Source organism: Ammodytes marinus (genome assembly GCF_949987685.1).
Source record: "Ammodytes marinus genome assembly, chromosome: 9".
NCBI lineage: Eukaryota > Metazoa > Chordata > Actinopteri > Uranoscopiformes > Ammodytidae > Ammodytes > Ammodytes marinus.
This window is the reverse complement of record NC_137213.1, coordinates 18161509-18233597: the sequence shown is the minus strand read 5'-3', so window position 1 is coordinate 18233597 and position 72089 is coordinate 18161509. Positions and strand designations below refer to the sequence as shown.

Genomic DNA, 72089 nt, shown 5'->3' with positions numbered 1-72089 from the left:
CCTCGGCCCCTTTCCCCTGCTTCTTTCTTTACTCTTTAATCCCGTGCGGGCCGAGTCCGCAAGATACAGGTGCAGCTCCGCTATCATCTCACCTCTTTTGCACCGGGTCAAAGGGCAATATAGAAGTGCGATTAATCTGCGTTAATTTTTTTAATCGCGTTCATTTTTCTGTGATTAATTAATCGAAATTAACGCGTTCATTTGACAGCCCTAAAATAAACATGTAATAAAAAAAAAATTAAATACATGTGTGGGTGTGGCAGAAACCTGTACAGGTTTATATAGAGCCACACCCAAAATACATTTACATAATAATATTAGCAGATTAGCAGATTAGCAGCACACAAGCGCGCGCACACACACAAACACACACACACACACACACACACACACACACACACACACACACACACACACACACACACACAACAAACACATGCACAAAAAAGAATCAGAACAAAACCCAAGACAGCAATAAAGAACACAATCATGTCAAACATACAAATCCAATTCCCGCCCCAAACCAATTGCCTTTGACAGCAAAGAACCCTGCAGTCTCCCCCTGTAAACTGTCAATGCCATAGAAGAACCAAGCAAATGTACATTCTCATCCCACAGCATGGCGCCACGGTATCTAATGCAAGATTGACTGCGGGAAGATTTATATAGAGGCAGATGGAGATCGCCAGCCTGTCTAGTACAATGACTATGAAATTCTGAGTTTGAAAAAAAATAACAACCAAAAGTACTAGGCAAATCTGTCAATTTATATCTCACCTTAAAAACAAAAGTGCAAATTTGGAGGATATTTATATCATAAATAGATAATAACTTTAATTTATAGAAAAGTGGTGCACTTGGTACCAGAGGTTTTGAGAAGGTTGCTAATCTAGCAAACCTTTTCTGCAGTATCACAATTTTATTTAGGTACGATGAAAATGTACTCGCCCAAACAATATTACAGTATGTTAAATATGAATAGATCAGACTGTAGTATAATGTTAATAAACATGACTTGTGAACAAAAACTCTTATTTTTCTAGGATCCCAAGTGATTTAGTTACCTTATTGCAGACAAGACCAACTTGTTCTCTCCAGGAGAGTTTATCATCAATAATAACACCTAAAAAACATGTTGATGAGACCTTAATTACTTCTTCATCATTTATATAAAGTTTAATTTGGTCATTGTCATGAATCTTTTTACCAGCAAATAACATGAAATTAGACTTTTTGACATTTAAAGATAACTTGTTTGTTTTGAACCAGCTTGAGAACTGGATAAGATTATGATTTAGCTCTTCTATTAGACTTTTTAGGTCTCTATGAGAGAGAACAAGGCTGGTGTCTGCAAAAAGCAATGGGAATATGGATTCCGAAACCTGCGCAATATCATTTATATAAATGAGAAATAATAAAGGTCCTAATATGGATCCTTGAGGTACCCCATGTTGTATACAGTTTCTTGTGGAATCATGACCGTTAATATGAACATACTGTTTTCTGTTTTTAACATAGTTATAAAGCCACTTATGGACAGTGCCAGAAAGACCATATTTAAATAATTTTGAAAGCAAAATATCGTGATTAACCGTATCAAAAGCCTTCGAAAGATCTAGAAATATACCTATTGCAAACTCATTCCTATCTAAAGCTGTATGTATCCTATTAATTAACTCTAAATGGGCCATATAAGTTGCATGATTCTTTCGGAATCCGTATTGATGGTTATAGAGAACATCGTATTTATTAAAGTGCTCAAGGATTTTTACTAGTGGTGGGCCGTTATCGGCGTTAACGTGCTGCGTTAACGCAAAACTCTTATCGGCGATAAAAAAAATATCGCCGTTAATCTCTTATTCCACCTCCTGTTCGGCTCAGGGGAGATGGTTCCCTCCAGGGCCGATGGCTATTCGCCGTCAGGGTGAACCCCCTTCCGTGTGTTCTCTGGTCGGGTAATAATAGCCGGGGGCCGTTGTTGACACTTGAGGAGCCTTTATTGCAGGAGCGAAGCTTCTCTCACACACCCGCCGCTCTCTCTCTCCATCACTTGCCCACGACACACACCACCTGGATGCAGGATCGCTAATGTAACACTCAGCGCCAAACCCCCTTCACAAATCTGTCTATTCAATGTTTACTTATGAATGTATCCATGTACGTAACTCTGACATGTACATAACTTAATTTATTGTTAATAATATGGTCTGTTTATAAATTCGGCATATGATTAAAGCATCTAAACGCCCGTAATCATGTTAAACGTTTACTGTTTTTAAGTTATTAATGCCACTCGCTCCCGCAGATACACAGCAGAGGGAGGTCTTATATTCAGCCATTGCTAAAGGGAGTGCTGTATTATGGAACGGCCGCTGTGGTACGAAATTCCAGTCTCAACAATGTTTCCTACACGAAATTATAACTCTAGCGTCTACAGCCCGTTGTTTTCATGTAGTGTAACTTGTGTAATGTGTTACATTATTCAGCTGTTGCCGTAATGTCGGCTAACGCTGATGCTAATGATAACTAGCTCTCCGTCGCACAATAGACTGTAGGTTGGTGTTGCAGCCAGCTGTTAGGTGAAGCGCTGTCCCACAGGTAAAAGCCATGGACCTATAAAGCCTGTCCAATATTCACTCTAGTCCAGCTTCTTGAAAAGTTTATAAGGACTTTATTATTTATGTAAAAATTATATTTAATGTTTCACTTGAAGCACAAAAGTAATGGCTTTATTTTCTGTTATAGCCTATAGCCTACCCAACAAATTAGTTTTTTCGTTTTTTTAAGCACAAAAAACAGTGCAATGTTGTGATTTTTAGCCTTATATCTGATTAAATTGTTAGAATATTATTTGTTCGCAATAATTAGACACTCGTTCTGATGACGAAATGAAAGCCACCTGGTTTGAGAAACACGTTCTCAAAGACTTACTTTGAGTCATTATTTAGGGAGCACACACATATTATGAATGAATTCAAATGAGCCATTTTAATCTAGATTAATCTAGATTAATTCCAAAATTAATCTAGATTAATCTAGATTAAAAAAATTAATCTATGCCCACCTCTAATTTTTACATACCAGTTTCTCCAAAATTTTCGAAAAATATGGCAAGACTGAAATTGGACGGTAATTTGTAAGGGATCCTGGATCCCCTGCTTTGAATAAATGTATAACATTAGCGATTTTCAAGTCAGAAGGTATAATGCCAGTTTTCATTGTGCAAAAACGAATGTTAATGGATTAACAATAGATGAACTGACTTCCTTTATTAAGGATGAACGAATACAATCATGACCAGGAGCTGAATCTTTGAGTTTGGATATAATATAGGGGTGGAACTCTGTACATAGGGGTGGAACTCTGTACATAGGGGTGGAACTCTGTACATAGGGGTGGAACTCTGTACAAGCCCATTGGGCTTCGTTCCCTCCTTGCACCATTAATTGTTAATGTGTGCTAAATAAATAAACTAAACTAAACTAATATCAGTTACCTCCTTAACATCAGGAAGATTAAAATGATTAAACTCTGGAAAAGAGCCCTTAATATAATCTAATGGATCAGCCTTTTTATCAACTATTGTTTTGGAAAGAGATGTACCAATGCTTGAGAAGAAATCATTGAACTTGCAAGCTATGTCAAATGGATCAGTTAAAGAAGAATTTCCATCTTTAAAAGATGAAGGATAATTTAAGGAGGCCTTTTTCTTTTGAAGGAGTTGTTTAATAATCTTCCATGTATCTTTAATATTACTTTCCGATTTAGCAAACTGATCACTATAGTACCTTTTCTTGACAGCTCTAAGGAGATGATTGTATTTGTTTTTGTATGATTTATAAGTTGCCAAATTTAAAGGAGTTGGTGATGAAATATATTTTCTATAGAGATTGTTCTTGATAATAGAGTATTGCTAAATATGACCCTCTAGCTTCATTGAAGGAATGACCTTTTAAAAAAGAAATAAACTTCAATTAAATGTAAGAACGGTACACCAATCAGTCATTTTTTTTAATACAATGCATCACCTAAAGCTGTACTCTACAATATTTCTATATTAATAATGGATCAAATGAGAATGTGTACTAGGAAAAGAGCTGTACTTCCCTGCAGTGCTACATAGCTCCTAAAGTGAATTTTCCAGGTGAACAGAGATATGACTGTGATAAATGGTAATTGTTGAAAAAAAAAATATGCTAGATGCATAGTGAACTGTTCGCTGATGGTTTAACTATGTCACTTTTAAAGAGTGATAATGTCATCTTAATTCAATAAAAATGAAGATGCCGCTTTAATCCAAGAAAGTCCATAGAACAAATCCCTCAGATTTCCTTTTTAATCAGCTCTGGTGTGCCTTGTGTCTCTTTGTAGGTGCTGCTGTGGGTGCTCCTGTCTCTGCTGCCTCTAGTGGAGGGAGCGCATATGAAAGCTGCTGGTCTGGGATCAGCTGTAGGCCTGCTGGGAGGACCGGAGCAGAGAGAGCTTCCTGTGATGCTGCCAGAGGTGGTGGAGGACGAGGAGCAGGAGGACCAAAGTGACCCTTACTCTACTTGGCATGCTCCATATGGTAGGGGAGAACGGGGTAAGTAGGCACACTTTTTACTCTAGTGAGAATTGCTCATCACCAAAACATCTGTCAATAGCCATTCCTACATTAAATTGAAGCTTAAGGTGTTGGCTAGAAATGTGTGTCTCTCTTTTTTTCCAACTTATTGTAATGAAGAAGTAATTTACCATCAAAGACACTCTGACACATTGTGACAACCAACCCCATCAAGGGGTCGGTTGTCACACACTATGGGGTTGTTTGTCACAATGTTATCTTAATGGGAAAAATCTTAAAAAGAAGGCAAGGAGGCAGGACCAAATTTGAATGTTTAATTGCATTGTCAAGTTGACAAATAGGCCTACATAACGTTCTGTAGCCTTGGCAGCTGGTCTAGTTTGGGATGCACTGGGTTGTTTTGATTTTGTTGCCCTTTTTTCTTTTGCTTGCTAGCTGCCTTTTCCTGCTCTATTATTTCCTTCTCTGGGGTGTCAGTGAGGATACAGCTTGACAATTTCTTTCGTTATTGGGTTCCTTTTCTGGCTGCAGCCTTGAGATAACATGTGACAACCAACCCCCCAAAAAATTTGACGACCAACCCCAACTTGAATTTCTTGCTAGCATCAAGGCCAACAACCATCTGACAACTAATTAGCTTGCTAACCACAATCTAAACTATAGTTTACCCTTCACACTTTCTGAGGGTAACAAGTGTTTTGTTATAAACCCATTGTGTAAAAGCCTAGAAGAAAAATACTGAGAAGCAAAATATTTGGAATTTGACATGAAAAACACAAAACATCCTCTCACCTGAAATGCAGCAGTCGAACTCCAAGGAAGTCTATGTATGTGACCTCTGATCCCAATTCTGGACCTTTTTTATATCAACATTTCAGAGCTAGCGCGCTCTGGTGGCGAGATATAACGAATGTGACATCCAACCCATGTGACAAATTACCCCGTTCTCCCCTACAGAAGCCCTCATAAAAGTCTATCATTTACAGCACATCTGCTTCACCAGACAGTATTAGAGTAGAAAGACAGAGAAAAGCCTGGAGATCTGCTTTGTGTCTCCCACATGAAAGTATATTATTTACACAGTTTGCATGTTATTGCTCATAATTTCCTGTTATGATATAATAATATTTTTTACTATTTATTTATATACAGTATAACTCAGTAGATAACACAGCTGAACTTGGTATTGAAAACCAGGGTTCAATTCCCCTGTCAGGGAGGGGCCTTTTAAGTGAGGGTCCTTGGGTAAGACCCTTAAAGTTGGAGTCAGTGATTCTGGAGAATGCTTTTTGACAAAATAACTTTTTGTCAAAATCAGGGAACAACTCCTCATTTTATTTCATTCATTTCATTCACTGATTCTGCCCCCCAAAAATTGACATCAAGCATTCTCCAAAATTCCTGACTCTACCTTTAATGCTATTATCTTACCTCCAATTTTAAGACTCTTTTGTCGAAGCGTCTTCTAAATGACATGTATTGTACCGATATATTAATATAATACATTTTAGCGTAACTCTCTCTGTCTACCGCTCCTAACTTTCCTCTTAATTTCAGACCCCTTTGTAATAGATGAGATGGACGACCATCCCAGTAGACGCTGGGCGGGGCGCTCTCCTCGCTCCTCTGACCCCTCAGAACCTCAACCCAAGGGACCGGCAAAGAAAAAAAAAGAAAAGAAGAGGAAGAGGAAAGAAAAGGAGGAAGAGGAAGAGACGGGAGGAAACGGAGACAGGAAGGCTAAAGGTAAAAGCCGGCAGCCCAAGCAGAGCAGCAGGGACTGCCGCGTGGAGAAGAGAGAGATGAGGGTCCGGGACCTGGGCCTGGGCTTTGACTCTGACGAGATTGTCCTCTTCAAGTTCTGTGTGGGCTCCTGCCAGTCCTCCAGAACCAACTACGACCTGGCACTGAGGACACTGCTGCAGAACGGCTCTCTGCCCCGACGCACAGCACGCAAGGTCAGCAACCACCCCTGCTGCAGGCCCGACCGGTACGAACCCGTTTCCTTCATGGACGCCCAGACCCAGTGGAAGACCATCGAGTTGCTATCAGCCGCCAGCTGCATGTGTATGGGCTGAAGAAGGTGACGAGAAAAGGGGAGTCACCCATTCTGAGCAAAAGAGGAGTCAAGAGGCTCCGTGTGAGGAAGGCCTGGGTACAGGGCAGAGCCAGAAGGGGGCCCTGTAACCCTAACCCACACACACAAACACACACAGCTGAGCTGAGGAAGTGATGGAGGCCCCTTGTTGGCTTCCAGTGTACTATATCCTGTTGAGGGGGAATAGGTCTGGGTGCAGCTTGGAGGCCCGAGGCCAAAGGCCAGTATCAGAGACTGAGGGGAAAGTCATCAGAGATTCACAGTCTTGTTTTATTGTTGCGTCTTCAAAGAGTGAATTGTTTTCCACTCAATGACTGGCAACTCATACAGGATGCTCCAGTGAGTACACATCAAAAGAGACTCTACATGTGAACTTGACTGTTTTGATTTTATATGGACGAGACCTGACGGCTGAAGCTGTAGCGATAGGAAGAAAAAGAGACGCAGTTAAAAGACTGACAATGTGTGTTTGTATTCTGATTCACACTAAAGGAAAGACTAATGTTAACCATTACTCACAGTGAAGCCAGCTTCCCCTGACAGCAATATCTTTTTTTTCATATAAAAACAGGCATTACATTGTAACGTTTCTATGTTCAGGTGAACTCAGCCAAATGGATGCCATGCATCTTCATGTATTACTGTATACAAGTAAAATATATTTATTTCTGATAAATTATTTATTTATTATAGCTTGATATGAGAGCTGTTTTAGTAACTCTATATTGTAGATAAATATCTATTTATTGCCAAAAATCTGATTTCATGTTGTAGTTTTATTTTGAAGGTGTTGATTTTCACACGTTTCCACCTGGCTGGGCTTGACAGCTGACTCTGGAATGGAATTAAAATTGGGAGCGATGAACATTTCTGAAATTAGTAGAATGATTTTTTTAAACCAAAAATACCATCCAAAAGAGTCTCTCTGACATTCTTAGCCCAGACCGACTTTCTAAATAAAAAATCTTTACAATACATATCAGAAGCAAATTGACCTACATTGAAATGATGTGGTAAACTCTATAACTATTGTTTTTTCCAAAGTGCACCTCTTTTACTTGAGTCTGACTGATCAACTTTAATATTAGGGTTAATTGTGAGTTAGGATATTTCCTCAGCATAAGTCAGTCTCAATGTCCAGAGCGTGTGTACAGCAAACAAGCAATACATGTATACTACAGGACCTCAACATGTCTCAACTTACAGTGGTTATGTATTTGCATTCTCTTACACACTGCCAGTTTGTCACATTATTATTATTATAATTATTATTATTATTATTGTTATTATTATAAAATGTCCTTTATTTTTGTATGGCATTATCCTCGAAGGGAATACAGTTGTTTTTAATATATATCTTGTGATCACTGTTCACTGATTACACAGCATTTTCTCCATGGGACATCAATTATGGTTTTCACTTTGAACAGGATCATCATCGCTACCTTTTCTCAGTTAAATTCAACCTGGACTGTTTATGCTGTAGAGCCACCTGCTGGTCTGAAATGAACACCACTATGATGTGAACCTGTTGTCCGCAGTTTGTGTCGCTCTCCTGCCACCTGTCTGTTCGGCTGAGGATTTTTGCTCTAAAAATCAATCATTGTTTGTTTGTTTTTACGTGAGAATGGGTAAAAATCCGCAGTGTGCTTTGGTGTCATTTTATTTCTCTGCACAGACCCACCGAAACATCCAGAAAACACAACAGGTCATACAACGTATGGCAAAAGTATATTTTTTTCTAAAGGTGATATGTTTAAATTGGCTTTTTACAACTGAAGTTATCAAAAACTTTAAATGTACAATATAAAACAGATTTACAAGGTTCAAATGGTCTACATTCAGTTTTGTCTGAAGCATGCAACACTGTTAAATGGCACAGAGTAAATTAGCAGCAAGTTTAAAAAAAATACATATAAAGTAAAGTGTAACAACATCACATAATGTATAAACACATATAAAAAATGGCACATATGGATTCTTACAGTGTATCCAACTCTTTGAATGTCACACATTGTATCTGTACCCATGGGGTATGATTATATCCTGTTTAAATTTCCATGTTTGGAAATTGTCCCCATCAGAATTCATTTAATGCTTTGCATATCTCAGCAGAAGTCTCATCATAGAGCAAATCGGATTACTCTGCAATAGCTATTTCTTCATATTACATTTTCTGAAGGAAGCTGGAATGGAAAATATTCAGTCATACCCTCCCTGGCTCTTCAATATCCCCGAGGTTCACTGCATATAATAATATAATAATAATATCTGTATTTATATAGCACCTTTAAAAACAGTGGTTTACAAAGTGCTTTACATACAATACATAGGAGCAAGTGCAAATCAAATAAATACATACCAATCAACACATATGCAATTAGATAGATACACATACTCATATATACACACAATAAACAAACAAGATCAATAGGTGCTAGGGTAAAAAGTCATTGGGGAAGAGAACAAAAATAATAAAAATAATAAAGATATACAGGTCTACACACAGCTTCAATCTCCAGTAGGTTGCTGTCATGTGTTTTTCTGGACCTTGCCGGAATGGAGACATGTTCTGATTGATATAAAGACTTTGGAAATGTAAAACTGAACGTTTCATACTGCACTGTTGTACTTGTGTCGTTCCTCAAAATAAACAGTCAACCTATAAATTAAACCAATAGACCTTTCTGCACAGGTTTAATCACATAGTAGATACTGTATGTGTGAGCCGGTGCTAGTGTTGGGAGGACTTCAGTAACAGTTGTATGCTAAGTGCTTTTTCATCAAAGCTGATATGGCTCTCTGGTGCTTCATAGCCATCAGAATTGATAAGGTATCTACCATAGCTGCCAGACTTAGAAACATTTCTAAACGTTCTAAAAGTTGGCAGATAACAAATGTCCATCAAATGCATTTGGCTGACTGGCATGAACTCGGTGTGCTGAACGTACAGGTGACAATGTCCACTCCTCTAATGTGCGCAGAGATGAGAGGCGTTGCGCTGCGTCCTGGAGACGGCTTGGCCCCCGCCGCCACCTGTTTGGGCTCAGCGGTCCCTTCCTCTTCTTCACACCCGAGGATCGCGGTCGACTCGACGCTGAACGGATGAAAGTTGACCCTTGCCGTGTCATACTCCCAAGCGTGGCCCATCGCAAAGTCTGTAAAGGAGTGATTCTTGATGGTCACCCGGTGGTCCACGTCGTGCCTGAAGCTGGCCGTGCGTAATGATGCGTAACTGGTGTCGTTGCTGTTTAAAGACGGAGGAGAGTGTTGACCCCCAACCCAGCCAATGTTGTCACGACCACTGTCCTTGACCCCGACCACTGCCCTCTTCAGCTTCTCGCAGCCCTTCAGCAGCAGGTTCTTCCGGCACAGAATGTACACCCAGGGGTCTAATATTGGGTTGAATGAGGCGAAGCGAATGGCCATCATGTCGCTCCGGTAATCAGGCCTCCCCCCAGCAGAAACATATGCAGGGTCGTATATCTGGTTCACGAAGATTCGAACCTGTCACAAAAAAATATTATAATAATAATACTTTAATAGCAACACATAACATCGACACAAAAACCTTTTGGGGTTTGTCACCCATCGTGCGCAATTCAAATGAAAGAATAAAGAGTAAGAAATAGCAAGTTGTCATTACCACCAAAGGGATGGAACAGACCAGGAAGACGATGGTCATGAAGACCAGGAGCCAGAACATCTGTATCTCCGCCGCCGAGGTGACCGACGGCAGCCGGGGGAAGCGGCGACGTGACCCTCCCTGTTCACACATCTCAGTCCTGACTATTCCCGTCCTCTGGTTCATCCCCACCAGCGATTTACACACCGCCAAGTTACACAGCACCGTGACGGCGATCAGCAGCAGCATTACGCCTCCGTACAGTAAGGAGTAGCAGGCTCCGAGTGGATCCATCGCCCTCCAGTCCAGGAAGCACCAAGTCCCGGGGAAGTGCCTGACGTGCTGCCCGAAGCCGAAGCTGGGCATAATGCACAGTACAATATTGGCAAGGTAGACGACGAGGAGCGCAAAGCGCGCCGTAGTTCGGTCTATGTTCTGGGAGTAGAAATACGCGTGGTTTATGGCCAGGTATCGCTCAACGGCCATGGCGCACAGGATGGACATCCCTGCTGAGCCGAAGAAGAGCATGGAGAAGGAGAAGAAGTGGCAGAGCAGCGTTCCTCCTGGCCAGCGGTTGGCTATGTATGTAGCTATAACCACCGGGCTGGTAAAGCACGTGCCCAACAGATCCGTGATGGCCATCCCGCAGACCAGAGTGTAGAACGTGGTTTCCTTCTGCTCCTTTTTGGAGATACACAGCACGACGATGGCGATGAGGTTCCCCACGACTCCCACGGCAAACATGGTGGCCGAAATGACCAGGGACTTGTACTCCAGCCGGAGCGCAGGGAACGCACTGAGGTTCTGGCTGAGAAACAGAGGCGGCAGCGGCTCAGAAACATTTGTGTCCAGTTCTGCAAACGCCAGAGTGTCGTTGATCATTATTAAACCAGCAAGTGTTGAAGAAGCAATAACTTTTTTGTGATGTTTAGAAACCTTTCTCTGGAAGTATAGAGCGCTGGTCAAAATAAATCATTATAAACTGCAAACTTACATCCTGAAATGTCCTTTTTTCCGACAGAGCATATGGTACATTGTTGAAGTGATTCTGCCGTTCAGTTTTCGCTCCCGATGCGCCCATATGAGGGGTGTGCCTGGTCGTGTTGACACTGCTCGGTGCTGCGGGTATTTAAGCCGTGTGCTGATGTCAGGAGAGTGACGTGCGGGCTGTGAGGCCAGCGACACAGGCTTCCCATGATCACATTTCTGTCAAAAACGATCGATATTCCACTTCAATGCTTTTTATTGCTCGCCACGTATCGGCGTCAACATCACAGGCCAGATGCCAAAATCTACTTAAATGTAGCACAAACATTTACTTTTGTCTAGTTTGTGGTCGGACTGATTCTTTAGCCTATATTTATATTGTGATATTCCTAAGAAAAATCACAATGGATAATGGAGTTCACCGAACTGACACACATCACATACAATATTAATCTTAAAAGCTCATTTATATAAACTAGTTATGATAATAAAAAATAGGTTTTTCTTATTTTGCTTGATGAATCTTGAGGAAGATGGACAAACTACAAGAAGATAAGCTTTTACATGTGGATGGTCCCCATACACGATCCGCAAGAACCTGCGGTTGAATGAACTGGACAGGTTTTAGAAATACGAAGCTAGTCTTTGTTACCATTCACGGCCCATTAATTGAAATTTGAAACGTTAATGGTGCAGATCAAGCCATAAATCTCAAAATTCAGCACCAAGGTCAGCGCCTTTAACTTAATCAGCACCACGAACAGAGTACGGTCGGGTCTACCAGGCTGCTGCTGTTTGAATCCTCAAACGCAGCATTTAACCCCGTTGTGTGCCTAATTAAGCTGCAATCGGTGGCAATACCCAGGCCATGGCCATCTCCATTTGCACCAGATAATTAATTGAGAGTGCCTGAAGAAGTGAAAAGGCGTACACAAGCCAAATTGCATTTATTGTGCGAGTTCTAACTGTCAGTGTTAGTGCGCAACTTCTGTTGCCCATCAACAACTGAAACATTCCGTGGGCACTTGGGATTTTCATCCATTGTGGCAGTGTCAGGGGTGACACCAGTTTGTAAATGCTGCCATATTGAGAAATACAGAGTGTTTTGTGGAGCTGAAAGGCTTAACCACCGTTTTGTCAACTAGTTTGGCAATAGCTTGAATGTATCCGACATTCATTTATGAAAAAGTAACGCACTATAGCTTTAAAAATAAGTGTGGCAATATATGGCCCCTCAAGGCGTCCTTTTCAAAAGTTTATTGAGGCTTGGACAAACACTTTCTCTCTGTAAAACATCCACCCACTGGACAAAACACTGTGGGCGGCCTGAATAGACTGCAGGGTAACACTTTACAATAAGGTACACAAAAAAAGAGTAGTTACCCTTTTAAAAAGGTTAGTTACCCTTTTGAAAAGAGTAGTTACCCTTTTCAAAAAGAGTAGTTACCCTTTTCAAAAAGAGTAGTTACCCTTTTTGAAAAGAGTAGTTACCCTTTTTGAAAAGAGTAGTTACCCTTTTCAAAAAGAGTAGTTACACTTTTGAAAAGAGTAGTTACCCTTTTGAAAAGAGTAGTTACCCTTTTCAAAAAGAGTAGTTACCCTTTTCGAAAAGAGTAGTTACCCTTTTTGAAAAGAGTAGTTACCCTTTTTGAAAAGAGTAGTTACCCTTTTCAAAAAGAGTAGTTACACTTTTGAAAAGAGTAGTTACCCTTTTGAAAAGAGTAGTTACCCTTTTCAAAAAGAGTAGTTACCCTTTTCAAAAAGAGTAGTTACCCTTTTCGAAAAGAGTAGTTACCCTTTTGAAAAGGTTAGTTACACTTTTGAAAAGAGTAGTTACCCTTTTGAAAAGAGTAGTTACCCTTTTCAAAAAGAGTAGTTACCCTTTTTGAAAAGAGTAGTTACCCTTTTGAAAAGAGTAGTTACCCTTTTGAAAAGGTTAGTTACCCTTTTGAAAAGAGTAGTTACCCTTTTCAAAAAGAGTAGTTACCCTTTTTGAAAAGAGTAGTTACCCTTTTGAAAAGGTTAGTTACCCTTTTGAACTAAGTGAAATTTGCCTAAGTCGAGAGTTTGAGAATGCTTTTCCTCTAATAACTTTCAAAATGTTCAACTTTTTCAGGAGTTTGAAATTACCTCCTCTGGAATGGGCCCCAGGACCCCGAAAATATGAAAATATATGAAAATATGTATGTGGATCTGAAATGTTATTTTCCAAAAATGACTCCACAGCCCCATTCTAAGTGGATGGAGAAAATTCAAAAACGTACCTTTTCAAAAGGGTAACTACTCTTTTTGAAAAGGGTAACTACTCTTTTCAAAAGTGTAACTACTCTTTTTGAAAAGGGTAACTACTCTTTTCAAAAGAGTAACTACTCTTTTCGAAAAGGGTAACTACTCTTTTCGAAAAGGGTAACTACTCTTTTCGAAAAGGGTAACTACTCTTTTCGAAAAGGGTAACTACTCTTTTCGAAAAGGGTAACTACTCTTTTCGAAAAGGGTAACTACTCTTTTCGAAAAGGGTAACTACTCTTTTTGAAAAGGGTAACTACTCTTTTCAAAAGTGTAACTACTCTTTTTGAAAAGGGTAACTACTCTTTTCAAAAAGGGTAACTACTCTTTTCGAAAAGGGTAACTACTCTTTTTGAAAAGGGTAACTACTCTTTTCAAAAGGTTAACTAACCTTTTCAAAAGGGTAACTAACCTTTTTAAAAGGGTAACTACTCTTTTCAAAAAGGGTAACTACTCTTTTTGAAAAGGGTAACTACTCTTTTTGAAAAGGGTAACTACTCTTTTCAAAAGGGTAACTAACCTTTTTAAAAGGGTAACTACTCTTTTTTTGTGTACCTTATTGTAAAGTGTTACCGACTGCAGCTTCTATGGGGAGGCACTTAGGCGGAATGGCAGCCACGCTTCCGTCAGTCTGCCCCAGGGCAGCTGTGGCTACTACTGTAGTTTACCACAACCGGTATGACTGTGTGTGAATGAATGGAACCTGGAACCCTGTAACGCGCTTTGAGTCCTTCGGGAATAAAGCGCTATATAACTCCAATCCATTATTATTATTATTACTTACTAAGGACTACAAAGGTGTGGGTCAAGTAGAGCCATGCCCACTTCATTTCTTACTGTTTGAAGTGTTTGGAGTTTTTCAGACCCGAAGGGTAAGGCTGGAATTAATCTTCATTTAGTTCACAGGAATCTCAGATACTCAAGCACAGGGAAAGAACGCAGGACAAAATACCCAGGGAGCTGTTTATTTGAAATAAACAAACACCTTTTCACCTCCATCCGAACTGAACAGCTTCTGATATTTCGCTCTGCACATGTCTGGGTCTTATGATGCCATCCATTCTCTTTTTCAATTCCTTTGGACTTCGTTTAATAATTCCTGTAGCTTTATTATAATTTCATGAGAAAGCTAAATCAATAATTCAGCTATTCTCAGCTGAAATCGCACTGCGCAAACTGGCCCCTACGGTGCACTTTCCTTCTAAAAACTGACACCAACTGCCCTCCTGAGCTTCATGAGCCTCAGCCTCAGACTGATTGATCAGTTAGCCAGGCGCTTATTACGCACAGAATGAGAGCGCAAATTAAATGTAAAAGACGCAACATATTGGCTCCCTGGCGCAGGTGTCTTGATGGCATTGCTTTTTCCTACCTTAATGTGAATCACTGAACTTAACCACACATTGGCAAGATGCCGTTCTGGTTTGAAGTGTACTGTATGTTTTATGCAGCTGGTCAAAAGTAAACATTCATGTAGGGTAAGTAAAATTGAAATAAAATGCTCTTCAAATATCAAAAGTAGTTTATTCAGGAGATTAAAGACTATTCAAATATTATGAGACATCATGTGTGAAAACAGAGGATGGGTCATTGGTTCGTCGAAATCTAGATGATCAATCATTTGGAGAGCACGAATTAGCAAATGTCATGGTGTAATGCTTTTCAAATGTTCAGGTACATTAGATACAACTGGCCAAGCTCAATTCTATCCATCCTACAGGGGAATAGTCAGTAGTCCTCTTTCTACATTAAAAATGTATCTGACATTTTTGTATCTAACCAGTTGGCACACAGACATTGTATTCACTTCCACCCTTGCTCTCTCTATAAATTCTGTCTGCTAGCGACAGAGGCTCCTCTGAGTAAACCGACATCCACCCCTTTCACAGAGCAGTGAATTCAAAGGTTCACATAGTTCAAAAAATGTTTAAGTTTTCTTTGTATTGATTTCAGGTCTCATATTAAAACTGCAGACCTGTTGTGCCATTGACTGACACCCTGCATTGATTGTCTGTGAAGAGAAATTCCTTCTGAAAGTCATGTTTTATGCATTTCTACACTTCCAAACCCCTGCAGAGACACCGCAGGTTGAGCCGGTCTTTTAAATGGAGTCATGGTATATTTTGCCTATGGCAGACAGACATGGTAGAGACTGTTGGGATGCAGGGAGGCTCCTCATTAATGCTTGCATTCCAGTGAAGCTGGATGAGATTCAAAAGTTTAAAAAAAACAATAAGAATGAATGTACCACAAGTATTCCGTGAACTTAAAAAGGTATATTAAAAGGCATTTTGGACGGACAGTGATTTTAAAGTGTATGCTTCTACTTTACATTATGATCAATACATAATAAGACTTTCATGTGAAAACCTTGTATATACAGTTTTGGATTCAGTTTTAATAAAAAAATTAATTCAGGACGGACATGTTCGGCTATTTTACGACAACTATTTTAACTCAAGTATATATGATTTCTGATTGGTAAAAGTTAACATGAGCTGTACACTTTGACCAATCAGAGCGAGGCTCCGATTCTCTGTTCTTATTGGCTGCTGGGACTGTCCATTCACTTTGGCACAACTTTGTTGGTGTAGAGCGTGTCAGGGAGGGACCATAGGGGAGGGACCAAAGAGAACAAGTGGAGCGGTTGAGGTATTTGAATTCGAATCTCTATCCCAACTGCCATTTTCTCCCCAAATCCTCCACCCCAGCGGTAAGACAAGGAAACAAGTTCCTTATAATCCACCATGACTTGTGTTCTACACTTAACCACGTTCAATATCTCCATTCTGTGACTTACTACCAGGTGATGCAACTGCCTAACTATTGTGTCAGTATGTGTATATGTTTTCTTCTTCTCTCCTGGTAAAGTAGTGATGGCAGGTGGCAGTGACATGCCATGTTCAGCAGCCAGTGGGGAGTGTGCCACAGAGCTGACAATCCTGTCTACAGTAATGAGACGGCTTAGTCCTCAAGTCTTTAGTAAACACTCACAGGGACAAAAAAAACAAGTGGTACAAACACTCCCCCACAGAAAGGGGAAGTCAATACACAACTCTCTGGTTTTTAATTTGGTATAGTCAAATGGCTCCCAGGCAGCTATAGTGGCACTGGCAGAGATGGTGATGACGCATGGGGATGGTGACAGTTATATAGGAGTAAATCTTCTTCTATCGATTAATTAGTTTGCCTGTGCACAGTTCCATATCCCTGTTTTTTCAGAGCTCTCAATTGCCTTTGAAAGTAATTTAGCTCACATCCCCTGTGTCCAATTAGGACAGAGTTTTTATTACCTTTGTGACGTGGTTAAGTATCTTCTTATGAACTGTGTATTGCAACCACAATAAGAGTATGTCAGTGATCTTGGCTTTGAGTGTGTGTGTATAGTAGGGGGCGTATTGGTGTACAGGCAAAACACATGCTCAACACATGTGAGGAGGCTGTGTTGGATATAAAATGTCCAGACTGTTTTTACTTCTCCTTTTATTTCTATGTGTTGGTTATATGCTATCGAAATGATCAACATGTAATGTGGAGAATCTGATAACACTTGTTTATTACCAGTCTATTTTTTATTTGATTTGCATATATTGACATAGGTTATTTAAATTTTAGAATCCTTGGATCAGTAGTGATTTAAAGGGAGTCACTGGTTGTTGGTTTAATCTGTACAAAAACTGAAGGGATTTCCTAGAGTCCTTGCTGGTTGCAACCATCAGAGAAAAAGCTACGCCTAGCCAAGAAAAGCTTGGGTTTTTTTTGTTTTTACAGATGAATCAAACAAGATATTAACAGGCAAGTTTTCAAAGTGCTGATAGGGGGGTTTTGTTACCTTCGGAGAGAGTCAAATGGCTGTTTTAAATAGACAAACATGAGAGTGGGGTCTCAGAAAGAAAGTTCTAAGTCTATCTCCAAAAATGTTTAACTTCTCCTTTAATTTGTAAAGAGAAATGGAGTCACAGCTTTTATTAAGATGGAGCAGTGACTGTGTAACAATACTATACAAATATTTAGTTTTGGTGTTCATGACAACATAAAATGAAAATTCAAATATGTTAACTCAAACCCTTACTTTGAAACCCCAACATTATACAACACAAATGTAAATATCATTTGTAATCATTCATAATGATTTTTCTCGTGTTTGAATGATTGTTGTATATGATGGATATAATGTGGGAGGATGACATTATTTAAGACATCTGCCTCAGGCTGTTGTAACATTAGATGTAAGTGTTATGCCCCAGGAGTACAAATATACAAGTCTTTCTCCAACCCTCCCCCAACACACACACACACACACACACACACACACACACACACACACACACACACACACACACACACACACACACACACACACACACACACACACACACACACACACACACACACACACACACACACACACACACACACACACACACAAGTTTGTGCATGTGTTTTGTCTTTGTACAGATACTGTATCTCTACAATTACCTCCATAGTGTCAATGTGCCATAATAAAAAATCTTAACATGATTATCATTACACACAGCAAAATATAATACTCATCCCTCATGTGCCAGGCTTAAAAGGCAGCTTTATTAAACCTTGTGGTTTTATTGAACTTGTCAAAATCCAGTGGATAATGAGATTTTTCATCTCCCTGGCTCCATCTTCAACCAATTTGGATTGTGCGTAACCGATATTGTAAGACACCATAATGGGATTAACATTAAATGCTTTGAGTGTTGCACAGACTGTGAAGGAAAAAGTTTATATTGTTTGGCAATTACAAGAGAGGAAAGGCAAGGTGGCTTCAACTGATTCCCGGAAAGACATGAAAAGGCTTCAACCCTTACTTCAACCCTTTAAGGGTTGAAGTAAGGGTTGAAGCCTTTCCCTTAAAGGGTTGAAGTAACTGCAAATAGCAACGGTAATTTAAAAAAATAAATGTATTAGTAAATATTGCATCTTTTTATAATCAAAATCTTTTACAAAGATCTGTCAGCATTTAGCTGGAGTTTAGTTTTGTGTTGGCATGTATTTTCATCTGTGGGGTTGCATTAGTAGAGGCTCACATGATGAAAACTTTTAATATCGTTGCAGCCGCCTGATACATGATGCTAAAACACAGTATGAAGGACCATTAGCACAGATGGCTGCACTCTGTCTGAGCAGAACCAACCAGCTATCATCTCCAGTGAGATAGCGGGAAGTCTCGTAATGATGTAATTTCACTTGTCACCAATACCAAAGTGCATGCGCTCATACACAAAACCCATTTTAATTCATACAGGAGAGAAATCCTAACCCTAACCCAATGCCAGAATACTCAACAAAACAGCAATATCATCTCACATTTAATCAGTTAGTCACAAATCTACCAGCTGTTGAAGACACACGAAGAACAGGCAACCAATGAAAACACACACACACACACACACACACACACACACACACACACACACACACACACACACACACACACACACACACACACGCACACATACACCCTCACAAAGAAACATACGGTCGACCTACGCAAACTTGTAGCGGGACGTAGTGGGATGTTATTCTTCAAAAAATACAGGCACAACAACTATCATGTCATTGTGTTGTGGTGCAGATGTGTGTTTTTGTATGTGGGAGGAACAGATGCCTTTTGCCCTGAGAGGTTTATCCCACCCATATACCCTACAATAGACCAGCGCGTAGGCCTTCACACACACAGATGATTGTTGACAGGCATCTTCCTGTAACGTACCTGCTGGCAAAAAAAAAAGAAAAGAGAAAATACATTCTTCCTCCATACAAAGATGGAAGGATTGCTAGACAGTACATTTAATTGGAAGAGAAGAGGGGCATGTAGAGAGGAGAGTACGAAAGAAGATGGAGTAGAGAGTAAGTGAGCCTTAGCACCCTGGTGTAATGATATTATTGATATACAGTATCTCACAAAAGTGAGTACACCCCTCACATTTCTTCACATTTTTCTTTATATCTTTCCATGGGACAACACTGAAGAAATGACACTTTGATACAATGTAAAGTAGTCAGTGTACAGCTTGTATAACAGTGTAAATTTACTGTCCCCTCAAAATAACTCGACACACAGCCATTAATGTCTAAACTGTTGGCAACAAAAGTGAGTACACCCCTTAGAAAAAATGTACAAATCGGGCCCAAAGTGTAAATATTTTGTGTGGCCACCATTATTTTCCAGCACTGCCTTAACCCTCTTGGGCATGTAGTTCAGTAGAGCTTCACAGGTTGCAACTGGAACCCTCTTCCACCCATTTATGACAGCATCACAGAGCTGGTGGATATTAAAGACCTTGCGCTCCTCCACCGTCTGTTTGAGGATGCCCCAAAGACGCTCAATAGGGTTTAGGTCTGGAGACATGCTTGGCCAGGCCATAACCTTTACCCTCAGCTTTTTTAGCAAGCCACTGGTCGTCTTGGAGGTGTGTTTGGGGTCGTTATCATGTTGCAATACCACCCTGCGGCCCAGTTTACGAAGGTTGAGTGCACGTGGTCGGCGTCGTACACAGAGGTTGGCTTTGGAAAATAGACGTATGAGTGCTGCCAGCATTGCTGAAGGGCTTGAAGGGGTGGGGGGTCAACCTGTCAGTGCTCAGACCATACGCCGCACTCTGCATCATACTGGTCTGCATGGCTGTCATCCCAGAAGGAAGCCTATTCTAAAGATGATGCACAAGAAACCCCACAAAAAGTTTGCTGAAGACAAACAGACTACGGACATGGATTACTGCAACCATGTCCTGTGGTCTGATGAGACCAAAATACATTTATTTGGTTCAGATGGTGTTAAGAGTGTGGAGCGGCAACCAGGTGAGGAGTACAAAGACAAGTGTGTCTTGCCTATAGTCAAGCATGGTGGTTGGAGTGTCATGGTCTGGGGCTGCATGAGTGCTGCCAGCACTGGGGATCTACAGTTCATTGAATTCTAACATGTACTGTGACATACTGAAGCAGAGCATGATCCCCTCCCTTCATAAACTGGGCCGCAGGGCAGTACTGCAACATGATAACGACCCCAAACACACCTCCGAACGACCACTGGCTTGCTAAAGAAGCTGAGGGTAAAGGTTATGGACTGGCCAAGCATGTCTCCAGTCTTAAACCCTATTGAGCATCTTTGGGGCATCCTCAAACGGGAGATGGAGGAGCGCAAGGACTCTAATATCCACCAGCTCCTTGATGTCGTCATGAATGGGTGGAAGAGGGTTCCAGTTGCAACCTGTGAAGCTCTAGTGAACTACATGCCCAAGAGGGTTAAGGCAGTGATAGAAAATAATGATGGCAAAACAAAATATTGACACTTTGGGCCCAATTTGGAAATGTTTTCTTAGGGGTGTACTCACTTTTGTTGCCAACAGTTTAGACATTAATGGCTGTGTGTCGAGTTATTTTGAGGGGACAGTAAATTTACACTGTTATACAAGCTGTACACTGACTACTTGACATTGTATCAAAGTGTCATTTATTCAGTGTTGTCGCATGGAAAGATATAATGAAATATTTGAAGAAATGTTAGGGGTGTACTCACTTTTGTGAGATACTGTATATGATATAGTGATATTCTTGTTATTGGATGTCTGTGGGGAGAGGCAACAGTGGTGAAAGAAGAAAAATCAGAGAAGGCTTGTTGATGACATCACAGCCATGCCATTCCATAGCCTGCAGAGACCCATGACGAAACGGAGACAGTAGAAGCATCACCATCAAATTACAGCAGCCACGCAGACGTCACCAACACAAAGCCATCACCTACAGTCTCATGGTTTCACTCTGCTCAGAATAGGAAACATGCCGTCACTATGAACAACCGTGGGGCTGTGCCACTACATGACAAACAACGAGGCTGCACCTAATTTAATCTGTTTTCTATCTCTGCTGCAGAGCTGAAGGCCCTTCTAATTTTTTATAAAAATTAGTTCTCTCTTGTGAAAAGAAAGGCAAAGATTTCACTCCAGAAGGAGAAATAATTTGGCTTCCTAATAAATCATTAATCCTCCTTGGGTTCACATTAGTGCTGTCAAACGAGGAAAATATTTAATCGCGATTAATCGCATTAATGTCATAGTTAACTCGCGATTAATCGCGATTAATCGCATTTTTATTTATTCTAGCCTGAATGTCCCTTGACTTCTTTTTGTCCCATTATTTTTTCTCATTTTAATGCTCTTATCACACCCATTCTAATTATGATATTTAAGAGGAAATACACTGAATTACAATGATGTCTACACCATTGTAATTCAGTGTAGGCTATTTCTTCTAAAATATCATAATTTGCAATTCAGTGCAAATATGTGTGCGCGCAGGGTTATAAGTAGGACTTTTGCAAATGACAGGCTTTCTTTTCTGTTCTTTTCCGCGTAGTCTCTGTCACACACGGAAGACAATACTAGTGAAGGTCGCGCAGCTGAGCTAGGAAGTGCTAGGTTCCGGTTTGTGCTTCAAAATAAAAGTCAGAATTGACTTGACGTTTCACCGTTTTGCCAGTTAAATGATTTTAATGTGAAATTACGCTGTAGGACATGTTCCATTTGAATTGACAGTAACTTAAATGCGAGCCGTATGAATAGTGTGTGGTGGTTCAGTTGTTCTAACATTACTAGTTGATACAACAGCATGTGAAAAAAACCAAAACGTTTGCCAGGCCATGACGAGCGTTAATCACGAGATAAAAAAATTGACGCCGTTAAAATGGGTTTGCGTTAACGCCGTTAATAACGCATTAAACTGACAGCACTAGTTCACATACATTGGCAGAAAAGGCTAGCCTGGCACCGCCCGCCTACCAACTTCCGCTCAATTTTCATTTAACTTCAGTAGTCAGTCTGGGGCTGCGGTATATTCATGGGTTCCTGCTCAGGCAGATTTCTGCCAGTCCAATCAGCAAACAGAGCAAGTGGCTCAGATCGATGACGTCGAAATCACGCTCCAGTTTCAGTTGAAGTCAGAAGCCGGCTCATGACATATGTCACAACCAAACGTTATGCGTTATGGTTGGCAGATCCAGAGTGGCACTGGGCAGATCCAATAGTTTTAAACTTCAACAGAAACCCGCCTCCAAGTGAATGAACGTTTGTCAATAGAGCAGTTCCAGTCCTTCGGTACAAATGAAATTAAGTACGATGGTCTGGTAGCACCAGGCTAAGAAAAAGGCCACACATTGTAGCAAAATCTCCCCTGGAGTTATTTAAGCTTTTTGTCTAAAGTCAAATGCTGAAATACTGACTTTCCACAGGTAATTATCAACCATGACTGATTGCAAAACAACTATGATTGAGAAGTGTGTGGTCCTCTTGTCTGATTCCATTTATGGTAGGTAAAAGTCAGAAATGTTAGAAATTAGCAAATTGATTAGTCTGTCAATATACAAATTGTCTTTTCATGATCTGTGACATATTTATTGGAGCATAATCAAAAACTGCTTGCGTTTCAAACATTTGTGAGCATGCTGTCTTGTCTTCTCAGCTCTACAAGCTGTGAGGATTACTGACATTTACCCAAATGGCTCTGGAATTTAAAATGGATGGGACTACAACACTGCAACTGCTTTGTTATACTATGAAAATTAGAAAAAAGAGCACATTTTGATTAAATTAATTAAATAGTTTGACATTTTGGGAAAGATGGAGTATGCATACAATGAAAAAGGATACATTTTGTACAATCTTGTACTTTTTACACTTAGTTTCTGTACGGATCGAACAAACCAGATATAAGGTGGATGTTGGTGACTGGGCAAAGAGCCAGGCCAGCTATTTCATCCTGTAATTTTACTGTACAGATATGGTTGTGGTTTTGTTCTTCTCGTCTAAATCTCTGCAAGAAAAAAAAAGCATTTTTTTCCAAAAACTTCAAAATATTTAAACCAGCAGAACTAAAAAAAAGCCATACAAACATGAATCCTGCTGATTTGTCTTCTTATGTTTTTGCTGAACTGGTAATTTCTGCTATCATTTGCAGTCTAACAAAAACAAAACCCATGTGCTGTCACGTTAAGCCAATTATTTGAGTCACTCTGAATATAATAATGTTTCATACATTTTTTATTTTAAACGCGTCACATGCTGATCAATACCTCAATTGCATATCGATTCCCTTCCAGACAGAAGTGATTGTTTGTGATGAGCAGGAAGAAGCTCTCAAAGCTCTTTAATGTAATTATGGTGGGAACTGAGATTCCCCCTCAAACCATAATTAACCAGCCATTGCCACATACATCAGACTCCTCTCTGCATCCTTCAACACTGAACTCTAAGTGGCTCTGAGAAGAGATTTAAGTCCAGTAATATGAATAGGGGATCCCCCATACAGCATGTACAGTATATATATATATATATATATATATATATATATATATATATATACATATATATATATATATATACACAGTGTATATATATATATATATACACACACTGTGGCTCAGTTGGAAGAGCGGGTCGGCTGATGATCAAAGGGTTGGAGGTTCGATCCCCGTCCTGCCACCTGTGTCATGGTTGTTGTGTCCTTGGGCAAGACACTTCACCCACCTTGCCTCGTGTGAATGTCGATAGTTAGCCTGCTATCGGTGTATGAATGTGTGTCTGAATGGTAACGTGGGAAAGGAAAACAGGTCTCCCTTGCAAAAGAGTCTTCGGTCTCAATGGGATTTACCTGTATAAATAAAGGTAAATTATATATATATATATATATATATATATATATATATATATATATATAAGTGTGTGTGTATATATACAGATATATATATATCTGTATATATACAGATATATATATATGTATACCCAGGGGGCAAAGTGATTTTATGGACATGGAGCGTTGTAAAAGGTTGTTCACCAAAAATGACATCTAGGACCTTCCACGATCACAACCTAGGTGGACAACCTTGTCAACAAGCTGCTGGAAAGCTACAGCGGGCCGACATAGCAAATCAGAACCACTGTTTAAGTGAATGGGGGTGAATGGGGATGGGCTAATGGGGAATTTTTTGAACTTATAGATATCATTATGAAACTTTGCCAGTTGATTACTGACATTAAAGCCACTACGAGTAAGTCGGCACGTTGGCGACACCTTTGAACAAAAGCGGTAGTATTTTTACGACGCCAGCTGTCGTGAAGCTGTTTTCTAGCTCGTGCAGGGCCTCAAGATTCAAATAATCAGGAAGCAATATAGTGCGTGTCCGTGTGTTGAAAGTGTGAGGGCACCGGACTCTTTTCGGCTCGGTGAGAGTGGTTAGTGACACAGCATCAACTACACCTGATTGCAATGAGTTGATCCATTGTCACCTCTCACGGAGCTGAACGAGTATGTGTCCCCACACAAAGCGAATGAACGAGAGACGGCAGTTAGTTATGGATCACGATGAGGTAATGTGTTTATGTTGTTGTAAATAATGACTATTTCAGATGAATAATGGTCATCTGATGATGCTGGTGAGGCAAAGTAAACTTTGTTTTAGTAGGCTACCGCTCATTCATTTAGGAGTAAACACTGCAGTCTAGGTTCGCGCCGTGAAATTGTGTATACGTTGCTTGGCAACGCCCTCCCGCCCGCCTATCACTCTCCCTTTTACCTTTTCTTCATTGCATTTTCTTTTTTTTCTTTGATGGTTCAGCCCCGTTATCAGTCATTATGACGACAAATAGCCTAACTGTCTCAAACAAGGCTCCCGCTCCCCTTCTAGGGTGACCAGATCGCATTTCCATTACTTTTCACACGTCCCGCAAATTGAGACGTTGTCCCGCATTGTTATTGAAAGTGAGCCCCCCTTTTTAAATGCGTGTTTTATAATCTGGCATTTATCCGATAGCTGTGAGGAGACAGCAGTCTCTGTTTGTCTGTGTGTGTGTTTGTCTGTGTGTGTGTATCGGGCTGCTGGGCTGTATATATCTATGGTGCTGCCTGCAGTGCTTCAGCGTTTGTCTTCCTGTTACTTCAAAATAAAAGCCAACTCACGTTTGTCAAGTGAAATGCTAATGTGAAGCCAGTGAAATGCTTTTAATGTGAAGCCGCAGCCTTAATGCTCTATTTGTTTAACAGTAGCTAACTTAACTGCTGCGCGCTGATCTAAAGATAGTGTTTTTTTAATATAGAAAGCCGTGTCTCTGGCATTACCGGTGGTGACACGAGTTTATTTAGCTAAAAAAACGGCACTTTGTCCCGCATTGTCCCGCACAAACGTAGTCTTTGTCCCACATCTGGTGAATTGGGATCTGGTCTCCCTATCCCCTTCCCTCACCTGGAGTGATAGGCTTCTCAAATCGCGTTCCTGCGCCATACTGAAATCTGCGACCAATACGGAAATGTGACCATAGAGCATGCACGAGCGAACCGAAAATCGGACTGGGTGTACGACCAGATCAAATGCAGTAATAAAAACTATATAAAAACGTCTTTCTTTGCACTGATGGTCTCGTTTGCTGTTAAAGGTAATTTATGATTATGAGAGGAAACATGAGGCTGTTTAAAAGATATTTAAATGTTACTCGTAGCCGCTTTAAAACAACAACTTTTTGTATTACAGTATTTTCCAAAATGTTTAAATAAATATGAAAAATCATCATTATCTTACTAATGATGCGTACATTTGCATATCTGCAAAGCCCCAAAATCTAGATGTTGGAAGAAAACAAAGTCAATTTGTTTTTAAATTTTGAAAACAAAACAAGTGTCCAACTGCCTGAAGCCTTTCCTAATCACAGTTCAAATTTGATCAATAACCCATAGAAAATAAATTTTTTACACAGTTACATTTCATGTGCCATGGACCAAAAGTGTCCTTTTGGAGTCTCCAGCTGGTATTTTAGGAAACGGCTAGACATTCCCTTGGAAAAAACAGTGTAAAAAATTCATTTTCTATGGATTATTGATCAAATTTGAACTGTGATTAGGAAAAGCTTCAGGCAGTTGGACACTTGTTTTGTTTTCAAAATTTAAAAACAAATTGACTCTGCTTTTGTCCAACATCTAGATTTTGGGGCTTTGCAGATATGCAAATGTACGCATCATTAGTAAGATATTGATGATTTTTCATATTTATTCAAACATTTTGGAAAATACTGTAATACAAAAAGTTGTTGTTTTAATGTCAGTAATCAACTTGCAAAGTTTCATAATGATATCTATACGTTTAAAAAACTCCCTATTAGCCCACCCCCATTCGCTTAAACAGTGGTTCTGATTTGCTCTATGTCGGCCCCCTGTAGCTTTCCAGCAGCTAGTTGACCAGGTTGTCCACCCAGGTTGGGATCCTGGAAGGTCCTGGATATCATTTCTGGTGAACAACCTTTTACAACGCTCCATGTCTGTTTTTCAAAAAAAGGGGGTTTTGCCCGTATATATATATACCTAGGGGGCAATACCCTACCTATATATATATATATACAAACACACACACACACACACACACACACACACACAGTATATGACCACACACCTCAACAAATCCTCGTTAAACCGGCTCGAGGTTTGCTCAGTGTGTGGGTGGTTGGAGTCCCTCGGGTTGTGTGTGTGTGTGTGTGTGTGTGTGTGTGTGTGTGTGTGTGTGTGTGTGTGGAGAATGACAGAATTTTTACGAGTGGGCATTGAAGCTATTGACGTCCGAAAGCTTTGGGTTATTACAGCACAAAGGGCAGACTCAAACCTACGAACACACACACACACACCCAGGAGGCAAGGGTCCATGAGAGGAGAGGAATCCACTTAGACAGACAGAGACAGAGCTTCAACCTCCGCCACAGACTACCATTAGGCAGACCTTTCCTCCATTCTATGTGATGAATTCTTTCATTTCCACTGATTAGATTTGCCTGCTGCTACTGCTGTGAACACCTGTGTGTGTGTGTGTGTGTGTGTGTGTGTGTGTGTGTGTGTGTGTGTGTGTGTGTGTGTGTGTGTGTGTGTGTGTGTGTGTGTGTGTTGTTGGCCAATAGTATATACAACAGAAATACTATGAATTCACCATAGAGTATGCATTTTAGTACTGAATATAGAATATTCATTAATTTGTGATCTATTTCAATTATATAATTAATGCAAGTGTTATATATGAAAAAACATTTTGATGTCTATCTTTCGGACCCTTTAGCAGAATTTGACCTAATCCTTTAAAGGTCACATATTATGCTAAATGCACTTTTTAAATGTGTTCCAACATATCCATGGGTCCACGGTGTGCCTAGAGACTGCCAAAATGTTTTAAAAAATAACAATCTCTCCTTTTTTCACTCTCCCCCTTTCTGAAACCCCCACCCCTCCCCCCCAATATACTCCAGTCAGAATTCTCCTCGTTTCTGACCTCACAAACTGGAAAGCCAGAAGCTTCCACTGTGCAGCCCACACCCCTATTTCTTATTGGTCCACGGCCCTGACAGACAGAGGGCGAGGCGTATCTGGCTTCGCTTCCGGACAGGGGGCGGGGGGAGCTCAAAGATTGTATATTTACGAAGGGAGCTGCAGCTCTTTTAAAAAAATAGGCCATTGTGAGATTAGCTGACATCAGCATAGTACAATAAATTATCTGAAAGTTTTTTTCAGCAAACAATTAAAGAAAAACGTATTAGGGACCACTAAGACCATATAATATGGTGTATAATAGTACCAACAAGTGTATAATATGGGAGCTTTAAGAAGTCAACGCCACCTACTCGTACTTTCAGAGGAGAGAAACTAATCTTGACTTTTGACTTCTCCATAACATAACTCAACCGAGTGGTATGGAGATTAATCAAGCAGGTAGAGTTATCATGAATTTAAAACCAGTGTTGTTTACTGTATTTCATCATCAAACCCAAATATGACATTAACAAAATGTCCCTTTTTGTGCCATATAAATTTGGGAACATTTATCGCTGGGAACATTGGAGTGACCCCCCTTAAATCAGGTGAGTAAGCTGCCAGTTTTACTATACTGTATAGGCTTACTTTAAGACTTGTTTTCCGAATTGCCTCTTCAGTGGTCTGACAAAGCTCTAGTATAGGCCACAATAGTAATCCTTCCACAGTGCTTGGCAGCAGGATGTAATACTACCTGTATGGCTCTGTGGTGTTTCATGGGCACAGGGGATTCAACTGCTGACCTTCAACCCTCTGTCTCCATCATGAAAGAGATTGGGTTAGAATAATTTTTTACAATGTGTCTTGGGTTTTTTCGCGTCACGATGTTTGCCAGCAATATTGATCTTTCTCATGTTCTGTCCAAGGTTAGTACACGTGAGTTTGGTCACCATTAAAGCCTTTCCTGTTATGATAGCTCGGGATTGACCCAAAAGCAGAACAGAAACCCAGGTAGTCTGTTTAGAACAATGTTTATTTCTCGCTGGGATCCGCAACAGACTGGCAGGACACTGGACGGCTGAATGGCATAGCGAGCAGAGGCAGGTGGATATCAGGAAACCCGCAGGCAGGCGAGCAGGAAAGGTGAACAGCGGAGGCAACTGGCATGGAAGAAAAGAGGAGCAGAGTTACAAGTAACTCAAACTGGAGACGTGAAAGAAAAAAACAAACATAGAAATCCTGATCTCGGGTAATTTACCGCTCTGGTACGCAGTATACTCTGGCGCCGAATGACTGGAGTCCACAGGCTTAAGTAGAGAGAGTCTGATTATCCAACGATCCTCACCTGGAGCAGTCTGCCCAGGAGTGCCGCCACGCCCACATGCCAACACAGAGACAAACAAATGGGAGAACAAGAGGAACAGACAGACAAGGGAAAACATAAAACACACACAGAGGAGGAGAGGCTGCCGTGCCGTGAGTCATGACAGTACCCCCCCCTCAATGACCGCCTCCAGGAGGCCTACCAGGCTTGTCTGGGTGTCTGTCATAGAACTCCCGGAGGAGTGCGGGGTCCAAGATGAGGCCCCTGGCGATCCAGCTTCTCTCCTCCGGGTCATAACCCTCCCAGTCAACCAAATACTGGTGGCCGCTCCCTCTGCGCCGAACGTCCATAACCCGGCTGACCGTGAAGGCAGGGTGACCATCAATGAGACGGGGGGGTGGTGGGGCGACGGTAGGCGGGCACAACTCACTTGAGGACACTGGCTTCAGCTGGGACACGAGAAACGTAGGGTGTATCCTGAGGGATTGGGGCAGTTTAAGCCGAATGGCAGCAGGATTAGTGACACAATCGACCTCGAATGGTCCAATAAATCGGGGAGACAGTTTCTTGGATTCGACACTAAGAGGAATGTCCTTGGAGTTAAGCCAAACCTTTTGACCAGGTAAGTACACTGGAGCTGGGATCCGCCGCCGATCAGCCAATCTCTGATTCTATTCCCTAGTACGCAGGAGGGCCGCTCTGGAATCCCTCCAGATCCTGCGGATCCTACGCAGGTTGTGCTGGATCGAAGGCACCGCGATCTCGATCTCCTGAGAGGGGAAGAGAGGTGGTAAGTAGACCAGAGAAGCTTTGAAAGGTGTCATACCTGTAGCAGCCGACGTCAGGGAGTTGTCTGGGTATTCAACCCAGGTGAGATGGGAGCTCCACGAAGCTGGTTTGTGAGCGCAGATGCCTCTCAGAACCGTCTCCAGGTCCTGATTAGCCCTCTCGGTTTGGCCATTGGACTGGGGATGATGGCCGGAGGACAGACTAACGGAGGCCCCCAACGCCTGGCAAAACGCTTTCCAAACTTGAGAGGTGAATTGAGGCCCTCAATCCGAGAAAATGTCCAGGGGAATCCCATGGATCCAAAAAACATGGTTAACCACCAGCTCAGCAGTCTCCGCAGCCGAGGGCAGTTTGGGAAGGGCCACGAAATGCACCGCCTTGGAAAAACGATCCACAATGGTTAGAATGGTGTCGTTACCTTCAGCTATGTGCGACCATGGGCGACCAGGCACAGGGAGCGGATGCAGGAGCCCGGCTGGAGGGCGATGAGTTGACTTGACACGAGCGCAGATGGTACAGGCCTTCACATACTCGCGCGTGTCGGCAGCGATGGATAGCCACCAGAAATGGCGTTGAATCAGGCCCAGGGTACGGGAAACTCCAGGATGACAGGCGAAACGTGAAGTGTGACCCCACTTCAGCACCTGAGGACGGACAGAAACAGGCACAAACAGACAACCCGGAGGCCCATCCCCAGGACCGGGGTCCCCATGGAGAGCCACCTTAACCAAGGACTCAATCTCCCATGTCAGAGAGCCCACCTGGCAGGACTGGGGAAGGATAGTATCAGGAACTGAGGAACTGCCATTGTCTGGGTTAAACTGTCTGGAGAGGGCATCAGGCTTAATGTCTAAAAGTGAGGTTAAAGTTAAACCGACCAAAAAACAGAGCCCAACGTGCTTGGCGGGAGTTTAACCGTTTAGCGGTCTGAATGTAAGCCAGGTTCTTGTGATCTGTCCATACCGTAAACGGAGACGCCGCACCCTCCAACCAGTGGCGCAATTCCTCCAGAGCTAGCTTAACTGCTAGCAACTCTCTGTTGCCGACGTTGTAGTTCCTCTCCGCAGGAGACAGCTTCTTGGAGAAGAAGGCACAGGGGTGAAGCTTGTTGTCTCCCTCGGCTCTCTGCGACAACACAGCTCCCACTCCTGGTCATGACATTTCCTTTAGAAATACAGCAGATGTATGAAATGCAAAGATCATTTAGTTTTGATTCAGTCTGTTACTGAGAGTCTGTTACTTGTCCTGTATTTTTGAGCTCCTGATGTAGTGGCTTCTCTCTTTCTCTCTGGTTGCCCATTATTTTACCTCTCTATTTTTACCTTCCTTCCCTTTCATAACTTTGACCTTCCCTGAAAGGTTCTAATTGCCATAGACAGTCCTTGTAATTATTACCATACCCGGCTCAATGTCACAGTCTGGATTCGCGTGCACATTACAGGGTGAGTCATATGCCAAATTGTTCAAGATAATGAGCCTATTCTTCAAAAGGAGACACTATCTTCTTCAATGCACTTAAATGTGTGTATGATTTTACTGCATGTACCGAAATTAAAAAGTCCTGTCTGCAATAATTTTTGGTCTTGGATGTCCATCATCCAAGATAAAAAAATTGCGAGCATTGTGTGTGTTATGAAGCACAATTTCCTTGCCAATTTGAAAATGCAGATGCAAAGTCCATATTCAAAATTTATGTCAGGTATGTGTGTAGTCTGTTTATGAGATTGAGTTGAATTTTTAAACGACAATAATGAAATATGAAATGGAGATGTATAAGAATATGTATTATTCAGATTAAGATTTTTTTTAAATATGTCGTAACAGAATTTTCAATTGGACTGAATTAATACATTTTTCTAAAAGCAAACGTTGACTTCCATAACTCATGGCCTTGAATGGGTAAATCAAATGTTCAGGTTATGAAGCAGAGATTGGTTTCACCCTCTTTCTGTGGAAAAAAGGGGAATTTGAAACTGCTCAGCCATAAGCCTTCTTTGCATTCAAACAAGACATAATCTAATCAATGAAATGAAAGCCATCTCCTCTACACCGAGGAGCCTTTATTTCTCTTCTTCATTATCATTTAAAGTGTTCAAAAAGTCGAAACCGGTCAGGTCTCAAAACAAGTTCAAACTGATCCTGTTTCCCTTTGAATGTACGCATGTTACCTTTTTTAGCTAAAGACTCACATGTATTTGTTAGGACTGTGTTGGGGTGCACATGCAGGGCTTTGATTGACATCTGGCTCATCTCTTTTGGGTGAAAAGTCAAAACCTTATACCTTTAACTAGCACTGGGACTTACTTCAACATCAATGAGTTCTTGGTATGCATTGACTAATCAAAACTAATGCATCACATTATATAAGTTAATTATTTGCTTTAAAATCACAAGTGACTGGTAACTGTAGCTGTTAAATGAATGCAGTAGAATTAAAAGTAGAATATTTACCTCTGAAATATAGTGAATCAAAAGTACAGTGTTTTTTTCATTGTATTGGAATAATTGAACACAAGCAGTTGGTCAAGGCTGGGAAACTTAAGACCCCTTAAAGTGGTATTCCCTGCCTGAGGTGTGGAACATGTGTGTGTGTATTTGTGATGCCACTTTGTATTGTGTGTGCTGGATGAACTCTGTCCCCTGACTTCTTGTCTGTCAAAACAAACTGACAAAAAAGATGTCAAGGATTGAAAAAAGCTGCTTGTTATACAGATAAAATTGCTTTTGTGAAACCGCTTCAGTTCACAAAGCATAAATGAGGGGAGAGAGTATGACTTCTAGTTCAGCAAAAAATAATGATCGTTCAACATGGTGTCGGTAAAATGAGGGAAACTGACACATTTGAGTTTCTCATTACCAATTCTTTATTCTATCTACCTTCTTCTGGAACATGAAGTGTTTACTGAGACCAGCTTACACCTTAATATTCCTGACTCTAGCCCTCTGTATGAATAATTCAAAATTAATTTACATACCACACACAAACTACAGAGTGAAAGCCTCAAACTAAAACCATGGTTTGTTGCTGCTCTTTTCCACCTAGAGTGCATACTGAAGAGCGACAGACCATTAGCTGGGAAGAGGTTGTGCACCCTCAAGTCTCTCCGCAGACATTAGTCAGCGAACATGTGTGTGGGAAGAATGCCTTGATGATTTGGTGGATGTGCCCTTTACCTTGACAGGGCACAAGTAAAGTATCTGTATCTGTCTATGGCTAATTTACCACAGAAACACGTTGTGGCAAAGGTTCCGTGAGAGAAGAGGATGGAAAAAGGAAACCAAACTAGGAAAATTAAGAAAGAAAATGGTGCTAAAATGACATTATTTCAGCCCCTTTGCTCTTTGTTTTTGTGTTCAAGATGAGACCTTCATTAGCGCATGCCAGCAGAAGTAGGGCAGCAGAGTTATTTAGTAGACAATGTAAATAGCCCTTGTTCAGGCTAAAAGGTGGAGTCAGCGATTCTTTAGAACGCTTGTTGTCAAAATCCCCTATTGTAAAATATGTGAATATCTCCTCGGGAACAGTTAACAAAAAAATCTGTTGTTAATACACATCCTAGGTTCTGTAAACGGCATGTAAACAAAGGGTATGTAAAGAGGGCCCAAGGTAGCTAGCATTTTTATTTTTTTAGCGCACACAAACACACACACACACACACACACACACACACAAACACATACAGGTAACGGAACGTGAAGAGATGTACACTGACTTTAATAAAAAGTGGAAAAAAACACAATCTCATCCACTCAACGTATAATGAAAATATGTTCTAATGCACATAACTGCTGAAGAAAATGGCTTCTGTGAGTACTCAAAGAGGCCATCTAGTATTGGTAGTTAAAGCTTTTAAAGGTCCCCTTAAGTAATGCACAATAGATGTATATTTCCATTTCCCCATAATGCTGGGAAATCAAGGTTGCTGCTGTGCACTTTCTGTTTCTCTGGAATACAGAGTGTTAGAAGTTGTTGTGGTTTCGACAGACAGGGCCATGTTACGGGATGTGCTCATGCTTACCACAATAGTAGTGTTTACTATAAATGGACCTGCTGCTCAGATCATCAAGCACAGTAGTCTTAACCCCCATGTTGGAATCCACAGCCCGCAGGGAAACAAACCACCTTGGATTACAACTTAAATGTTAACCAATTGAACCTGTTAGCAAGGGCGGCCTGACGCAGAATGTGTTGCCTTTCATAACAGGGATGTTGTATCCTGATGAATGATTTCCAAGATGGAAACTTTTATTGTAAGGCTTTCAAAAGGGCCCTCTGGTTCTCCTGAGCATGTCAGAAATCATCTGGAAATTTTATAAACAAGGTCTACTTTAGAACATTTTTGGTTGACATCTGTCTGCATGGGACAAGATCACATCTGGGAACAGTCATCTTAAATACTTTTCCAATAAAATATCTATAAAAGCTGAGACCGAAAATGTAATGTTTTCTTTTCAGTGGAAGTACATTGACTATCTCCAGCCAAGGCTATTCATTGATATTCCAATTAGAACTGTCTGCGAACAAAGGGGTCACTGATAAAAAATTGAGGATCCATTGCAATATGATTTATTTATGATTATTTAAATGTACTGCTTTGGAAGACAAATTAGATGCAAAGGCCATGTAATTACGTCTTTAAAGATGCATGACAAGATGCTTCTCTCGTCGCTGAATTAACTGATCGTGTTGTATGAAAGGCAGGAAGACAAAGTTAGCAAATTAGCTGGTGAAGACATTCCAGTGGGATGGTAATGTTGCTCTGTGTCTGCTCAGGGTGAGTAAGTACGCAAACGCTTGCTACCACATTAACCCTATTGATTGTATTATATATTTAATTTAACACATAGGCTGTGCATCTGTTTGGCTGTTTAGGCTTTTATCTGTCCCCTCCCCTTGTTGCCAAAAATAACATGCATATGCTTTTGAACATTATTTTCCATATAAAAGAGGGGGATAGATACAATTCTAGATGATATTGCTGTTATTATAGACTAATCGACATACATTTCCTGGTGCATTTGGATGTTTAAAGCAAAATGCACAAAGCATGGGGATTACATTTTACTTTCCAGGAACTTTAACATTTCCCCAAAAAAATTCTGTCTACATGCCTGTATCAGAACCCACCAATTAACCTTGTGACAGGGACAGACTCTGGATGTGGAGTTTAATGAGCAAAGGACTCATGAGGCCAAACATGTGGAATATCAAAGGCAGCTTAACTTGTGAGTTATACTTTAACGCACACATTCAAGTGCAAGAAGTTTTTCTATGTCACCCACAGTATAGATTATAATAAAACCAATTAAGATGGGTTGTGAAAACGTGATCATCTTTCCCTCATTACTTTTTTTTCTCATCAGTTTCCACTGACATCAATTAGATCATGGCTAATATATACATGTATAGTGTGTGTGTGTGTGTGCTTACTCCAGACTGATAAAGCACCCTCACCCTGCCTTTGCACAAATCATTCCCCCCCGACCTGAAAGATTAGTGTGTCAGTAACTTTAATATTCATTGGGTTTGATCAACCTTGTCTAATGGCAGCTGCTCGATCGTGGGGCCATACGTTATCGCTTCTCAACAGTTTTTGAGCTTCACAGGAAGTTCAGCAATGAGCAAATGAAACATTTGTTTGTCACTATGTGGGATGTCTTATTAGAAAATAATGAAAGTGTCATAGTGAGTCATCACAGAGTTCTAACAAGAAGCAATTGAATGAAGAAAAAAAACACTTGTAAACATTTGATTATTTGTGGCTCATATTTGGCATCATGACCTCCTCCACCATTCATTGTAATGATCAAATGTGTAAGGTAGTCAGAGCTGCAGACCTTGGAAGGCAGTGGCTACTTGAGATCGAAAGAAAACATGTTCCAGTTTTGACACAGGTAATTAAAAACAAGACGTACGTAATAGTCCTTGGATATTCAATCATTAGTCATTTAAATCTTGCTCGAATAAGGACATTAATAAAAGGAATACAATTAGCCTAAGTGCTAGACAGTTTTAAATGCTAGGCATTTTTTTTTAGATTAAGTGCAACTGTAGCCTACCACTAATTTGTCTGCCTGTTTTCATTTTTTTTAATTATCTCTTATATGCTATTTCAATATTTTCTTTTCTCTTATTAGTTTAATGTATTTAATGCCCCTGTAAAGCACTTTGAATTTTGTGTCTGAATTATTCTATATAAATAAACTTGCATTTCCTTACCTATTATAGACAAACATTGCAGATTGTTAGTAATTCATTTTACTGAATTTGAAAAGATGTTCACACGGCTTTCATCTCTCGCTTTATTTTTTTCCACATAGGCAGCAGTACACATCACCGTCCGCGACATAGGCCTACATAATCACAAATGACTTGAATTGCACATAGGCCTACTGAGTTTTAAAGTGAAATTAAACATAACCCACGTAAACCCGTAAACTGAGTTCAGGAAAACCGGAATATAAAATGGATTAAGTAGGCTATCTAATGTACTTCATAAATCCGTCTGTTAATTGTTGGGTTTTGCCTTCCAACAGCGCCAGTATTGTTAAGGAGTCGTTCTCTATTTCCGGATAGCCATGTGTTTTTCACACAGATATCACGTACCAGCAATTGGTCGCCTCAGCCATGGGGGGCGTCACGTCTGGTCTTCCATTGGTTGCTGTGTTAAATCTCCTCCTCCTGATTGGCCAGGAGCGTCGCTCGGCTATTGGCTGATTTCACGCATTGACAATTTGAAAATTTGATTCTGGTGTTCACGGGCTGAGGAGCAGCTGCTCAGAGGAAGAGACGCAAAGATTGGGACAGAGTTTTTAAATTTATTTTCTAATCAAAGGTAAGAGCTGAGCTTAAAGTTTTGCCGTAATAGGCTACAATAAAGTTGATCTCGACCGCTAACAATTAAGTTTTATTGTAACTTCATGTCCCCGCTAGAAGACGATGTTTGTTATTATTGTTGTTGATTGAATGAAGTAAAGCTGCGGTGACGTTACATTGTTAAAACACCGCATTGTTTAAGATTGAATAATGCACCGTCACAGGCAGCCTAGTGTTTTGTTCAAACCTGTATTCTAATTGATATTCTTCAATCAACGTGTACTCTAGGAGGACTTGGCCAGAAAGTTACAACAATGGATGAGGAGGGGGCCCAGATGCAGTGCTGTGTGACGGTGGAGCAGCTCAACTCCTCCGGGCAGACCACCCGGAGGCAGGTCATCCGTAAAGCCTCTGTTATTCTGGGCCGGAACGAGTTCCAGGAGATCATCCTCCGCATCCACGACGGAAAAGTCCCTCAAAGCTACCGCCTGAAAGAGTTCAAGCTCTTTACCAAGTTCGCCAGAGAGGGGAAGTGCACCGTCAAACTGCTCCCCGAAAACACCCAGATGCTCATCTCCAACTGCCCCCCTGACCGGCTCAACCTCTTCCTCAAAACCCTGAGCATCAAGCACCAGGCCTGGCACAGCGGCAAGCCTCTGAGCGACCGGGACAAGCTCAAAGCGGGTCTGCCCCGCAGCTTCGAGGCCATCAGCCCCCTGCAGCAGAAGGATATCCAGAAGGTGAACGAGATGAGAAGCAAAGCGGCGGCTCCCAAAGGACTGACAGACCGCACCAATAAGACAGGCATGGCAGGAGGGAGGGGACAGCAGGTCAAAAGGTCGAGGAGTGACACTAACTTCAGCCCAGTGAGTTGAACACACATATTTAAATACATTTTTAAAGCTAAAGTGCGTAACTTTTACATATGAATGAATGTTGGTCCAGCTATTGCCAAATCAGTTGACATACAGTTTATTAAGCCTATCAGCTCCACAAAGCTTTATCTGTATTTCTCAGTATTAATTTAGCATGGTATCTGTATTTTATTTACATATTGGTGGTGCCCCACAACACAGACGCCATGACTGAAAATCCCAATAAGTGCCCACAAAATGTTTCCGTTGTTAATTCTTCTGCCCAGAAAGAAACCTGGATGTACAGCAGAAGGTATGAAATCCATGCTTGATGCCCTGACATTGTTCTTGGCATTTTTCGGAGTTCCTCATGTGAGCGACAGACGTTACGCACTATAGCTTTAAAGTGTATCTTAAGGAGGCTCCCACAAACATTTTCCCACCTCATGGATTCCATGCTCTTTCTCTTTGTATCTAAGCTGTAAAATGGTGTGTCATGACTGTGTGTTGCTTTTGTTAAAGGTGAAGGCCAACCCAAGTAAGAAGCCCATCCTGGCTCTGCCATCACGTAAGCTGAATAAGGACCAGTCGGCTGTTCTCAGTGCTGTGCTAAGTGGCAAGAACGTCTTCTTCACTGGAAGTGCAGGTGTGTTTTAGACAAAGACTTTAGATACATTGTTACACGTTTGTAATAACTATGCCCTTAAAAAAAAGATACTCTTGCATATTATATTAATAGTTTTTGCTCAAATATCTTACTGAATGCCTTCTGAGAAAAACCTTTTTACTGCCATTTTGTCTTTTCCTCAAGAGGATCTGACATGGTTAACTCAATTTGAATGTGTGTGTCATACCAGGTACTGGAAAGTCCTTTTTATTGAAGAGAATCATGGGATCACTTCCACCAAAGAGCACCTTTGCTACGGCCAGCACAGGAGTGGCAGCATGTCATATAGGAGGAACAACGTTACATAACTTTGCCGGTCAGTCGCTGTTTTCTCTAAATAGATCAAATGGATTTCACGTAACACTGGCACAAATGTGTCTTTGGAAATGGCACATCATTAGTGGTGAGAGACGCGCAGAGGTCATTGTGTCCCCGCCAACATCAACAAGTCGTATTGTGCATTATCTAGAAATTAGTCAATTTCCTGTTTGCGCCAAAGGCCCATCCTGAAATAAGGCTACACAGACCCATGTTCGAGGACAAATTGCGGTAATTGTCGTTATTGATTCATTTGCTGCTGTATTCAAATGTTCAAAACGGTGAACGTCGTCATCAGAATGTGTTGTTGTCTCTGTCCCTGTTGAGTATTCAGTTTGTAATGATAAAAAAAACAGAAAAAATTTGCAAATCTTCACATAAATGAGAAAAGTTGCAAATCTTCGCACACATGTCTTTCCAGATTAAGATGTTTTTTATTCAAACCCAACATTCATTGCAGCATGTGAGCTGAGTATATGAATTGTTTTGATTTGTTCTCTCTCTCTCTCTCTCTCTCTCTCTCTCTCTCTCTCTCTCTCTCTTCATTCATTCATTCATTCATTCATTCATTCATTCATTGCAGCATGTGAGCTGAGTATATGAATTGTTTTGATTTGTGCTCTCTCTCTCTCTCTAGGTATTGGCTCTGGCTCGGCCCCTCTGGAGCAGTGCATTGAGCTGGCCCAAAGGCCCGGGGTGCTGCAGCACTGGACCACCTGTCGCCACCTCATCATCGACGAGATCTCCATGGTGGAGGCTCAGTTCTTTGACAAGCTGGAGTCTGTGGCCAGGTCAGATGAGATTCCAAGCGAAACATTTAATCACTATGAGATTGAGCAAGAAGAGTTTTAGCACCACGTCAGCATTGTTTATCAATTCCAATTTGCCTTTGTTCTGCAACATATAATGTCCCGTGTTTTTATTAAGAAGCGCAGAAGCAATCTGTTTTGAGCTATGTGACACATTCAATTTAAGGAATATTAGAATATAACATGTGAAAATCAAATTTCCTGCAGCTCTCCTTTTGTCACCACGCCACAGCTGCCTTGAGTCCTTGATCAGCTGCGCTGTTGACATCAATTGGAACCATTGTTTTTAAACTTGAAAAACTTGCTTCTGATCTTTTTTAATTAACTGTCACTTTTATGGATTGCGAATGTGATGTTCTTAATAGAAGCAACAACAGTGGTCTAGAATAAATAGAAGAGGTCGATACTTGGTTTGAGTACTGACAGCTCCATGTTTGCACAAATTAACAGTGTCACAGCTACTACTGGGAATCGTAGATCTATGTATGGTCAGTTAAAGCTAAATAATGTGTCCTAAATAAAGAAAGAGATACAGTGTCGTGCGAAAGTTTGTGAACCCCTTGAGCCTTTTGGAATTTTCTTTATGTTAACCATTATTAATTCATTTTTTTCAATACCAGTATTTTTTATATGAAATAACAGATGTTTGTTTATCAATTCAACATTTTTCTTTTCCAGAAATCAATTTTTAAAATAGATAAAACAAATTATTTGACAAATGTTGTATGTGCAAAAGTTTGTGAACCCTAAGCTGCATTGCTTAAATCGAGCAAGGTAAACACAATCAGGTGGGCCAAATTGATTGATGAAATAGACCAATGTAATGAGAGATCTTTAGGGAAGAAATTGGGCGCCACTAGATAAAACACGGATAAAACCAGGTCAGTTTAGGCCCACCAAACTGAACCCATACAGGTCAGACATGCTAAAAGGGAAAAAAAATCTCAGAAGATCTCAGGAATAGAGTTGTGATGCTGCACATTTGTCTGGGGACAGCTATAAATTAATTCAAAAAAAGTTTGAGCTCCATCGGTCCACCGTGAGGCAAATCATCTACAAATGGAGAGCTTTAAGAGTGACTGAACATCTGCCTAGAAGTGGACTTCCTTCAAAAATATCTTCAAGCGCCACAAGAAAAGTATTTTTTTATTTAAAAGCCAACCCACACATTACATCTAGTGATTTGCAGACCTCTCTTGCAACATCTGGGACAGATGTGCATGGTTCCACAATAAGAAGAAAACTCAGTCAACATGGCTTTCAAGGGAGGGTTGCTGAAGAAGCCTCTGCTCTCAAAAAAGAACAAAACTGCTTGTCACAGCTTTGCCAGAGAGCACCTGGAGATACCTCAAGTCTTATTCTGTGGACAGATTAGTCCAAAATGTATCTGTTTGGTCATAACCAAAACCGCCATGTTTGGGCAAAAACGCAACTCTGCCTACCACCAACAGAACCTTCTCCCAAGTGAAGAATGGTGATGGCAAATGGTCTGCAAATCTCCAGATGTAATGTGTGGGTTGGCTTTTACCTGAAAAATCCCTTTTCTTGTGGTGCTTGAAGATATTTTTGAAGGAAGTCCACTTCTAGGCAGATGTTAAGTCACTCTTAAAGCTCTCCATTTGTAGATGATTTGCCTCACGGTGGGCCGATGGAGCTCAAACTTTTTTATACGAATGTATAGCTGTCCCCAGACAAATGTGCAACATCAAAACTCTATTCCTGAGATCCTCTGAGATTGTTTCCCCTTTGAGCATGTCTGACCTGTATGGGTTCAGTTTGGTGAGCCTAAACTGACCTGGTTTTATCTTTGTTTTATCTAGTGGCGCCCAATTTCTTCCCTAAAGATCTCTCACTACATTGGTCTATTTCATCAATCAGTTTGGCCCACCTGATTGTGTTTACCTTGCTCGATTTAAGCAATGCAGCTTAGGGTTCACAAACTTTTGCACATACAACATTTGTCAAATAATTTGTTTTATCTATTTTAACAATTGATTTCTGGAAAAGAAAAATGTTGAATTGATAAACAAACATCTGTTATTTCATATAAAAAATACTGGTATTGAAAAAAAAGTATTAATAATGGTTCAAATAAATAAAATTCCAAAAGGCTCAAGGGGTTCACAAACTTTCGCACAACACTGTATGCATGTAAACATCATGTGGATCACTCCTGCCAGTCTATGTAGACTTGTTCGGGGTCTTGCTGCAAAAATGTGGTAAGGATGAAACGAGTAGTGAACTGATATTAAACTGCAGCTATTTTGTTGATCATTTAGGTAATAATTGTGGATCATAAATGGCAAGTATTCATTTGTTCCAGTTTATTCCACCTGCTAAGTTTATTGTTACTTAGCAGGTGCTGCTCTCTAATTTCCAGCCTTTGTCAGACAGTAAAAGCTTTTTGAAGAAATCCCCTTGGAGCTTTGGATATTGTGAAAGTAATTCTCATCATCAGAGGGGGACTCTTTTATAGACTAAAGATGCATGTGCCAAGAATTATTTTCATTATCCAAGTTCTAACTACTACATCTACTACTGCATCTTCTCACTTTTTCAGGTCTGTTAGGAGATCTACTGAGCCATTCGGAGGCATCCAGCTGATCGTGTGCGGCGACTTCCTCCAGCTGCCTCCTGTTTCCAAGGGAAAGGAGAAGGCCAGCTTCTGCTTCCAGGTCAGACTACCATTGATCTTTCATACTTCCCTATTTGTTTGTCATAAATGTAATAGCACCCTGTGTCAGTTAGCTGACAGCAGGGGGTGAGGAGGATTGGGTAATTCACACTGAATACTAGAACAATTCAACAACTCTATGATTATTTAGCAATTCAATACACTTACCCTGCAATAAATCCTGTGTAGAATATATAGTAGTAGTAGTTGGAAATGGGAATTCTAAATATTTTCTTTACTCCTTAATAGCATTAATGAATATAACTGAAAAAGACTGTTTCCCTCTCTATGATCCTGCAGGCCAGGAGTTGGCGTAAGGTCATCCAGCTCAACATGGAGCTAACAGAAGTGCGTAGGCAGACGGACCAGTCCTTCATCTCCCTCCTGCAGGCAGTGAGGGTGGGCAGGTAAGAAAAAAGAAGAAAAAAAGGGCACAATCCATTTGGAAAGTATATAGTCATTGACCAAATGTATTTTGTAAAGCTAACGCAATCCCAGTACACATACATTTAAAGGTGCACTTTAGTGAAGATAACATTTTCCAGTGAAGATAACATTTTCTAAGGTATATTCTCATAACGGAATAAACAAACTTCCCTCACAGACAAATTTGATCTCTGGAACCCCTATTTGATGTTGGAAAGCTTCCTGAAAAGTTACTGTTTCACTGTTGTTGTTTACAGCAGCAGGGCCCACAGTTTGGTTTACAAACATATTCTAGTTTGATTCCAGGTTTCTCAAAATAATTTAGTTTTGATTTAGGATGATAGAATTATTCAATCCTAAGAATTACATGTAGAGAAAAACGGTTTTGTAAACTAACTGCAGGTTCTGCAAATGAAAACAAATCCTCTCCTGGAACTGCATAGTGCACCTTTTTTTTTTTTTTTTATGAAACCTTACTTATACTTTTTACCTAACGTAAAGTATGTGTTTATTTTTGTCTTTTACATACATACAATTAGAGCTTTTTACAGGCATGTCAGGCACTGATGGCTTTTTTTTACACTGCATAACATATTTTTTCTAAAGGAAAGTTTTTTTTTTTTTTTTGTTAATTTGGGTTGCCAGGGCCTTTTAAATCAATTTATTTCCATTCACCATTCAGGGAGTATGCCCCGTTGGTGGAAATTTGTGTATCTGGGGTGGCATTTTTTAGATAATTTTGGCTGTGATTGTTCCCTAGCCATAAAATTTGGTAAGGAGGTGTGTTTTTCAATGAAGTTTGGATATTCTGAGTTTCATCCATATCTACTTCATTTTGTGTGAGATGTTTTTGTTACACTGGGACTGTTAACTACACGATTTGTACCATTGACTTCCATTATAACAAAATGTTTTGACTAACATTAAACAAAAAGTAATAATGCACCAAATTCAATTTTCTCACCTATTATTCAGATGGGTGGGCCGGTGCTACTAATAATATTCAAAGTTAAAAAAAAATATTCGAATATTGAATTTTAGTGTATTTTTCAATAAAGCGGTTGGTGGTATATGATCAAAACTGGCATCTAAAGGGTTAATTTTTAATTGTGATGAATGAAATCATGACGTAGATTGAACAACAACCTCTTCATGAAAATTGTGAAAAAAAAAATATTGATCTTTCATCATTTTAAAGCCACTACGAGTAACTTTGTCCGTTGGCGCCCCATTTGGACAAAAGCGGTAGTATTTTTACGGCGCCAGCTTTCGTAAAGCTGTTTTCTAGTGTGTGCCGGTCGTGCCAGTCTCAATTGATTAGGACGCAATATAGTGCATGTCCGTGTGTTGAAAGCCGTGAGGGCACGGACTCTTTTCGGCTTTTTGGTTAGTGACACTGCAGCAACTAATGCCAGTCAGTGCCACACACACGTGATTGCAATGAGTTGATGCAGTGTCACCTAACTACTCTCACGGAGCTGAAAGATTACGTGTCCTCACAGAGAGACGGCAGTTAGTATGGATCACGATGAGGTAATGTGTTTATGTTGTTGTAAATAATGACTATTTCCGATGAATAATGGTCATCTGATGATGGTGAAGCAAAGTAAACTTTGTTTAAGTAGCCTACTGCTCATTCATTTAGGAGTAAACACTGCAGTCTAGTTCACCCCCGTGAAATTGTGTCCACGTTTCCTCCTCCCGCCCGCCTATCACTCTCCCTTTTAGCTTTTCTTCATTGCATTTTCTTTTTTTTTGATGGTTCAGCCCCGTTATCAGTCATTATGACGACAAATAACTGTCTCAAACAAGGCTCCCGCTCCCCTTCCCTCACCTGTAGGGATAGGCTTCTCAAATCGCGTTGCAGCGCTACACTGAAATCTGCGACCAATACGGATATGTGACCATAGAGCCTGCATGCACGAACCGAAAATCGGACTGGGTGTGCGACTAAAAGGTCATTTATGACTATCAGAGGAAACATGAGGCTGTTTAAAAGATATTTAAATGTTACTCATAGCTGCTTTAATGTAGTTTAAAGGTCAAAATACACAAAATGTACTTAACGGTCCCAGTGTAACTTTTTAATAGGGCATAAGGGTTAAAAAAAAAGAAAAAAAAATTGTTTCATACCTAACATATAGTATGTGTTTATTTTTGTCTTTTCCATACATACAATTAGAGCTTTTTACAGGCATGTCAGTGATGGCTTTTTTTACACTGCATAAAATATTTTTTCTAAAGGATTTTTTTTTTTGTTAATTTGGGTTGCCAGGGCCTTTAAATCAATTTCTTTCCTGACACCATTCAGGGTGACAGAGGAAGTCACTGCTAAGCTGATGGAGAGCGCCTACCATCAGATCGAGAGGGATGGCATCCTAGCAACCAGGCTGTGCACACACAAGGACGACGTGGAGCTCACAAACGAGAACAAGCTCCAGCAGCTGCCAGGTCTGAATTCTACCGTTTGATTACTTTTTTCCCCCAGGCTTGAAATAGCTTTTCATTTCACATGTATGATAATTGTGTTGAAACCCATTTCCTTAAACCCAGCCAGACGCCACATGTTATCTCACTCCTGTTGTTTCCTGTTCTGCTATAATTTTTATTTGTAAAACCCATCTGAAATAGAAGTTTTATGAATTTATTTTGGAGGGCAATTGTCATCACTTTTTTTCTAAATCAATTACTTGTTTGTGGCTTGCTCATATGCCTGTTCCACTGATATTTTGTATATAAAGTATATTAATTGTATGATTAGTGGCCATTTAAATGAAGCTCTCCCTGTCCCTTAGGCTCAGTGCGTGTGTTTGAGGCCCTGGACAGTGACCCGGCCCTGGTGAGGACCATCGACGGCCACAGCCCCGTCAGCAGACTGATCCAACTCAAAGTGGGAGCTCAGGTGTGTGTAGTGTGCTTTTCAGTCTCAGTACCTAGTGTAGCTTAACATTGCCCTTTTGATACATGTTGAGAATATTGCATTCTGTTTTATTGAAGAAGTGCTATGAATCTTGTGGGTGCTTTCTTTTTTTAAGGTCATGCTGACAAAGAACTTGGATGTTGCTCGAGGTCTGGTGAATGGAGCACGAGGGGTTGTGGTGTCTTTTGAGCCTGGAAAACATGGTCAGTATTAGTTTATCTTTAAACTTGTTCTCAGAACTATTTGCTCAGAAATAGCCAGACCTGATAGAAAAAAAATCCTTGTTCAACCACCAGATATATTTTTGCTCACACCAACAACCAATTTCTTATGTTCACTTTTAAGTATGTGTACTGCTGCTACAAAATAGCAGTTGATTTGTCGACAGCCAAAACTTCTTCCTAAAACCTTATCCACTCCAAAGTTATGTCTGAGCTCCATCAGGCTTTCGCAGCAATCGGCATAAATGCACATTTGTCTTCAACACGTACAATATAGAGCTGCCATGGCACTGCTGTCACCTGTAACATCTCAAACAAGATGGCTAATTACTTCAATAACAAAGTGCCAAATAGTATTACTTTTCAGTAGTAGCGTGGAGGTAAATGTATGTCCTGGTTTCCTCAGGACTGCCACGTGTGCGTTTCCTGTGCGGGGTCACAGAGATGCTGAAGACGGAGCGCTGGGTGTTTAAGTCCGGCGGTGGGATCCTCCTGAGTCGACAGCAGCTGCCACTCAAACTGGCCTGGGCCATCTCCATCCACAAGAGCCAGGTGAGTACAGACTAAATCAGAGCAACACACAATGTATTTGCTACAACATCTCACACAGGCACGTACTGAGACAAACTTTCACCAAGTTATGATGATGACTGTACTTTCTCCTTTGTTCAGTGTTGCCATGGGACACCATTGTTATTGTGTTGGTTTTCTCTTGAATGAATGACTTACTTGATGAATAGCTCTTTTCATGTTTTGTCACAAAAATTAATTAAGTTTTCTTCACGCTTTTGTTTTTGCATTCATCTCTAGAGCTAAAAATGGAAGGCGGTTTGATTGTAGTGTCTGAGCTGGCCTTGAAACTCAATTAGTGTCCACATAATTTGCTTGTTATTAACGCTTAAGAACAACAGGAAACAGAAGAGTGATGCCATGAATGCACAGTGTTTTCAGAAAAGATTAACCTTGTCTCCCCTTTAACTTTTTCTTGTGTTATGAAATTGACACTGGCTGAAAATAATCAAGAACCTTATTATGGACATTCATGGTCCTCAGAGGATAAGCCTAGCCTGGCTCCGCCCGCCTTCCTACTTCCGCTCAATTTTCATTTCACTTCAGTAGTCAGTCTGGGGCTGCGGTGTATTCATGGATTCCTGCTCGGAACAGATTTTCTTGCGGTCCAATCAGCGAACAGAGCGAGTGGCTGAGAACAATGATGTCGAAGTCGCGGTCCAGTTTCAGTTGAAGTCAGAAGCCGGCTCATGACATACGTCACAACCAAACGTTATGCGATTGGTTGGCAGATCCAGAGTGGCACTGGGCAGATCCAATAGTTTTAAACTTTAACAGACAGACCCGCCTCCAAGTGAGTGAACATTTTATCAGGGCAGTTCCAGACCTTCTGTACAAATGAAATGAAGTACGCTGGTCTGGTAGGACCAGGCTAGGATAAGCCCTTATAACTTTGTAAATCCCTTGGCTTTTTCTTCCACCAGCTGGCCAATTTATTAATAAGTCATCTATTTACTAGATGGATCGTAACAAACTTAATTCAGTCATTCATAGTCTCCATCAGGATGAATTGTATTAACTTTCCTTTTACATTTTAATATTGTCTAAAACTGATTATATTTCCATCACTCAACTGTACATTTTAACAGACTTAAATGCATTGTTCATGTCTTATGGGTAAACGGTAAAGATGTGAAGATTCTCGTGTTGGCAACAATCAATCTGTTTCACAGTTTTCATTTCGACTTGGAAGTTGACATGAATGTTATTTACAGTAGGAAACTCATGATTACAGTACCTCCAATATGACCTGTGTGTGTTGTGTTAACATGGTAAACATACACTCAGCATAGCAATCGTGAGCATATTAGCATGCGGGTTTCAGCATTTAGCTCAAAGCATCGTTGAGTGTAAAGGATAAGAGTCTGCTCTGTTCTGTGGACTCTTAGGTCGTTTCCCAATACTACTACCATACTACAGTATATACTGATTCTGTATGTAGGCTTAGTGTTTTTACACTATAAAAGTGAAAAAATAAAGTATGCTACACTCAAAGCAGACAGGATGCATTTAAAAAAAACACTGTGTATACTATGTAAAAGTGGTATGTAGTGTTATATTAAAAAAGACAATCATTAATTTTATGTACAAGCATACAGTAAGTTGGGAGATGCTGTATTTCCTCAAACTTGATCCAGTTTGACCCCCAGTGGAATAAAAACAAACAGCCAGTGGCAGTGCTCCTATGGAGACATAACCACATTTAATACCAGGGCGGTTTGAAATCATTCAGGGCGTGTGCATAGGGGTTTAAGATGCTGACCATGTAATTTGTGCTTTCCAATGAAGGCCGTTCACTCTGCTATCTCTATGGCAGCTTCCACTCTCCTCCCACTCCAGGTTCTATATCCTGAGCTCAGAGTCTGAAATAGGTTAGAGAGAGAGGGGGAAAAATACTCCGTCTAGGTTACTGAGTTTATTGGTCACGACCAGTGTGTCACCAATGTTTGATCTACAGCAGGGCTAAGGAAATGAAAAATAAACCCCACACCTGCATCCCCAAGAGGAAATGAGTCTTCAGCCGCTCTGCTCCCCTGCTCTAGAATGCACTACCCCCCGTCATCCGCAACACTGACTCCATATCCCTGTTTAAATCTAAACTCAAAACCCACCTTTTCAAATCTGCATACCCCTCCTGATCTTCCCTTCCTCATCACCACAGCACCATCACCCATTGTCAACTTTATTTTAAATCGTTTTTCATTGTATTTGTGTACCTGCCTTGCTTTTAAATTGTATATGTTTTTGAATGTACGGCGACCTTGAGAGCTTTGAAAGATTATTATTAGATATTGACCAGGTGGCTTTTAATCTTGAAAAGACTGCCCTCTCACTCAAATCTCTTGATAGACTGAAAAACTAGAAATGCCGCCTGGCAGTGATATGCCTCCGCGAGGCATACAATTGCTGTAATGCTTTAAAGTAGGTAGAGCTCCTTTTTAAAAGCTACAATATGGCACCAGGTAAATGCAAACTCACAATATGTAAGGTAGCAGGAACCTTTTGACCTTTTACCTCCAAAATGTAAAAAGTTTATTCTTGTAAGTTTGTGCTAAATTTGACAAATCCTTCAATGCATTCTTAAAATATTGTGCTCACAAGATATTTCAAATAGTGCAATATCCATCCATCAATGCAGAATGCTACAAAATGCCAATTAATTATGCGTTTTAAATTTTCTTTTTTGCTCATTTATCATAGGGAATGACACTGGACTGTGTGGAGATCTCCCTGGCCCGTGTGTTTGAGAGCGGCCAGGCGTACGTGGCCTTGTCTCGGGCTCGGAGCCTGGAGGGGCTGAGGGTCATGGACTTTGACCCACGCGTGGTCAGGGCTGATCCAGATGTTCTCGTCTTCTGTAGAAAACTGAGGAAGGAGAGGCTGCTTATGCAGGTGAGCGCATGCCATGTCATATATTCATAACTTTGTTAAACTTAATACCTTGGAAGTTGCAAAATATCCTTGTATAAAACCCTGAATAACTGTTTCTGTGACTCTGCAGGCCTCCATGGATGATTTTGTTAGCAACAGCAACAAAGAGAACTCTTGGTGAGATGGTGAATTCACCTACATCCTGTTATATTATGCACTGTGTGCAAAGTTTGATTCCTCCTGGGGTGATTAGGTTATCTTTTTAATGACTGCAACCTCATATGTTCACATTCAGTCTACCTCATGGTTCTCATTTCAACTGGCAGGGCTTAGTTACACTGCCACCTACTGTAACATTAGTTTGAGTGCTCATTTTTATGCTTTTTTAATTTTTAATTTATTATCATGATTGTTGGCATGTATCCAAATAAAGTTTTACTCAACCATTCCGTGTTCGAGCATTTTTTTTTGTCATTGCACCTCATGAGTGCCCTGCCACGTTACGATAATATTTCAAAGTAGTGTTCGTAGGATTACAGACTGATGCTCGATTTAACTTTTAGATATCCCGAATCGGAATTTTTAGTCAAATGTTGCCTAAAGAAAGTCTGTTAACTAAAGGGCAACATTGTCTGAAGTATACAAGAGTATTCTAAGGAATGCCGTTGTCACTTTTAAAATTTATGCTGGGTTTACACTAGAGGACTTTTAAAAGACTGAAAACTGACACTCTCTCACATCTAAAGACAACCAATTTACACCTGAAGACAATTAGTCATTAGTTCTGAGTTTTCAGTCAGAATGAGATTTTGAAAAGACAGGGGGTCTCATATTGCAAGACTACAACTAGATTCCCTTTTGAAATTAATATTATTTCCAATCCTGCTACCAGGGATTAAAAGTGATTTCAGTCAAATAAAAAGTTGCTTTTTAGCAGGTAAAATGGACTGGGTGTATAAACAACTATATGCCCTTATCACGTAGGCTATAGGCCTATGTCATGCATAATCACGTTTAAAACTGCAAACGCGATTGTGATTATATTTAATTTAAAAAAAGTTGATTCAATATTCTGAGCTGGGGCTTACACTACACGACTTTTCACGCGATTCGACAGTCGCAGACAATATTCCAATGTCGGACTGAAATCACAGAAGTCGTGCTGGAGTGGCGCGCGCACTTAATCTCAGTCGTTTGGTGTAAAGTGGTCATCCGACCCGAATTCAGCCAGTCTTCTTCCCGTCTTGACGTTCCGACATTAGGCTCGTTCGACCTGTCGCCGTTTTTTTTTTTTTTTTTTTTTTTTTTTTTTTTTTTTTTGCTCTTTTTTTTTTTTTTTTTTTATTGACAATAAGCAATACAACAGCCGCCAGGGGGTAGCTTACAGAACTGGCCGATAGGCCTATATAAAAAAACAGATACAAAAATAAAAAACAGCATTACATTAAATAAAAACATTATATAAATGACATACATAAAGTGTTTTGATAGCTTTCTTATTTTTAGAGTATATAATATTTTTCATATATTGCCTGGTTTCTTTTTCAAACACAATAAATAGAGGTTTCTGATTAGAGTACTTACATTTATGAATATGCCATTTAGCTAATAAAATAATAAGGTTTATAATAAAAAATTGGTTTGTTTGACTAGGGGTGTGATTAAAGAAACCAAACAATATATGTTCAACACAAAGGGAAAAATTGGGATCAATGAAACGAATGATAAAAGTGCAAATATTTTTCCATAAAAGATTTGAGTGGGAACAGTTCCAAAATAAATGAGTTACATCTTCAGGGTACATATTACAAAATGAGCAATTGACATCTATATCTAATTTAAATCTTTGCAAAAATATTTTAGAGGGATAGTAACGGTGTATAATTTTAAAAGATACCTCTTTCATTTTGTTAGTGATCAAAAATTTTGATGGTAAAGTCCAGATTTTTTTCCAATTAAGGTCAGATACACACTTATTCCAGTAGGCAACTACATACGGGACAGAGACTATATCATTTTGGAACAATGATCGTATTCCACAATTATTGTTACGTGTTCCAGGGGAGAAACAAACCTTACCAACTGCAGACTCGGTAGGCTCAAGAGGTAGTAAGGTTGGCTTAACCCCTGCTGTACTTCTTAGTAGCATCAAAACTCCTGTAGGGATTGCATCCATGACAATAGCGAATTCCCTTGGAGGAATTGGAATACCATACTCCATCAAAAATTCCTGATATGACATTAAAAAACCATTACAGTCGAGCAGTTGGCTGACCAGGTGTAAACCATGTGCAAACCAGTTCTCAAAAAATAAAGATTTGTTCTTGTACAATATGTCTCTGTTATTCCATATATAACATCTTTGAGGAGAGAAATTATGTTTATAAATCATAGACCATGAGAGAAGCATCTGCTTGTGAAAGTTGGACAATTTTGTAGGGATTTTCTCAATATTATAATTACAAAATAAAACAAAATGGAGGCCCCCTAATTTGGAGAAGATAAAGTTAGGAATGAAATTCCAAATTGAATATGGATTCTTTATAAATTGTTTTAGCCAGTTAATTTTGAAAGTGTAATTTAAGGTTGAAAAATCAAGGAAGTTAAGGCCACCCTTATCATACGTGTTCATTATCACAGCATTTTTAATATAGTGGCTTTTATTCCTCCAAATAAAATTAAATAACATTTTGTCAATTTGTTTAGAAGTCTTTTTGTTTACATCCAAGGATAGAGCTGCATAAGTGAGCCGGGAGATGCCCTCAGCCTTGGTTAGAAGGATTCTACCTCTGACTGACAAGTCTCGCTGTAACCATTGATTTAACCTTTTTTTAGTTTTGTCAATAATAGGGTTGAAGTTCAAACCACATCTGGAATCTCTATCTTTGGTAATAACAACTCCTAGATAGGTTATAGAGTCCTTTACAGGAATATTACATATAGATGGTACATCGCAATTCTTAAGAGCAAGCAATTCACATTTTTTAAGGTTTAAATTTAGCCCGGAAGCAATGGAGAAAGTTTTAATTAAATCAATGGTTATAGGTATCTGAGAGGCATCTCTTAAAAAGAGTGTTGTATCATCAGCCAGCTGACTGATGATGACCTCACCATCGGCTATTGAGATACCTTTAAGTGGACTAAGCTTTATGGATTCAGTGAGTAGTTGAGTACAAAGTAAGAAGAGGTAGGGGGAAATAGGACACCCTTGTCTAACACCACGATTTAAAAAGAATCTAGGGGAAGTACCAGCATGTAATTTAATTGAACAGTTTCCTTTTTTGTACATAGTTTTGATTGCGTTGTTAAAGTATGAACCAAATCCAAATTTCTCTAAGGCATGGAAGATAAAGTTATGTTCAATTGTATCGAAAGCCTTTTGAAAATCTAAGAAAAGAATAAAACTTTCATCTAAACAGAAATCTGAATAGTCAATTAAGTCAAGAACTAGTCTGACATTATTGGAAATGTGTCTGTGTCTCATAAAACCTGACTGGCACTCATCAATAATATGATCCAAAACAGTTTTAATCCTTTTTGCAAATATCTGCGCAAACACTTTATAATCGTTATTAAGAAGGCAGATTGGACGCCAGTTATCAATAAGGAGTTTATCTTTCCTAGGTTTTGGGATAAGAGTTATGAGGCCTTGAGTTAACGTGGGTGGGAGGGTTTCATTATCTATACATTCTAAAAAGAGCCCGAGGAGGAAGGGAGCAAGTTGGTCAGAGAATGCTTTGTAAAATTCAGAGGTGATACCGTCTGTTCCAGGGGACTTATTGAGTTTGAGATGTCCAATGGCAAGTTTAACTTCCCCTAGTGTTATAGGTCTGTCACAGAAGTCTGATTGGTCGTTATCAATTGTTTTTGTTTCAGTGAGAGAATCTAAGAATTGGCGGGTGGACTCCTCACTGTAATTTGATTGATATAATGTGCTATAGAAATTAGAACAATACATAGCTATTCTTTTAGGGTCATCTGTAACAACATCATCAATATTCAATTCCTGTATTGAGTTGTTTTTTGCACGGGATTTTTCCAGTCGAAAGAAGTAAGCACTATTCTGCTCCCCTTCCTCAAGCCATTTCCTTCTACTTCTTACAAAGGCCCCTTCCGCCTTTCCTCTATATAATTCATCCAATTTATTTTGCTGAATAATTAAAGACTCAATTTCACTTTCAGTTAAATTTTCTGGTGTTTTTTGTGTAATCTGTGTTATCTCTGATATTATTTTTTCCTCCTCAGCTCTTTTAGCTTTAAATATAGAACTTCCGTATGCTCTTAAATATTTTGACACCTCAAATTTAAAAAGTTCCCAACTACTACTAAATCTTTTATCAATTAAAGCTTTATGCAAAAAGCGTTCAATTAAAGACTGAACCGTTTTGATCACAATCTCGTGCGTCAGGATAGAGCTATTTAATTTCCAATATGAACCCATTCTCTGCGAAATATTGTTGTTACTGTTCAATGAGATATTTATTGAGATAGCTCTGTGATCAGTTAGGGGTGTTGTAAGAATATTGACCTTAATGTCATTTTTGTCTAAACAGTCAGAAATCAGCCAGAAATCTATGCGTGATAAACTAGTACATGCCTTATTACTCCAAGTATATGAACTCATTCCAGGATTCTTTTCTCTCCATATATCTTTCAAGTTGAATTTCTGCATAAAGTGCGTCAAGTTTAAGGACATAGAATTATTAGTTCGAGGAGGATATCTATCTAATAAACTATCTAATGCTATGTTAAAGTCACCTCCCATTAATATTAATAAATTTGGATATTTCGACAGCCAATTTAAAATGTGAATTTCCAAATCATCAAATAAAATGTCATTCTCTTGTTTTGAATTATACCCATAAACATTGACAAGTAAAATTATAGTATCATTTATGTCGACAATCAAAATAAAGTAATGACCATTTGGGTCACCCTTAGAGTGCAAAATATTCCCATCGAAACTGTTCTTCAAAGTAGCAGCACCAGCTGCTCTTTCTGTACCATTCGAGAACCAAATGTCATTACCCCATTGTGCTTTCCATAAAGATGCATCATCTATAACTGAATGCGTTTCCTGGAAAAAAGAAAAGTCAGTTTTTTGCTGCTTTGCAAATAAAAATAAAGCCTTTCGTTTAACATTCTGTCTCAACCCCCTGGCATTAAGAGAAAAAACAGAAAAAGACAGTATAACAATGAAAGGTGCTATGAAATTACAGCGAACAATCTCTATCCCTTAATAATAGAAAATATATTCTAAGTAACAGTGTTAAACAATCTCCCGAACCTTTTAACAGTAAGAAAGAAAAAAAAAACGTTTTACCCACAAAAAGGTAATAAATGCTCAGCACTTAAGTGAAAACAGGAGGAGTGGTGTAGTTAGTTCAAGGTAAGCATCATCTTAGGAGGATGTGTCCATTTCAGACCGTCCGGACGTGTTTATTTTGGGGGCAAAGATGGACGTACCTCCTTTCCATCGATTATCACACGAACACCTGCAAAGTGTGCTTTTTTCCCTTCCTTCTTCGCAGCTTCGATTATGGGCCACAGTTTGTCTCGTAAGGTTTTGTCCGCAGAAGTCAGATCCTCGGCAAACCTCAACTTATTCTTTGTAAGGTATTCGCAGGTCTTCGCCTTCTTCCACAGGAGGTCCCGCGTGGATCTGTTTGTGAAGCGGATGATGGTCGTCCTGGATCTTCTCACATTTTCCTGGTACCTGCCAAGCCGGTGAACGATGTCGATGTCCTCTTTGATCTTTGCATGGGCATCAGGCACCATGGAGCAGCAGATGTTGATGACTTTGGCCTTGATGTCCTCCTGTTTCTCCTCCGGGACTCCATGTAGCCTGAGGTTCCATCTCCGTTGGTATCTTTCAGCGTCATTGAGTTTGAGTTCTAACTCTGACATTTTCTGCTCATTTTTTTCAGTAGTAGTTTTAACCACCTTCATGTCGGTCTTCAAAGAATCAACCTCCGCAAATGCAAAGTCAATAGACTTCTTCAGGGCGTCAATGCTCACTGTGTTATGGTTAATCATGCTTTCCAGGTTATCTGCCCGCTCATTAATTTTTGTTGAGATTATCCCGACGATGTTGTTCTGTAACTCATGCAGAGACATTTCTGCTCTCTGCTTTTTTCCTTTTGGCTTGACTGGTGTATTGGGGTCAGAATCTGGCAACTGCATAGCATCTGGGCTCTGTTCGCGGCTGCGGACAGGGGTGAGAGCATAGCCGTGGTCGGGGATAGCTGCAGTCGAGGCTGCAGCTGCATAGCTAGCATGTGTCTTGGGAGAGTTAATAGGTACACCAAAAATCATACCATCAGTAGGGCGCGATGATTCTTTCTCCTTCCGCTTTGTTCCTTTATCAGAAGGCTCCATGTTGCTTGTGATAGTGCAGGCTCCTCACTCGTGGGCAATTTAGCTAATGCTGGATTAGCAATGATGCTGTAGTAGCTTTGGTGGCAAATACGCTACAAACTTACTTCAAAAGGGTGAATTACAGTGTTAAAAGGCCGGGAGATGGAACGTTGTAGTTCACGAGACTTTTAGAACATAATGGGGGAAGCAAAAAGTCGTTGTTAAGAGATAGAGCTTGTAATTTTGCTTAGCCTCGTAGACAAGCGTCTGCCTTGGTCGCCATCGTGCGCAGACATTCGACCTGTCGCCGTCTTGCTAAGACCTGCGCAATTATGACGCTCGTCTTGCTGAGCGCACTGCATTATGGTTAGACTTTTTGTCCCACTTGCACCCGTGGCTGGCTGCGGCTCGGCTGCTTGAGACTTTGAAGTCCCGCGGTATCAAGACGGACACAGACACTGGAGCAAGTCGCTGCAGTTGCTCCCCACGGGCTGCGGGAGCGAAATCTCTGATGGGAAACGTCTTGCTGACAGGCGGAGCTGAGCGCTAATTGGGAGTTTAAACCTCGTGCCGTTGATGCGTTTCCCCAATTGGTTAGGCAAAAGTCTGACATCACCGCTCAAAATTAAATTACGATCCATTCTTTTTGATTTTAATTTATGTTTAATCATTAGGCCGCCACAATATGCATTTAAGCAGAAATGTACTTAATCAGAGTTAAACCTCTGAACCCTTGACATAGAAATAATTTGGATGTGTAACTCTCCTGTATAGATATATTTAAAAGTGAACACAAACTTGAGTCACATAAGATCTTGGTGAAGTGATTTTTATACCATTAAGATTAAATCATAGGCTTATTTCAAGTGATCTAAATGGTCTGGGAATTGTATTTTACATGTAGTGTCGCAAAGCCAGACCAAAACTACAACAAGTAGTTTGTTTGTTACACATCATAATACAGTTCATCATATCCATCTCTACAATAATAATAAGGGATCTTTTCTTAGACCTTCTTTATTTAGGCCGATCATATTCGTTATGTGAAGGGAGAAATACTAAACCTCCTTTATTTGGATTTGTAAATTATTCTTGTAAATTATTCTTTATCACTTAAAAGTAGGTGTTCTAGTAAAGTAACAAGAAAGATAAAGATGTGTGGGGAATGGGGATATTAGCTTATATCTCGTTTCTTGTTTTGAAAATGCCCCTCGCTTTTAAAGTGTTTACTCGTCTTTGTGTTGTGTTCTGCTTCTAATCGGTTGTAGCATGTGTGACTCTCCTGCGAATATGTTTCTAATAGGCCTTCAAAATAAAACTAGAAAACGAACTGCATCCGCAACAAGGACGCTACTTCCGACTCGGAGCTGTCCGGCTTCAGTCAGGCATTTTCGTCACTCCCCCGACTGCACTCGGCTACTCTCGTCCACTTTCCAGACGAGCTGAAAGTTAGGTCGAACGAGCCTATCAAACATGTTTGATAATATCGTTAAAGAGTTGGCTCAAGCGAAATGACGTAAACACTGTCGCGACTAATGCTGCTCCTCCTGTGTTGTGCTTGGTGCTTGCGAGAGTGTGACAGTGTTTACGTCATTTCGCTTGAGCCAACCCCCTAAGACTAGCGATAATATCAAACCTGTTTGATAATGTCGGAACGTCAAGACGGGAAGAAGACTGGCTGAAATCGGGTCAGAAGACCACTTTACACCAAACGACTGAGATTACGTGCGCGCGCCACAACTCCAGCACGACTCCCGTGATTTCAGTCCGACATTGGAAGATTGTCTGCGACTGTCAAATCGCGTGAAAAGTCGTGTAGTGTAAACCCAGCATTAGATGTAAGAGGGTTTTAGTCTTCAGTCTTTTCAAAGTCTTTTAAAAGTCCTCTAGTGTAAGACCAGCATAAATTGAACTAAGACTGAACATGGGATTTATCATTGGATTTTGAGTGCTTTAACAAAACATTGATCAATATTACTAACATCCTCTCTCAAATCAGGCCCACAACCAAAGTCCTCAGTCAGTCACTTCCACTTATAACACAGAAAAAGCCAATGTATTAAAATGATGCAATTCAGACAAACTGGAAACCAAAAGAAAACCTTTTATTGAGGATCATCTGTTGATGGTCAATCCATGATTGAACCTGAGAAACTGTTGCTGGAGCAGTATACTTATGAACTGACCACTGATAATCTGACTTTGCACAGCCTTTAACAACTTGGATGCACCGGTTATCTTTACAAGCACTGATGCACATTTTACATACCGTTTCTGGATGCGTTTACACAAGCATCCAATGTATACAGAGAGGGTGGCTTATTTAGTCCAAGAACCAAATAAATTAATTTACATGTACACAGGACAACAAGAACTTTCCACATTATCTTACAAATGTAAGGAGTTAAATATATTATACAGCTGCAAGTTGGAGGAGCTGGGTAGGCAGGTCATTTGACGTTGTGGAACAGCTTGTGTGCAACCTATAAAAACAAAAAGGACACGGTTAGCATCTTCATTGGAAGACAATGGCCCAAATATCAGCTCTTTTGCAAAGGTTAAGTCACATGCAGTCTGGTTTGTCATATGCTTTTCGGGCACTAAAAGAGCATTTCAAATGTTTCTCTTTGTGTGTATCACACACACACACATACTTACACAATGGTCCCGTGCATGCAGAAAGTCAAAGAGTTCTTCAGTGCAGTCCTCCTCGGTGGCTGATCTGGAGCCCACCCGGGCAGCACAGGTCTCCAGACGCTCCATGGTGTGCACACAGTGCTCCGTCTGCTCACACTTGGTTCGTATCGTCTCTAGAGGATCCTGAAGGTGGACAAATAGCAAATGTGTTATAATACAATGGAACATTTTGGGTTAATTTATAATAGTATTACAGCAGTGAGAAAATAAGTAAAAAGCCATGCATTCAACATTTTAAAGTAAAAACAATCTCATTATGTAGAATTGCCCACTTCAGATTTTTTTTATATATTTAGAGATGCATGTCATTTATGTGCATGTCATTTTAATGTTGCAGCTGGTAAAGGTGGTGCTAATTTTAACTACACTATATAATGCTGAATAATTCATAGCCTATAATGCCTATAATTCATTTGATTATGTAGTATTATTAATCCAAATTTGCAAAGTAACTATAGCTATAAAACAAATCAGATTAAAAAGTGAAATATTTGCCAGGGAAATTGTTGAGAGTAGAAATATAATGTAGCAGAAAGAGACAGGCAGACATTACTGTGTCCTTGTGGTGTATTGACCTGTTTATCACTTTACTTGAATGTGGGCTCATATCTTTGGCTCACCATATCATATATCTTATTATTTTTGCCCATTTATACACATTTTTAAAAAAGGTAAAAATGTATGCAGTTAATTAACATACTTAACTCATTTTGTAGTTTGTTACCACTGAGAAAACTTTGTGCATAATGGCAGCTGAGTTCCATCTTTAGGGTCTTCATCAAACCTATAAAGAACTAACTAACTTACCACCATGTCCTCCTCATCTTCTTCTTCCTCCTCCTCCTCCTCCTCTTCTTCCTCAGCAGGTGCATCTTCCTCCTTGTCAGAGACAATAATTAGGCATTCAATTAGTGTGGCATGAAAAAACATTATGTATTAATGAAAATGGGGCTGCATTAAAACTAACTAAATAATACAACCAAAGTTCGGATTGTAGCCCAACACTCTTTAGTTTTGATGGGCATTTATCATTATATTGGATATATTAACTGAGTGATTAAGATTCAATTTCCCCAAATACAAACTACCTTTGCTACAAGAGGAACCCCGGGCTGGTCACAGCAAAGTCACGTCTAATAACTCAAACATATGTGCAGATTGTCAATGTTTAAACGTCTAATAGGATATCTAATAATGAACTTGTAGGCTACTGTTACACAAGCTGAGCCGGGCTAATGCGCCGAGGTGTGTAATACACATACAAAAAAGACACGTATAGGAATTTTCAGTACCTCCTCGTCGGGGTCGTCGTACTTGAGCATCTTATTTTCGAAAACCATGATTATAGCCCTGTAATGCACCTAAATAACCCGGTAGAGGACAAAAGTCCTTAGCTCCAGAGCAGCACTGCTTTTGGTCGAGGACGTTAGGTCGGTCACACGAAGGAAACGACTGGAAGGCTCACCGGATGAAGCTTCCTATTGGTTAAACACGTATATCGAAGTTGCTCTGATCCAATCACCTGCTTTAGTTTTTGGAAGACCTGCCCAATGCGTGCGGAACCTTTGGTCTGACTGTTGGAGTCAAGTCGGACCGAAACTTACTGTTGCACAACAAAATGGCACTGCTCTTGGATAGCAGACTTCTCCTGAGAAAAGTGCAAGATTTAAGGTGTTTCACGCCGAGGCGACACCGAGTGAAAGGAAAATGGGTATGTTGGTAAAGCAGTTCGTAACAGTCGTTATCTGTTAAACATGATGTGTAAAATATCAGTCTGGTTGGAGCTGTGAAGAATACAGAAAACAACAGAGCATATACTCAGAAAATTGTATTGAATTTTGTCAATCATGTTTATATTGGCGGATGTAGTTCATGTGAGCTGGACCCTGGAATGAAAATTAATGTTAAAATAAATGTCTACATATCTACAAGTGTGATTTATGTAGCTATGTATAAGATAAACATTGACTTCATGATGTTGTTCTGTTATACAGTGTACTGGAATCCTTTTGTTAAATTTTCCTGTAAGAATGTACAATTGAACACTAACATAGCCTTGCACTTACCCGGGCCATGCCCATGTGCCTTTAGACCCTGCCCCTAAAAGCAGATGTTTTTAACTTAACTTTCATAGACACAAAATGCAAGTTACCAGTTAACCCTTGTTTTGACCTCTCTGCTTTGGGACAGGCTGCCACAAAAACCAAGCACCCTCCCACCAGCCTGGCCCTGCAGCACTTTGACTCCACCTACAGCGCTCAGCTGGGGCAGCTGTGGCCGTCGGTGCGGGTGGCCCTGCTGTCAGAGAGGAAGTACGGAGCGCTGGTCAATAATTTTTCCCATGATGCCTTGCTGGAGGAGCTTGAAGCCCAGGGATGCAGAGACTTCATCGCTCAAACAGATAAAGAGGGTAGGTGACACTCCTACAGTAATCCTGCAAATGTTGGATTGTCAGTTTACTGTGGTGTGCTTTCAAGTTTTGATGTTTGAAGTTTTTCAGAGCAGGAAGAATCATTCACATAAATTGTGAATATTCTGTAAAAACAGGATACAAAACATCCATTTACTTATTCCACCTGTGAAAGGCATCTGTAGGTTTTGTTGTGGAGTGACAGTACAGCTTCATCTCAACACTGGCACTTGCCTCAATCAAAGAAACAATATGGCTCACTCTGTTTGCTAGTGCTATATGTAGCTCGGCACCTGGAAATTAGAAAAACTGCTCAGTGTGAAGAAATTGCAACTGTCAGTTATTTCTAATTGCAGCCTAGATATTTGCATGTAATTGCTCTCATTTAGTGCAAATTGAGTTTTATCTTTCAAGACATTTTCAGTTTTTTTTTTCTTCCCGGAAACAAAAACTAAATGACAAAAGGCGCTAAATCCGCATATTCGTTTTTTGCAGTTAAAGCGAACAAGCCTCTCCATAACCACAAATGCAGCTTTACAATTTGAAAATAATATTAAGTAATTCTGATGATTGATTAACATGGATTGATCATTGTATGTAAGATTCATGCTGAACAAAAACCTGCTAAAGGCCACGGTCCAACTTTTATGCATCAATCTTTTTTCCTAATATGATCTACTCTGCATTATTATTCATCATTTCAGTGGCCCAGCCATGCTCCAGGCAAGAATCTGAGGAAGAATCCAGCAGTGTTTCTATTAAGGAATCTGACGCTGATGTTCAGCCGCTTTCTCCGCTACAGCTTAGTCCTCACATCAAGTGCTTAGTGTTTCCAAGAGGGGATATCACCAGATTCAAGCCTGCTAGGTGAGCTTGTTTGTTAACTATTAGGAATAAAATTCAAAATGACATAAAAAAAATATACAGAAACTGACTGCGTGTGAAGGTCATAATTTTAATAAGCGTTGTACACTTGATAAACATGTATTATTGTACTTAAATATCTAACTTCAAAATGGTTGAGGAAGGCAAAGGGCTTGAACATTTAAGAGAACCATCTCTTCTTCCAGTGCAGTCTGATTTACTCTGAGTAATGTTTCCTTTATCCTCTAAAGGCCAGACGTGTGTGGGTTGCTGGGTTACTACCTGATGGACGCAGCGTCTGTGTTGCCGTGTCTTGGGCTGGATGTTCAAGAAGGTCACAATGTGCTTGACCTGTGTGCTGCTCCGGGAGGCAAGGCCCTGGCTTTACTTCAGACACAGTCTATAGGTGAGTAGAAGAGCAATAGTCTCATCTTTCTGTTTTACTCACATATTCCATGCCATTCCCTGTTGCAATTAACCCTCTTTTGTCTGTGTTTATGTGCCAAAGGTTTTCTATGTGTGAATGATTCCTCTGTGTCTCGGACGTCCCGACTGAGAAAGGTCCTTAACAACTACGCTCCCAAGCAGCTGCTGACAGAGGACAAACTGCGCATCACCTCCTTTGATGGCACAAAGTGGGGGGAAATCGAACGGAACACTTTTGACCGAGTAAGCCAGTCTTATAATTTTTTGGAACATATTTCCAGTTTGTCAGAATAACTAACATGTTTATTCAAATCCCCCTGCTTTGTCCACCTCCTCTTGCTTCTCCAGGTCCTTGTTGACGTCCCCTGCACCACAGACAGACATTCAGTAATGGAGGACGACAACAGCATATTTAGTAAGAGCAGGACCGCAGAGAGACGAAGGCTGCCACAACTACAGCTGGAGCTGCTGCTGTAAGTTTGAAACTACTACTACTAGGATTAGTCATTCATCCATAAAGCTCTTTAATATTTATGAAACAGTCTAATTTTTCCATTTGGTAATTATATATGACCTGTAACAGCAAATGAGACCATCAGCAAAAATAATTTTTTTTTATATAGTGTTTATTAATGCCTTTGCTTGGGTTACGATCTCATGGAAACCCTGACAAAATTATTTACGGCAGGCAGACGTTTATCATCCACGGTACTAAATCAAAGTTAACTTGGCCACACCTAGGCCTGTCGCGATAAGCAATAAATCAATTAATTGCACGATAAATTAAAATGAGTGATAATTTTTTGCCGGACGCAATAAATTACATTTGCAGCTTGTTTGTTTTCCTCGTGTCTCTCTCTATCAAAGAGACTGGATGACAAGAGTTTTCACTCCGGTGTATCGGCCCTCTCGCTTTGTGTGTGAGAAAGAGAGCGAGACAGAGGAGAGAGAGAAGGGGGAGTCCGCGAGTGATTACGGTAGTCAAATGATCAAATGGGCGGATAACGTCAGTTAGGCTACTTTCATCGCAGTGTCTTGCTGTAGTCACGTCTTTAACATGTTGGCGACTTTGCCGCTATATTTGCCGACGTCTCGCCATAGTGATAAGGCTGTTAAAGACCAGTGACGCATCTAGCGACTTTTTCTTAACCGCGCTCACGTGAGCAGAGTAGCAACGGCTGGCGTATCCTCCTCACTGCTGACAGGCAGCCCTCACTCAATCGGGCAGCCCCAAGCAACCTGCAGCAGCCAGCAGACAGACAGCACCGTACCGACAAGAGCTGCCAGTTGACGTTTGTACACGCAAATAGTTTAATAGGTCCACATTCAATAGGCCACTGCATATCTATAATAAAGCTAACCTTATAGTTGTATGGCAACAAAGAACATGTGTAAAGTGAGCTTGTAAATATGTGAATAGGCCTAGTCAATTTTAGTTAATTTAACTACCTGGTCAGCATTTTTTTTATTATTTTGCCTCTTTCAGAATAGCATATTATGCAAATTAGTTGATTATGTCATCTAGCTACTACTAGTTACTTTTGGGCCAATAACTATTTTCCTTACAGAGGAGTCAGCAGAGATAGAGGATGAAAAATCTGAGGACTTTAGATCCGATGAGAAGGGGTTGTGTGATGTCTGAAGGATTTCACATGGTGATGCAAAATCAAAAACACAAAGAACTGTATGATCTGTAAAATCTGTGGTCAGTGTGGTCCAAAGCATGCTGGCAATACAATATCAGTAGGCCTAATATATTTCAAATTGGGAAAATGTGAATAGATGCGTTGAAGGTCCATTTAATATGTGCCCCTAAATGTTCTGCTTGTGCCCCTTAACATTTTGAGTTAGGGGCGCCAGTGCAACTAGTAAAACGAGTTTGTCTGGTGCCCTGGTATTGATCTTTGAAAGGTGTACTTGCATTATTATGCCAGTATCATTATATTAGTTGAAAATGGTCTCAAAACGGCAATATTATCGCTTATCGCAATAATTTTTGGGGCAATTAATCGCCCACCAAAATGTGTTATCTTGACAGCCCTAGCCACACCATCGTCACATAATCATAATTAATTGTACAAAGTCACATATAAATACATAGCCTCATCGGGATTCATCCTGCGGTCTATCTCTCTTTCTCTCCTTCATTCGCTTCCTAAAGAAATGCCCACGCAGCCTGCATGCGCTTGGTCAGTGGTGTGTTAAAAACATTATTGCTTTTATCTAAAGGTGCCGCTAGAATCAACAAAAACGGAAAGTTCCTCATAGCCACTTTAATATACAGTACCAACACAAAATTGTCTCTCTATCCTGCAGGGCGGGGATCCAAGCAGCTTGTCCAGGGGGTGAAATCCTCTACTCCACATGTACACTCTCTCAGGTCCAGAACCTGAGTGTGGTGGAACAGGCCATCTACACGGCCCGAGAGAACCACGGCATTCAGCTCCAGGTTAGTCACACACCCACACACACACACTGTAAACTACTAATATCAGGACTTCCTGATTATGAACCAATGAAATAATCCGATCTTTTTTAATTTTTTTATTCTCCTGGTCATACCTCCATTCAGATCTCTGACCTGCGACCCCTCACACACATGTTTAGGAAAACCTTTCACTTCGCTCCGGACCTGCACATGGGGGAGATGGTCATCCCGCACTTAGCTGCTAACTTTGGCCCCATCTACATGTGCAAGCTAAGGCGGCTCACTTAGCCTGTGGACTGATGGACGACTTTACCTAAAAACTTGTGGACATTTGAAAGACTGTCTTTTATAATAATGAGGTGATCCTTTCCACTTTAAAATCATCTGTATTTATAAACTATTACAAGGACAACTTCTCATCATGATTTCAACATCAGAAAACACAAAGAATCCAGTTGACCTAACTGGACCACGACGTCATAACTTGGACTCCAACTGTAACGCCAAATGTAATTTATTCGTTATCAAATTCAGATACATTTCGGATTTGAATCATGTTTGGACACAGTAAAATGTGAATATGACCAAAACCAGCATTGCAGTGTGTCTTTAAACCGTATTTTAAATGTTTGCCCTGTAGGTGGCAACACTAGTTTAAAATTTCAAGTATCTTGCTTATTCTGTGCCCACTAGAGGTCCCTAAAGATATGTCTATAAAAGGTTATATGTTTAGAGGAGGTCCAGTATGTTTGTCCCCCTGCCAGATGCACAGAGGTGAATATATAAGGTTGGGGAATCACATTATTATACTGATACACACATTTCTATCAGAATAACATGCTCTCCTTATCTCTCAAAATAGGTTTGTGTAGTTCTCTGGTTATTCATAAGGTTTGATGGCTTTGCCTAATAACGCGTTATGTGGGTGTATGTGGAAAGGAGAAGAAGCGTAATGAACAGGCAGGTAATGACTTCTTTTGACCATTTGGCTTCTCACATCGGAATCTTTGCAACTTTCATTATTATGGCTGGATTGACTCTGTTTTGCATTGACATCTCTTTAGAGGTGAAATGTCTCCTCTTATCACAGGCTAATGTGAACCAAGAGGTGCCTCTTTTTCCATCACACCGCCGATGACCCTTTATGTTGTCCTGGCCAGGCAATGTTGCATGAAAAAGGGGTGTGTGTGTGTGTGTGTGTGTGTGTGTGTGTGTGTGTGTGTGTGTGTGTGTGTGTGTGTGTGTGTGTGTGTGTGTGTGTGTGTGTGTGTGTGTGTGTGTGTGTGTGTGTGTGTGTGTGTGTGTGTGTGTGTGTGTGTGTGTGTGTGTGTGTGTGTGTGTGTGTGTGTGTGTGTGTGTGTGTGTGTGTGTGTGTGTGTGTGTGTGTGTGTGTGTGTGTGTGTGTGTGTGTGTGTGTGTGTGTGTGTGTGTGTGTGTGTCTAACGAGTCCACCATCCACATCCCCACTGTCATTAAGCCGCTCCAAGCGCAGGAGCTGACTCCCATCCCCGTGCTGGGACGGACGGCAGCCATGCGGCTCCCAGATGAACATTAAAGAGGCAGCAGAGAGCTAAAATGGGACGTCTCGCCCCTGTTTTTTTGCCCCTCCGCTTTTTTATTCCACAGATGAGTGCAGATAATTTCTTGTGCGATTGTGAGTGATTACTGTATTACTGCGGTAAAAGGGGGATGTATCGGGGAATGCAGAGGGAATTAATGACACATAAAAACTATTTTTTGTAGTGACTGCTTTTGTCTCCGGGGGCCTTGGAATGCCTCTTCGCGCATCTTGTGATTACCTACACGTATTGTAAATATGTGTTTCCTATGGCCTCTTACATAAATTTACATGTTTTAACACTCAGGAGACGGCCGACGGTTAGAGATGAGTTACTCTCCATTCTGCCTGTCTATGGACTCACTCCACTGGCTGTCTCTGCTTTATTATTGAATTAGCCAATGAACCGCTGTGCATTTGTGTCCCTGTGTGTAAGCCCTGTGTTAGGGAGACATATGCTGTGTATTAGAAAGATGAATATTATGGATTTAACCCACACGACCATGCTCCCGTTGTGTTTTTCCAAACTCAATTTTAATGTTGCGTTGTTTTGCTCATAAACATGCAAAACACTGTAATAGTCGTCTTCTTCCACCTCGTACCACACAAGCTATTGAATGAATTGTATCCTTTAGTAATACACTCCATATATTAACTGAGCACCTACCGTAGGTTATGAAAAGAGAGAAACAATTAGTACAGGTTTTGAATCTAAGTTGGTTGTTTACCTGCCACTACTGAAAGACAGGGTTCAGTTCTCAGATCAGACGTGTGTCTCAGTTGGAGGTCTGAGAGAGGGTTTCACTGTGTGTAGACTGAGCCCAGCAGGACTAACTCTCTGCTTCTCCCTGCCACAGGGGGGATTGAACATGCTATACAATATAGAGCTTTTTGCTTTTCTTTTGCTGATTACAGCTGTTTGTATCTTGGCCACTTTTTTATTATCTTAAGCTCATTTCTGTCCTTTTGACAGCTTTCCAGTGGTCTGTGGACATCCGTGAAATTTGACTTATTTTCACTGAAGTTATATCAGTATCAATGAATGACATTCATTTGCATGTTCTCTTAATTTTTTGCATAATTCATCATGTATGCATAATTTCCCCACGAAATTGCAACACAGCAATAGATCTATTTATCACCACAATAGTGAAGCTTACAGATTTCCAGACATCCTGGATCGTACTCTGTACTGCAAGGCCGATTAACATTCTGGTTAGTATAGTCATATAGTGGTTGGGTTGTGCTATATATACAGTAAACTGCAAATCCATCAGGCCCTCTTTTTACCAATTAATACATTTGTATATGAATTTGGCATTAACATAATGTTGTACCTTGATTTAATTTACCATTCCTGTCTGGTTATAATAAAACAGCCCATAATGTAGCTTGGTCTTGTGTTTATGTAACTTTTAATGATGTTGCGCAATATATTTTCACACCTTTTTTGTGTGAAAAGTGTCTCTCTTCACAACTACAGACTGTCATTTAACTTACTTCAAATAACCTTTGTGCACCAGCCACACACTCAATATGCAATCTTAGCATCCTGCAGTGGATGAACTACTTAAGAGTATTCCCCCAGTAGTGCAGCAAGGGCCCACGTTGGAAATGCAACCGTAGGTTTTAGGCTGCAGCCAGATTAAGAGGAGAGAGAATGGGGGTTTTCTTCTCTCTAAGAAGATTACCCGGGGAGGGGTGAGATGGCAGTCAGAGTGTTTAAGGAAAAAAAGGACAAGGAGAAAATGGAAGATGAAGTGGAACTAAAGGAGGGTGGCCAGGATACACAGTTTAGCCACCTGTTGTCTCCCTCTTCATATCACTCCTTTCTTTCCTTCTCTCTCTCTCTCTATAACATCTATCTTTGCTCTGATCATCATTTATAACATTAGGAAAAGTCAAGAGTTTAAAAGGTCTTAGGTAAAAGGATTTCTCCCATGTTAAATGCTGGACACCCCCGAGCATCATGTAGTTGAGTTGAATTCTCTTTTTTTTTTCGTCTTGTATGTGTATCTGTGTGTGTGTGTGTGTGTGCAGCTGTGAGCCCGATTGTGCTTGTGCTTCCCTCTCCCTCAAGTTCCTGCTGGTGGTGGTTTCCACGAGGGCTTTGATGTGTATCTGGGCAATGCACTATTAGAAGGATTTCCCTGGGCCTGACAGCTTTAGAGAATATGCGGCGAAATGGCAATGCCAGCGGGCTAAAAGAATGCTGGAAACAGGATTAGGATCATATTCTGGCAGACCCTGTCACCTCCTCAATGGGCCCAGGGTTTCTGACGCTGGCACTTTTCATTCTCGCCATGGTTAAAACCTTTAAGAGAACCATGGAGAGGAGGGAGGGGGGGAAAGCACTGATTGAATGGTACACTGTGATTTTTGTGTGGGCAGGGGGGGCTCGCTCTGGGGGGGGGGGGGGGGGGGGTTACTGTGTGTGTGTGTGTGTGTGTGTGTGTGTGTGTGTGTGTGTGTGTGTGTGTGTCAAAGCAAGGCAGGCAGCAAACCAGCAGGCCTCTGCATGTGTGACACAGACACACACAAACCTTTATTGCTTCAAAATATGTCAAGTTTTACAAAGTAAAAAGTTATGTTAGGTAGGTCTATACTTTTTTTAAACACTTTATTTGAGAAGTCTTATTTCTATACTTGTTTTATTGGGCATGTTTCTCTGACCTCTCTCTCTGTCTCACACACACACATACACAGAAATACTGTACTTAGAGTACATGTCATCACTTGCTTAAAGGAGAGTAGATGGAGATACCTGTGTGCCTATAAATATGTGGTTATGGCTGTCTGGTGTTGAATATACAGCCCTGAGTGTTAGAGATGGAAGCACCTGATCCAGCATCCAGGGCTCAACACACTTGACCCTGCAGCAGTACAATTTGGCAATCCCTTTTCAACCCCCAGAGGTGGTGTGTGTGTGTGTGTGTGTGTGTGTGTGTGTGTGTGTGTGTGTGTGTGTGTGTGTGTGTGTGTGTGTGTGTGTGTGTGTGTGTGTGTGTGTGTGTGTGTGTGTGTGTGTGTGTGTGTGTGTGTGTGTGTGTGTGTGTGTGTGTGTGTGTGTGTGTGTGTGTGTGTGTGTGTGTGTGTGTGTGTGTGTGTGTGTGTGTGTGTGTGTGTGTGTGTGTGTGTGTGTGTGTGTGTGTGTGTGTGTGTGTGTGTGTGTGTGTGTGTGTGTGTGTGTGAGTGTGAGTGTGAGTGTGAGTGCGTGTGCATGCGTGCGGGCGTGTGTTTGGGGGATGGGTGTTTAGAAAAAGAGAGAACATTTGGAACAAGAGTAGTGTGTTATGTTCTCTCGTCCAGAGCCCCATGGGAGGAAATCGTGCCGTGTACCTGGACAGATTCCTAGCCCGGATAACAAGGACATTCACTTGTGCTGCATATCCAGAACACAATCTTATTAGTCACACAATTAGGATGCCCTTGGACGAGGATGCACACACACACAAAGACACACATACGCGGTGTAATAAAACACAACAAGGTTAGGGTGAGGTGCTACAACTACATTAACACGGATAATCTGGTGAGGTCATTATCCTCCTAGTATCCGATTTTTTTTGGATGGGGTTGTAGAAATCATGCAGCAGCCAAGGTGTGCATGTTGTTTACACACACTGAGGGGAGGGACATGTATGTTAAAGGCCGATTCAATTAACAGCAGAGCAATGTCACAGACAGGGGGGACGCACATGGGGACGCACATGTGAAGTTTACTAAGGGAAGAGCAAGGGCACAGTCTATGCAGAGATGCTCAATTGCTGTGTGTGTGTGTGTGTGTGTGTGTGTGTGTGTGTGTGTGTGTGTGTGTGTGTGTGTGTGTGTGTGTGTGTGTGTGTGTGTGTGTGTGTGTGTGTGTGTGTGTGTGTGTGTGTGTGTGTGTGTGTGTGTGTGTGTGTGTGTGTGAGAGAGAGAGAGAGAGTGCATGTGTAGTAGGGGCAGGGTTGGGTGGGGGTCTGTGCGTTTTGACAAACCGTGCTGTTAAAGATATAATAGCAGCATAATCACCGCCCCAGGCCGTCATTCTTCAGGATAATGGCCTGCTTATTCATTGGGGATGGCTTATGTCTCTGTGCGGCTTTTTTATTTTTCAGATTTTCAGATTACGTTGTTCTTTTTCTGTCTCTCCTGCTTGGGAACACTTTGTCTTCCTGCAAATTCTCATAAATGTTATTGCTAGATAGGTTTCCTTTTTTTGTTCTCATACTTTGACCTTTTTCCCAGCTATTCATTGTCCTGGTGCTTTTCTTTACATTTACTCTGAACTAATTACGTCTTAATTATATAATTATTAATATATTTTACCTGCTTTATACTTATATTCTATAAGAAAGAATTTAAACCAACTTTATTCTCATAAAGTTGTTTTGTGCACTTGATCAATAGGTTTTATAGTTTTTACTTACTCAGATCAACAACATCATTAAAATATTAAGACCCTTCAACCTATATCTACTTATTGTTTTTTTTAATGTAATGCGGTTGAATTATATTTGTATTTGCCTATTTAAAGTGTAGCACACACACACCACCCTTGCCAAGGTTTGGCCATTACCCTTCCCATACTGCATAAATATTCAGCACAGATAGAGATGTATTCATTATAAAGATCTCCAAGCAAGGTTTTTATTTTGCGATACTTTTACAACAACACTAGTTCAAGTCTACATTGTTAGGGAGGAAAAACGGAAACAACACTGCTGATGGTCCACTCATTCACTCCTCCACCATTATAAATCTATCTACCACTGGATCAAGTAGTCTGACAGAGACAGTGCGGGGGGGGGGGGGGGGGGCAGCCTTATAATAATAGCAACAAAACGAGTCAAGACAGCAGTACACAGAGGACTTGGGTCAATTATTCAATAAAATATTTTCACTTTCTTTGACTGTAGGCTTTATCTGTACAGCAAACTCGAACAATTGTGACTTTTCAGCTAAGAAAGTGAACACATTCTAAAATAATAAATGTGACCCAGGATCCTCCTTACACAGACGACCAAGAGAGGAGGGGTAGACAAGGCTGCCGGTGAGCTCAGCGAATACAATCTTACAATCTGACACCTAAAGGAATTTTATGCGCGACATTATCAATTATACAACATAATAGGAACTTTACAATTACCTTACCAGTAAACATTAATAGATAGACTTTTTTTTTGTATTGTACATACTAAAATAATGTGCATTTTTTCATATGGAGACATTAGCTATCAGGATTGGGTAACAGATAACATCAGAGATGCGTGTGATTTTCCTCATCAAGTGCTAACAGTCAGTGTGACTTTAAATAAAAAGCTGCATGTTTCCTCAAGAGAATATTAAGGCGAGAATTACTGCTGAGAAAATATGAGTCAGGACCCAATTTATTTCCCAAATGAATTTTCTATTCAAGCTAAATTGATCAACTCATGGTAAAGGGATGCCAATCTTGTTGTAACCTTAATTGGCCGTTTTATTGCACAGAATTTTTTTTATTCATAAAGACTTTCTTAAATGGTATGCATGTTCATAATTGCATTTGCCCTAGCTCCCTCAGCCCAGGGCAAAATGTAATTAAAAGCTTTGAGAATTTAGTCACTGAAATCATTTTCTCATTATGAAACCAGCCTCTGTACTAAGTGGCATATTAACTGGCCATGAAACTGGTAAATTAGTCACTTTTAATTATGCTGTTGAGGACAACATGGCTTGAAGTTTATTTTTATTTGTGTGCTGTTATGTAGTACATGCTATGTACATAACCGTGCTGCTTAATTGAAATGTCAGTGGTGTTGTGACAGAAATGGTCTCTTTTTTGCTGCACAAACCTATAGTTCCTTCAAAAGTGCCTTGATTATTCACATTATTAGTGTAAACATAGTTTTTTTGCAATGTCTTTTTTAAACTGGGTGCCTACATCATCGGCTGTGTATGTAAGTTGTGTCTTAAAATGATTTCAACTGTTTTGAAGGTCCAGCATTTCATGTCTGTTGGAAACATCATCATATGAGTCAGGACATTCACTTGATCCGTCACATTATTGTTGCAATGTTCAGTATCTCATATCCTATTCTTTTCCCCAGGTTACACTTTTGGACCTTGAGCTGCATCTATAGTGTAGAGGAGGAGTCAATGGCGCTGTAAGTGTGGAAGCTGTTCAATGGAGTTCGGTAGGTCCAGTCAGTGCATGTTGGTAGGTTTTACTTCTGCATTCTCTGCATTATCCTGTGCCCATCT

The 72089-nt window shown here is 40.4% G+C and overlaps 5 protein-coding genes across 5 annotated transcripts in view; 3 read left to right on the top strand and 2 right to left on the bottom strand.

Moving 5' to 3' along the window:
• The window catches only part of artnb (artemin b), a gene marked incomplete at both ends in the record, with an annotated part of 24342 nt that extends 17700 nt beyond the window's left edge, over positions 1-6642 (top strand). The window contains 2 exons of the mRNA XM_080034050.1: positions 4372-4567; positions 6122-6642. Coding sequence (XP_079890176.1) covers positions 4372-4567; positions 6122-6642 — 717 coding nt within the window. The remainder of the gene's footprint in view (positions 1-4371; positions 4568-6121) is intronic.
• A 2924-nt stretch (positions 6643-9566) lies between these two features.
• Positions 9567-11169, bottom strand: ptger4c (prostaglandin E receptor 4 (subtype EP4) c; the record flags this gene model as incomplete). Its single annotated transcript, XM_080033772.1, has 2 exons — positions 9567-10169; positions 10309-11169. 2 exons carry the CDS (start codon positions 11167-11169, stop codon positions 9567-9569), a joined length of 1464 nt encoding a protein of 487 aa, XP_079889898.1.
• A 25939-nt stretch (positions 11170-37108) lies between these two features.
• pif1 (PIF1 5'-to-3' DNA helicase homolog) lies at positions 37109-49407 on the top strand (the record flags this gene model as incomplete). The annotated part of the gene is made up of 12 exons (XM_080034049.1): positions 37109-37660; positions 38171-38294; positions 38506-38631; positions 39271-39424; positions 42003-42117; positions 42417-42523; positions 44854-44993; positions 45338-45444; positions 45578-45665; positions 46090-46235; positions 48954-49145; positions 49255-49407. 12 exons carry the CDS (start codon positions 37109-37111, stop codon positions 49303-49305), a joined length of 1902 nt encoding a protein of 633 aa, XP_079890175.1. The 3' UTR covers positions 49306-49407.
• Positions 49408-57565: 8158 nt separating this feature from the next.
• LOC307255973 (cytochrome b-c1 complex subunit 6, mitochondrial-like) lies at positions 57566-59613 on the bottom strand. Its single transcript, XM_080034808.1, has 4 exons — positions 59471-59613; positions 58986-59057; positions 58140-58301; positions 57566-57964 (listed from the first exon to the last, which is right to left on the bottom strand). The coding sequence occupies exons 1-4, from the start codon at positions 59516-59518 to the stop codon at positions 57932-57934; spliced, it is 315 nt and encodes a 104-aa protein (XP_079890934.1). The 5' UTR covers positions 59519-59613; the 3' UTR covers positions 57566-57931.
• Positions 59614-59796: 183 nt separating this feature from the next.
• Positions 59797-64805, top strand: nsun4 (NOP2/Sun RNA methyltransferase 4; the record flags this gene model as incomplete). The annotated part of the gene is made up of 8 exons (XM_080034331.1): positions 59797-59889; positions 60369-60588; positions 61293-61455; positions 61704-61858; positions 61961-62121; positions 62227-62351; positions 64195-64327; positions 64451-64805. 8 exons carry the CDS (start codon positions 59797-59799, stop codon positions 64592-64594), a joined length of 1194 nt encoding a protein of 397 aa, XP_079890457.1. The 3' UTR covers positions 64595-64805.
• Positions 64806-72089: the final 7284 nt, after the last annotated feature.

Bases quoted from the DNA above. Each gene is read 5' to 3' on its own strand.
- LOC307255973 (XM_080034808.1), bottom strand. From the start codon at position 59,518: ATGGTTTTCGAAAATAAGATGCTCAAGTACGACGACCCCGACGAGGAG. The intron at 59,058-59,470 runs GTACTGAAAATT...GTCTCTGACAAG, and splicing joins ACGACGACCCCGACGAGGAG to GAGGAAGATGCACCTGCTGA. The intron at 58,302-58,985 runs GTAAGTTAGTTA...GTCCACCTTCAG, and splicing joins AAGATGAGGAGGACATGGTG to GATCCTCTAGAGACGATACG.